Source organism: Aphelocoma coerulescens, chromosome 1A (assembly GCF_041296385.1).
Source record: "Aphelocoma coerulescens isolate FSJ_1873_10779 chromosome 1A, UR_Acoe_1.0, whole genome shotgun sequence".
Taxonomy (NCBI): Eukaryota; Metazoa; Chordata; class Aves; order Passeriformes; family Corvidae; genus Aphelocoma; species Aphelocoma coerulescens.
Window position 1 is genome coordinate 49,461,650 of NC_091014.1, and position 59,793 is coordinate 49,521,442.

The 59,793-nt window shown below is 38.1% G+C and overlaps 3 protein-coding genes and 1 non-coding gene across 10 annotated transcripts; 3 read left to right on the forward strand and 1 right to left on the reverse strand.

Moving 5' to 3' along the window:
• The first annotated feature begins 4,457 nt into the window (after positions 1–4,457).
• SLC25A3 (solute carrier family 25 member 3) lies at positions 4,458–14,192 on the forward strand. Of its 2 annotated transcripts, none has more exons than XM_069000616.1 (8): positions 4,458–4,560; positions 4,712–4,868; positions 9,275–9,396; positions 11,865–12,044; positions 12,160–12,341; positions 13,041–13,213; positions 13,638–13,748; positions 13,860–14,192. In XM_069000616.1, the coding sequence occupies exons 2-8, from the start codon at positions 4,718–4,720 to the stop codon at positions 14,018–14,020; spliced, it is 1,080 nt and encodes a 359-aa protein (XP_068856717.1). In that variant the 5' UTR covers positions 4,458–4,560; positions 4,712–4,717; the 3' UTR covers positions 14,021–14,192. The 2 variants fall into 2 exon arrangements, with proteins under 2 accessions (XP_068856717.1, XP_068856711.1); XM_069000610.1 differs by lacking the exon at positions 9,275–9,396 and adding an exon at positions 9,553–9,674 and having other exon boundaries at positions 4,459–4,560.
• Positions 12,504–12,743, forward strand: LOC138104818 (small nucleolar RNA SNORA53). The gene has a single exon (XR_011148303.1). It is a non-coding gene; the product is annotated as a small nucleolar RNA SNORA53 (small nucleolar RNA).
• A 5,423-nt stretch (positions 14,193–19,615) lies between the features above and the next one.
• Positions 19,616–27,392, reverse strand: IKBIP (IKBKB interacting protein). 2 transcript variants are annotated; one of them, XM_069000604.1, is made up of 4 exons: positions 27,111–27,213; positions 25,581–25,800; positions 24,768–24,885; positions 19,616–20,643 (listed from the first exon to the last, which is right to left on the reverse strand). In XM_069000604.1, exons 2-4 carry the CDS (start codon positions 25,772–25,774, stop codon positions 19,888–19,890), a joined length of 1,068 nt encoding a protein of 355 aa, XP_068856705.1. In that variant the 5' UTR covers positions 25,775–25,800; positions 27,111–27,213; the 3' UTR covers positions 19,616–19,887. The 2 variants fall into 2 exon arrangements, with proteins under 2 accessions (XP_068856705.1, XP_068856697.1); XM_069000596.1 differs by lacking the exon at positions 19,616–20,643 and adding an exon at positions 20,646–23,876 and having other exon boundaries at positions 27,111–27,392.
• APAF1 (apoptotic peptidase activating factor 1) lies at positions 24,898–58,315 on the forward strand. Of its 5 annotated transcripts, none has more exons than XM_069000588.1 (27): positions 24,898–24,915; positions 28,688–28,829; positions 29,111–29,300; positions 30,627–30,824; positions 31,841–32,021; positions 34,985–35,097; positions 35,610–35,741; positions 36,141–36,379; positions 36,918–37,085; positions 37,871–38,002; positions 39,849–39,962; positions 40,527–40,705; positions 42,174–42,300; positions 44,221–44,346; positions 44,952–45,083; positions 45,767–45,892; positions 46,949–47,110; positions 47,376–47,504; positions 48,238–48,363; positions 49,212–49,331; positions 50,979–51,104; positions 51,455–51,580; positions 53,022–53,141; positions 53,465–53,590; positions 54,342–54,467; positions 54,887–55,033; positions 56,662–58,315. In XM_069000588.1, exons 2-27 carry the CDS (start codon positions 28,692–28,694, stop codon positions 56,803–56,805), a joined length of 3,747 nt encoding a protein of 1,248 aa, XP_068856689.1. In that variant the 5' UTR covers positions 24,898–24,915; positions 28,688–28,691; the 3' UTR covers positions 56,806–58,315. The 5 variants fall into 5 exon arrangements, with proteins under 5 accessions (XP_068856689.1, XP_068856687.1, XP_068856691.1 ...); XM_069000586.1 differs by lacking the exon at positions 24,898–24,915 and adding an exon at positions 27,478–27,567; XM_069000582.1 differs by lacking the exon at positions 24,898–24,915 and adding an exon at positions 27,636–28,247.
• Positions 58,316–59,793: the final 1,478 nt, after the last annotated feature.

Consider the following 59,793-nt stretch of genomic DNA (forward strand, 5'->3'; position numbering starts at 1 on the left):
TCAACTTCAGTGTTACTTCACAGATGGTAAAGAGTTTTCTAGGTAAGTCCTCAAAGTAACCCACATCTAGTTCAGTTGTAGTTGGAAGGCAAAGCATCTTCAAAGAGGGAGTAGGCTTTTTTATATTTGAGACGTTTAATGGTGTGAGGTAGCCCTGAGATTAGGATCTTTCTCCTGGCCCCAAAGATGAATTTTTTATAGTATTCTAAGAGTAACGTGTAGTAGTGCTATTAGCTGACTAGTTGTATGTGCTTAAAGGCTTCTAAATACTGCTGTGTAAGTGATGCTGAAGTATACAATTATACTGTAGTCTTTGTAGCAATGTGCTGAAGCAACGGAAGCTGAGAGTCCTTTTTTTTCTCCCTTTCACATAGCTTCACTTTTGTTCCTTTAGCTCATCTTGTCTTTGTGACAGAGCCAGCTTAAACTTTCAGAATTAATGGCAAAATAGAGCAATTTTATGGACTGGTATCCAAAATCCAGCTGCAAAAATGACTGGAGTTCTAATGTAGTAAGTTCTGCTTAAGTCCCTTTTAGAGCAATGGCTACAACAAGCCTGGGAGAGGCCTTTGAAAGTTAATGGGCATGACAGTGTTATTTTGGGCTTGGTGGGTTTTGTTCTTACGCTGTGCTGAAAACCTGGCCGGTCTTGATTTCCTGTCTGAATTGGAGCCAACACACAGCTTGTATTTCTCCCCTTAAATTTTGTGCTACTATTTCAACATGCATCCAGTCTCAGGAGCCTGGTATCACTCAGGCTGTGGATCACTAGTAGATTTCACTTGCGTTCTTGATTAATCTTGCAGCATCTGATCCATGGTGAGAGCTTCAGTAGCATCTAAGCCAAGAAATTTTCAAGAAGGATCTTAAATTTAAATTCTCTGTGTGTTTTAAGACCTTGATTTATATTTGCATAGGAAACTGTGAAGGAACTTATTCTCCAAGTTTACTTGCTAACAGCATGCTTAGCACTGCCCTACAGAATGATTTCAGATCCCTTCTAGGCTTGGTCTTTGTGTTTTGTTTTGTTTCCTGTGGCACAACTTGCAAAACTCTTCATGGTATAAAAAATCCTGCTAATTACCTTCTCAGCTAGTTTTGTGGACAAGATACCTTTTAAAAATATGTTAACTAGTTTGTGGAGAATCTAAGCAGAAAATCTGAGTACAAAAAGAATACCTTTAAATAATAAAGCTCCAAAAGAAAACTGTTTAGCAGTAAAATTTGTATAATTGCAAATGAAGCTGGTAAAATTGTGTGGTATGTCTTGTGTGTGGGTATATTTGGCTGGCTTTGATATGGCTTAAGTAACGTATTGGGTGGAATAGACACAGGCAGGTTGTGATGTATAATTTTAAATCTTGTATTTGCGAAGGTAGGTGCTTCATCATACCCTTTGTTGTCTCTTAATATGGCTTTTATTGTGTGTTTGGTAAGTCTAGTAATCTTTGTCTAAAACTGTCCTTTGACTTGCTTTTCATTTTCCTGAGGGTGTATACCAGGCTGCTTTGCACCAGTGCAACAGCAAGTTACTACAATGGATATGTACCTGCATGTGTTCAGATAAACGTGTAAAGCAGTCCTGAGGTGGCACAGACACCTCTAATACTAAGTATTCACCGGTACAGAACAAAATCCCGCAAGTTTCCTGTTCCGCCTCACTTTGAAGTTCTTTGTTAGCACGGTAGTCTGCGATTAAGACATGGTAACTACACTCTTATTTATTTGTTCTTTAGGAAAAAAAAATGTGATGTTTGATAGAGATAAAACATGTGATGTTCAAGGAGAAGAAAAAGTTAAAGAAATATTAGTAGATGAGGACAGCCATGGCAGCAATTAATAAGAATAGAGGTTTCACTGCTTTGTGTTGAGAACATGTGACTACTGCTGTTCAACCTTGGAAGCTTGGATCCTGGTGAAGGAAATGCTGCAAGTTAAGGCAGCATTTGGGCTGTACTTGGGCTGTAAAACAGCATTACTTGGGCTGTAAAACCTCATGCATTACTGACTCTAGAATCATGGTCTAGTAGTTCTGGTGTTGAAACAAGGAAAGTGTATATAAAATACAAGTTTACAACCCAAGCAGATGCTGCTCTGCTAACCTGGTTATCAAAGGTGTGGATGGTTGTTTCACTATCTCATTGTATATTTTTGAAAACAAGGTCACCTGGGAAACAAGCTCATAAGAGCTTTGGTTTTGCTTGCAGGCTTCACCAAAATGTTAGAACTGTGAAAAGTTATTGTAAGACAGGAACTAGCCTGCATTTTCTTGATTGTATGCAGCTTGAGGTGAAATTGGGATGAGAAATGGAATGGATGTGTGGTGGGTGTTAGAACAGAAGGATAGATGAAATTAAGAACACTTTGGAATTGCCAAACCAAAATTTTCCTAACCTCATAAAACTTGAAGATTAAAAAGATGGATTTAATTTATAGTAGCTCTTTTTACTGTGAACTGGACAGAGGTTGATACTAGAACGTAACATCTTTCAAGTCTTCACCCATTACTACCTGCAATGTCTCTCAGAAATCAGATTAATCTAGATGGTTTGAAGTACAGGCTATTGCTATTTTATTCCCTCGCATCTGGGAAAAGTTGTAGATACTTTCTTGTAAAATTATATGTATTCAACAGGAACATATATTATCCCTGTATTTTCATGGGGCTATCTTTGACTGCTGTTTAATAGTTCTTGTTAATAGTACAGCTTTTAGAAGTCGATTGTCAGTTAAAACAAAACCCAGTTTGTTCTAGAAAAGTTCCACAGACTAACTCATAAGCATCTGTATAGTTGTGCACATAAATTGCCATTAGATGTCTATCAATAAATAGTCATCTGTTCACCCTTTATAACTGGAAGGAACAGAGGTTTTCTCTATGTTAAAAATTGGAAAAGCCTGCAAGAATTGTAATCCTTTATATGCAACTGCAAGATAAGAGCCCAAATCTCAATCATGTTTAGAGGTTACTATCTCATTGAAAATAAGTATCAGTGTTTGGCTTTTAAATAAAACATTGCTACCAACAATTGTTTAGATGCAAGTGAATGGAGCAGAACTGGTAATGACAACATAAACAATTCTGGTTGGTTTTCACTGCTGTCAGTGGCAATGAATTGAACAGCACTTTGGGTTCTCAGCTGGTTGCTAAACAAAAGTATTTGAAGAGTGAAAGTTTCATTTGACCTTTTCCTACTGAGCAGCTGGAGTCTAGTTTATTCAAGAGGCACTTAACCAGCCTTGATTTCTGTGACAGTGCTCTTGGGCACTTTTGTCTTTGTAGGACAGTCTCCCTGGAGAAATAGAGTGAGTAGAGCCAAGGCCTAAGGGCTTCCTTGGAAGTTCCATAGAAGCTGCTGAGCTGACAACAGTGGTGTGTTTCTTCAGTGTGGTGCTGCTGGGGTACTGTCATTTGCCCAGAAGAAAGAGCTGGGATGTTCAGCGCATGTCTCTTGCTTTGCTGGCTTCTGTGTGTTGGTGCAGAGCACTATAATGGAAGGAATATGATCAAAACTATGAAAAAGCAGAGTTTTTGCCTCTTCGGTTATTGGAGAGCTAACTTGTCTGCACTAGTCCTGTACTATGTGAGTCACTAAAATGAGTGAAACCACCTTGTGTTGGAAAAGGCATAGTTTAAGGTAGGTTAGGCCAAGCATGGGTCCTGTGTTATGTAACATTCTGCTTTTAACAAACCAGTAAGAAACAATTCTGTGAGCAGCTGCAGCCGTTGTAACACAGGCCACATCACGATGCCCTGCAACCTTACCCTCCAAAGGTGGAATTTGGCCAGGGAGTCTGCAGACAGTGCTTGGTGGTAGATTTGACCGTGCTTGACTTTACAGGGTGCTGCAGCCAAACCCTGGTGAGAGGGTGAGCTTTCTGCTGAGGGAGTTGCATCCTGCATTTTTACCAGACAGTTATTAGAATTACTAGATGTGATTACCAGACTCGGAACCTGGGGTGATACTGTGGACTTCTCTAAACTGATCTTAAAGAATGGGTGCGATGCTAGGGGTTGGACTGGATCTTAAACATCCCTTCCACGCCCGATGCTTCTATGACTCGGTGGAAGTGCTATAGAGCACGGGTCAAGGCCAGCACAGGGAACTGGCGTTCGGGCGTGTCTCTGGTTTGACATTGCCCGGGGCAAGGCTGCGGGAGCACGTGGCGCAGTTGGCAAGCTCCCCGAGCCGGGCGGCGATAAGGAAGGAGCGGGAGTTGAGGCGCGGGTGTTAGCGCTGGACGGCGCGCTCATACACCCCGAGTCCCGGGCAGCGCTGTCCGTGCCGCGGGGCTCCCGGGCAGCGCTGTCCGTGCCGCGAAGCTCCGGGGCGCGGCGGGCCAGGCCCACACCGGCCGCGGGGCTCCGGGGCGCGGCCCCGCCGGGGCGCAGGCGCGGGCGGGAGGGCGGTGGCCGCGCGTGCGCGGCGGTTGGCGTGGCGCCTGCGCCAATCGCGGCGCGGGTCGTTGTGCGGCGGCCCCGCCCCCGGCGCGGCGAAGGACAAGGTGACGGCGCGGGGCCCGCGTTCAGCCTCTGCGGCAGCGGCTCCATCTTGCGAGGTGAGTCGGGGCGGCGCGGGGCGCCCGCCCGCTGGGGACCAGGCTCAGGCCTGGGGCAGGGCTGCCTGCGGGTGGGGGGCCGGGGCCCGGCGGCCGCGCCGTGTTGGGGCTTCCCGGTCCCACGTCGCTCTGCTCTTCTCGCCCGCCTCAGGTCGCCATGTTCTCGTCCATCGCGCCGCTCGCGCGGCACAACCCGTTCTACGCGCCGCACTTCCAGCTGGTGCAGGACGGCGTGAGGAAGCGCACAGCGGAGCCCGCGGAGGCGCCCGCCACGCGGCGGGGCCTGGCGGCCGCGTCCGCCGACGAAGGTGAGAGCGGGACGGAAGGGCCGCGGCGGAGGCGAGGCCCGTGGGCGTCCGGGGCGGCGGTGCTTGCGCTGTCCCTGCCAGCACAGGCCTGTACCCGCCGGGGCGGCGCAGGGAGGGTCAGCGCTCAAGCGGGGCTCGGCCGGGCCGGGAGGGGCCGGCGCTGGGCCTACGCGCCCGCTTGGAGGACGAGGAAGGGCACGGGCGGGGGAGGCGCTGGCAGTGCTTCCGCTCTCCCGGTGGTTTGTGCTGAGGAGCAGGAGGGATCCGGGCTTGCCGGGAAAGGACACGGGAAGGTTCTAGTGCAGAGTAATCACAGAGACCCCCAGAGATTCTGTTTCGGAGAGCAAAGAGCACTTCTGGTAAGGCAGGGTCTGTAGCCTCGGGCACTGAGGTTGTAGGTCTGTACTTCTTTCATCGGTGGAGAAGAGCAGTGAGTGACTCTTTGGATTCGAAAGATCATCCCTCCCATCCTTTTTCCCTTTTTCTCTTATTTTTTTTCACTAGTTTATTTATAGCTGGGCATCTGAACATCTGGATACATTAGGGATGCTTGCTGCTCTTCTTTTTTAGTTCTTTTTTTCTTTTTACTAGTTGTGGGGCATACACCAGATAACTTGCTATTTACGATATAGGGATGCACTTTAGAGTTAAGTGCGAGTACTTCCCATATGCTTCCAAGTCACTTTTTGGACTTCTGAAGGTCAGACCTTGATGGTACTTGCAGTATCATAGAATGGGTAAGATTGGAAAGAACTACAGTGAGTCATCGTCATCCTCACAGGTCCAACTTCCCTGCTGAAGCAGGCTTGTCCTAGAGCAGATTGCATGGGATTGTGTCCAGATGGTTCTTGAGTATCTCCAGGGAGGGAGGCTCCACAGCCTCTTTGGGCAGCCTGTTCCAGTGCATGGTCACCACAGTAAAGAAGTTCTTCCTTATATTTTGATAGAACTTCCTGTGCATCAGTTTCTGCCCATTGCCTCTTGTCCTGCTTGGCATCACTGAGAAGAGCCTGGCTCCATCCTCTTGACACCCTCCCATCAGTACTTACAGGCAATGATGAGGTCCCCTTTCAGTCGTCTTTTCTTGAGGCTGAACAGACCCAGCTCCCTCAGCCCTTCCTCATAAGTGAGGTGTTGCAGTCCCCTCATCATCTTTGTTGCCCTTTGCTGGGCCCACTCCAGGAGCTCCATGTCTCTCTTGTACTGTGGAGCCCAGAACTGGGCACAGCACTCCAAATGTAGCCTCACTAGGGCTGAGCAGAGGGGCAGGATCACCTCCCTCAACCTGCTGGCAGTGCTCTTCCTAATGCATTACAGGATACCATTGGAGTGGCATTCTTGGCCACACGGGCACGCTGCTGGCTCATGGACAGCTTGCTGTCCAGCAGGACCCCAGGTCCTTCTCTGCAGAGCCGCTTTCCAGCAGTTCAGCCCCCAGCCTGTGCTGGTTCATGGGGCTGTTCCTCCCCAGGTACAGAACCCTGCATTTGCCTTTGTCAAACTTTTAACACAGTTCCTCTCTGCACGCCTCTCCAACCTGTTGAGGTCCATCTGAAGGAATGCACAGTAGTAGAGGTGGATATTAAAATTTTAATTCTTTTAGGCTGTCGATAACTTAAAAGCATCTCTCTGGTTTTACTTCTAAAAAAAAAAAAGAATTGCTTTTAGCAGGCTATCTCTTCTGAAGTAACATGATTATTGAAGTATTTTAGTGCACTTACCTGAGCATTCATATAATGCATGAAAGAGGGACAGGTTAGGTTTTATAAAGTTTTCAACAAATTATTTGCAGCTTTCAGTGTAGTAATCCTGCTGCCAGCTAACTAAAGCCCTAAATCGTTCTTTGGTATGCTAAATATATTCAGTAGGTGCACTTACTTCTTTAAAGCATTATGCTTAATCTTCATCCTGTTTGTGGGCAGTTGTGGTCAAAGGTGGCCAGTTTTTCAGTCTTTGTAATCTTTTCTGCTGAGTTCATTATTTCATGTACCAGTTGGTTCTCTGGCTTTTGTATTGAGAACCTAACACAGTGCAGAAGATATCTGAACTTGCACAAGGTCGCACAAAGTCAGTACAAACTACACGACCTTCTGAGATCAGCTCAGGGCATCAGCCACAACACAGCTCAGAGATGAAGTATTTTATGACCAGCTCATGGAATTTGTCCTTGTTAATGTGTCAAATGGAAAGCAGAGATATGAAGTAGTTATGATGTAGCTGTCTCAACAGAGTAGGCATATTTTTATGCTGTATATTTATACTTGAGTAGGTTAAGGGTGTTTGTCTTAAATCAGTGCCTGGGTATGTGAGAATGACTTTCTCTGTACTACGTGGTCAGCTGGTTCTCTTCTCAGGTTATGGTTTTTAAGAAATTTGACTCTACTTCTGAAATAGAAAGTCCAAGATCATCTGTAGCTTTATTTTCCTAATACTACTGTACCACTACAAACCTAGGCACCTCTAAAGAGCTCAAGCCTAATTGATACTGGCTTTCTAAATTACTGTATTTGAACACTAGGCTGTCAGGTCAGTCTGAATAGCATCGTAATACAGCACATACATCAAACTACTTTTCTGTGGCTACTGTTTAGGTCTGTCCCTCTCAGTTGAGGAGTATGACTTCTAACAGTAAACTACTTAAAGAAGGTGGTGTGAACAAACAGTTCTGGAATCTGGGCAGCACAGTAGCAGGTGCAGCGCTGTTGTGCTGTTGGCCAAAGACACAGCTAGACAGAGCTGCCCTGAACAGACCTAGAGTGTGTTCTCTGATTACACCTGCATAGAAAGCCTGGTCTGTATGTATTTAACCAGCCATTCTGGAAAGTCATAAACAGACTGTTTCTGCTGTCTGCAAATCTGCTAGCATAGCTAAGCTATCTCGGAGCTATGTGTAAGTCCCAGATCAGCATATTTCCAGTCTTTAGCAGTGTCTCAGTTAAAAAAAAGTTATTCTGATAACTGACTTTCAGATTTAACCTTAGGTTCACTATGTCATCTGTGATTTGATATTTATTATTTTAGAATAAAGAAAAACTTTTTATTGTTTTGGTAGTTTTTAAGAGTAAGGTGAAAAATGTAACTATAAAATGTAATGTAGAATCTGGAACACTTGTGGGAAGGAGTTCCTTTAAAATAGCAAAGTTATGAGCTGGATAAGCGTGCTGGTGTTACCTGCTGCTTTGTTGATGCTGTTGAACATCATTGTCTATTTCTCTTGAATTCATAACCAGAAAGATTGGGCAAAGAAGCTCTGCATAAGATAGGCTTTTGCTGGCTTCTAGTTTTCATTAGTGTTTCTTGGAGATAGTTCTTACTAAGTTGTAACACTTTAATGTCTATTTCATTATATTGAAGTGACACCAGTAGATTTAATAGCAAAAGATTAAGCCTTTCTACTTTTGGGAATATTTTTACATAGTATATTATTTTCTGTATGTTTATTCAGTGTTATTAGTTTGACTTTTACTTATGCATTTAAAATGTTAAGTAGTAGACCTGTGCTGCTACTGTATGCTTATTTTGTACTGTTTATTGTAAATTTGAGTGTTTTCTATTTGCACTCACTGATCCCGCTGTAGCTTCTTCAGAAATGAAAGAAGAAAAGGGATTTTTTTTTTCCAGCTCCAGTAACTTTGCTGTATAGGAATATGTGAAAAGTAATAACTTGTTGTTTTAAGATTGGATGGTTTTTTCCACAGTATATACACTGTATGGAACAGTGCATGTGAAGTATCCCTTGATCACTTGTGACCTGAAAGATTCTTTAATGAACCTCGTGTACAAGCATTCAGTGGGACGATAAACAGCAATCTGCAATTTCATCAAACAAGCTGTTTACATTTGAGATTCTGTATTTGAAAGAAATTTTTTTTAAAAAATCTGTATAAATAATCTGAAAACCATCAGAAAATATATCTGCATATCTCCAACACTGATATTGTAGATTTTTATAGTCGCTACTTAAATACAGAAGTTAAACTGTCAGAATATTTAACAAAAGAAGCTTTGTCTTTTGAGTACTAGAGGAATACTATTCTTCCTTAATTCCTGGATATAAGAAATTATTGGTCTTTGCAATTTTGAGTCATAATTTCTGCTAGTAACTTCTGGGATGTTACATGGCTTAAGTGTGCTGTGAGCTAAAACTTTACTGTTGCTTCCTTTGCTTATTTAAAGGGACAAATTCAATTTGGAAGACTTAGAATCAAATCTTGTCAGTCCAAACTGCTTTAATTTGAAGCAAAAGAATTATTTTTCATTATAACACTATATAGTCAAATAATACAGCATGGGAGATTATTTCAGTTTAAGACTTTTGGGAAAGTAGCCCTTAGTTTTGTTTCTTTTCTGATCATTGTTACCATTTATGATTGACCATATATATTTATTTTTTTCCAATTAACTAGAATACAGCTGTGCATATGGCTCAAACAGATTCTTTCTGCTTTGTGGTCTTGGTGGGATTATTAGCTGTGGAACAACACATACAGCACTGGTTCCTCTAGACCTGGTTAAATGCAGAATGCAGGTTTGTTCTGCATGTTATGTGATGACAGAGCATGTTTAGTGTGGTATATTTAATTACTAATTAATTGGAAGCATAAAATATGCCTGGGACATCACTGTCCAGCAGTGCATGGAGTTTATATAAAAGCATGGTGTGTCTTTTTTTTTTTTGCTGCAGAATACAGTTGTGAATATGGCTCACTCAAGTTTTATGCTCTCTGTGGCGTTGGTGGGGTCCTAAGTTGTGGCCTGACACACACTGGTGTCGTACCTCTGGATTTAGTGAAATGTCGTATGCAGGTTTGTATAAACTTAAACATTTCTTGAACTCCTGTTTTCTATCTAGCCAGCATATTAAGAGTTTGCAGTAGGGATGCAGTATTTTGTGGATGACAAGAAGCAAGTAAACTTGAACACTGCTTTATCAAATCTACTGCTGTAAGACTAGCAAAATACCACTTTCAAGAGAAGTAAAGGTATTAAGGATAATCTGGATGAATTGTTTTTGACAGCATTTAAGGTATGTTTAACTGACTATATTTGCTAAAAGGCACCCACCCCAATGTTACTCTGCTGGCTGGTTGGCTGTCCAGCACTATTACAGTGCTTTTGGAGTAACGAAATAGTATCTTTTGGATCTATGTTTTTTAGCCTGGAGTGACATGCATGTGTAATTTGATCCATTAACACTGTGGATATCAATGCATGGCTTATGGATTGGATATTTTCTAATGATGCCACTTTGAGTAGCGTGGCTAAAACTTGATTTGGTATCAGGAATGCCCTCAGTGCTTGCGACTGCTTTCCTTGAAGTGGTTTTTGATTAAACTGAAAGGAACATCATTGCATTGCATTTATGACACATTAAAATCATCTTGTGAACAGCCATGAATGAAAACATACTAATGGATTTATTCAGGCAACTCTGCAAGAATGAAGCAAATTAAAGCACACTTGTAAATTTCTGGAAATATAGTATTTCATAGGCTGTTGCATAGGCTGACACTGATTATAAGAATGGCCATTTTGTAATTATAGAACTTCTGAAATGAGGAGAGAACTATGAACTAGTCAAACCTCCTCGTCACACTAGGAGTATGCATGTGCTATTCTTCAAAACTGTGTTATTCTGAATGGCCTTCATTTAACAATGTTTACCAGAGAGGCTTTTTCACATTCTTGAGAGCACCTGAAATTCTGGTCTCAGACTAGGAAATCTGTAACAAATCAGACATGCTCGGTGTGGGCTACCAATTTCAGTTTATTACATTGTAAGGGTGGTGATACTGCCCCTTCACTCTCCAGCACTTAGAGGGAGGAGGGTTCCATGTGGATTCCAGGTGTGATCTTGTAAAACCTGTCAGCGTTTATCTCTTTACAGATCCAGTACAGAGCATATTACTAATCCTTCCTAAGTTCTCCAGAAGAAACCTGTTGCTTGCCCTCTCATGTCTTTTTAAGAAGAGGTCACCTTTGCCATGGTTTAACTGAAAACAGGACACCTGTTACACACCTAATAACTAAGCATGGTTCTGACTTGAACATAGTCTCATTTTACAGTGCCCGATTAAATATCCAATTTTCTAAAATTATGTCTTTTTAAAATTGACATATTTAGGTGAACTAGATCTCAAGTATATTCCTAGACTGCAAGACAAAAATACTGGTCAGTGCAGGTTGGCATGCACGTCCCATAGCTCTTTCTGAAAGCTTTGATTGGCATCCAGTTTGATATCTTCTTATCCTCTGAGGAAACGTGGGATGATGTCAAATATGAAAAGTAACAGTGGGATGTGACTTAATTACCTGTTTAAAAAGTTTCTGCTAAATTACTTCCTTTCACCTGAAACAAAATTATTCAAGTCAGTCTTTTTAAAATTTTGTGGGCAGAAAACAATTTGTGTGTAGCCTTTATTGCCAAGTCAAAGTACAAATGTAGAAGTTTTTGAATACTCTTTGATCTGCTTTGCTCCACTGTCTTAGTCTGACTATGTGGAGAGATCACACAGGAAAAACAACCACCTCTGATTAGTAAACAGGTGAATCATTATGTTTCTGGCAGTGCTTGGGTGTTACATAGGTTCAGTGTGTAAAGTAGATGAGATTGCTGACAGGACCCATTAAATTTTTTAAAAATCTGACCTATCCATAGTTGTACCAGTGCACCATTTACAGTGTTAAAACAGTGATTTCAGTAAATATTTTCATTACAGTCACGCTGTTAATTTGAAGAACTAAAGTAAAACAAAATTCAGTTTGGTGGTTTCTGAGTATTGGGGAACATACTGGCTGTTAAAATAAGCCGGGGTTTGAGATTAGCAAGTAACCATTATGGTTACATTAGTGTAACTTTGTGGTGAGTACATAATCTGTGCAGGGAATTATAGGAAGCCGGATGTCTGAGGAATTTAAAAACTAAAAATTTTGGATGGGGGTGTGAGAAGGAAAACAGTAAGCTTTCTCAAACATCTAACTGCCTGTTCTCTTTAGGTTGATCCACAAAAATACAAGAGCATCTTCAATGGATTTTCAGTGACAATCAAGGAAGATGGCGTTCGTGGCTTGGCTAAGGGATGGGCTCCAACCTTTATTGGCTATTCCATGCAAGGGCTTTGTAAATTTGGTTTCTATGAAGTTTTCAAAATCCTGTATGGCAACATGCTGGGAGAGGTAAGCCTTAAATGCTTTATGTAAAGCTATATGTCTGCAGCATAATAGTATTAGTGATAAGGAGTAATCACAAAGGCATGATTTATTAATAAAAATATGTTTAAATGAATTTCAGGAAAATGCCTATTTGTGGCGTACTTCGCTATACTTAGCTGCATCTGCCAGTGCGGAGTTTTTTGCTGACATTGCTCTGGCTCCAATGGAAGCTGCTAAAGTTCGTATTCAGACACAGCCTGGATATGCCAACACTCTACGGCAGGCTTTACCCAAAATGTTCGCAGAAGAAGGCATCTGGGCGTAAGCATCTCTTCATTTTAATAGAAGTTCTTGATGTTCAGTATGTTTTGTTAATGAAGAACTGGTGCTATAACTAATTCTGGCCTTAGTTTGTAAAACTTTGGTCTTTGTATTTCAAGATAACATACTTCAGGCAGTCTGTGCTGAACTGACTGTTAAATCCACATGCTCCTTAGATCCATCTTTGTGAGTATCTTTGTGCTGAGTTCTGCTGGACAACTTCAGTTTCTAGCAGTTCCACTCAGAGATATTCAGCAACTTTCTGGTTGTACAGTCAAAGATGCTTGAGTCATTGGCATGTGAGAGTAATATAACTGCATGTTAGCTTTCTGTTCTGATAGAAGTGGCTGTAGATGTACAGGTCATGTCTCACTATCAGGACTTGGCTGGTATGCAGACATTAGCCTTACTGCTGTGGTAGTATCAGTACTACATTGCTGCAGTGCACTGTGATCTGAAAAGTGACTATAGAAACTGCTGTGCAGCCTGGGGATTGGGAAAATTTCAATTTATGTTGCTGTTTTAAGGTAGTACTCAGGAATGAGTACAACTCAATTTTCTGTAGGTATTGACTGCATTACAGGGTTGGTACGTAGAAATTGTATTCTTGATAGCAGCAATAAATAATTTATTTCAGGTTAGAAATATACCTTAAATACTGAAGAAAATGAAACTGAGTTTGTCTCTTCTCTGATTAAGTTTCTATAAAGGTGTTGCTCCGCTGTGGATGAGACAGATTCCATACACAATGATGAAATTTGCCTGCTTTGAACGTACTGTTGAAGCTCTCTACAAGTACGTTGTTCCCAAGCCACGAAGTGAATGTACAAAAGGAGAACAGCTGGTAGTCACATTTGTTGCAGGCTATATTGGTAAGGAATCTTTAAGTCCTACTTCATCAATGGATTACTGCAACTCTAGGGACCTGTTGCTTTTCACAATATTAAGCAGATGTCACTAACATGGGAGAACTTACTTGCAACTTCAAAATGTGCAGGAGAAATAACTATAATCAGTCTGTTAGGGGAGAATGGGTCTGTAATAGGACACTACTCTTAACCAATGTTGATGGCCAGATTTAGAAACTGCAGCTGATTTAAGTGAAAACTTGCATCTTTTTCAGTCTTGGGAAGGTAAGAAAAATTTGAATGGAAGGGGGATTTTCAGTATCCAAAGATACAGAAGTTTTCTTGTGGTTGTTTTCTTCTGCTCAGAAGTTTCAGCTGGTTGTACTTAGTGTACCCAGTAATGGTACAGCTAAAACACCACAGAACTAATGTCAAATTATTCTTTCAGCTGGTGTGTTCTGTGCAATTGTTTCCCATCCTGCTGACTCTGTGGTGTCTGTATTGAACAAAGAAAAGGGCAGCTCAGCTTCACAGGTTCTTATGAGGCTTGGATTCAAAGGTACATTTTTACTTTCATGTATTTTGGATCAAATGTTTTTGGTGTTTTGGGGAGGATTTAGTTTTTTTCATGCCATTTTATGCTGCTCATGCTTTATGGTTTGCTCTCCAGGTGTATGGAAGGGTCTGTTTGCTCGTATCATCATGATTGGTACCCTGACTGCACTACAGTGGTTCATCTATGATTCTGTCAAGGTTTATTTCAGACTTCCTCGCCCACCTCCACCTGAAATGCCAGAATCTCTGAAGAAGAAGCTTGGTCTAACTGAATAGACAACTCATGGACTGACTGCTGGCTGCCCCAGTGATGAGTTTCATGAAACTTTTATATATTTGACTGTGTAGAAAACAAACTCTATACAATGTCATTATTGGCTGTACCCTCATCTCACATGAGGGTTTAAATTCTACCACTGTCATTGCCTGAAATAAATGAGAAACAGAGTGCTTAGTGTCTGTTTACTACTGCATATGTAAGCTTCATTTCATAGTAGCAAATATTTCAAATACTCTCCTGGCTTCCCTCTCTCTCCCCCTAAAAAAAAAAGAAAAAAAATACCCTGTTCCACAGTTTAGAAACTCTAGAGAAATGTTACTCTTCCACTTAAAATTAGGCTTTCACTGTTTCCAGAGAAGTGCCAAGAACCTGTCCTTGCAGAACTGCAGAAAATCAACTGCAGTCGTGTGCACTTTGAGCCCACTGATCATTTGCCTGTAGTAAGCTGTTACTGTAGAACAGCTGAACTCCTGAATGGCTGAGATGAGACTGGAGTCTGATTGGGCATCGTTGTCATGATATCAGTGTTCCCCACAGAGATAAAAGGAACCTTATGCATACTGGAGCTGTTTCTGCCTTGGGATGGTCATCCCAATTTAACTTAGACTTACTTGACTAATTTCTGCTTCTGCTGGCTTTGAACCACACCAAAGAACTTGGCCCTTCTGATTGTCCTGTGGACTTAAACAGTAGTTGCTACCTCTTAACTAGGAAAAAGCTGATGTTAATAAAGATTTTTAAATATATTTGACTACTAATGGTGTACTTCAGCTTTACAGTAAAATAAAAAGGGTTTGTGTTTTATTCTAGAGTTTGAAAAACTTTTCCCTACATTTGCTACAGCTGTAGTTTTTTATTTCAATTATTTTTTTTCTGAATTAAATTAATACTGAATTATGGTTGAACCATGTATTTCTGCAGCACAAGGAGCCATACCAGGTTTTTTGGACCTTGATGTGAAGAAATACATGCTCCTTGGCACACAAGAGGAGACAATTAAGGCAATGTTAAGGTATTTGCTCTTGAATTTTTTCTCGAGTCTTTTAGTGAAGGGTGATCATGCTGCCTTCTGCATTTCACCTGTTCGATAGCCCACAGCTGGTAATCACTACACCCTGTCCAGTTCTGCTTTGCTGACAAAGAGCTGGAGCTGACGTGGTTTTTGTGCAAAACCGTGGATATGCTGCCTTACAGCATGTGAGCTGTTGATACTGAACTTAGCTTGGCACTCACGTATGTTATATTGCTTCTTCCTCTTTACTTGGCTCCTTCAGAGCCAAAAGGACAAATCTGGCAGGTGCCATTGAAATGGCATAAATGTATTGACTGCTGCATCTTGCTGGAGTTGGATGTGCCTGTTATTGTAGCATTGAGCATCTCACCCCCTGGGAAAACTCTCCAGCTTCCAAGATTAAGAATAATTATGCTAAATAAGAAAGCTGGGCCTTATTTTGAATTGTTGCCTTTCAGAATGCAGAGTAAAAGCTAAAACTACACCATTTTCCTGTAACCATGACAGTAATAAAGGCACTCTTAGAGCAGCTGGTATCTGCTTGCATTACACAGCAAAGTCCAATACCCAAAGTCTAAATAAAGTATTTGTACAAGTACTTTGTAGTTGAATTAAAATTATTTAATGCTAAAAGTATGCAAACCTTGTTTCCCCATTGTGAATGGGAAGCTTTGGAATTATTTAATGAGTTATTAAATGCTTGTAAGAGCTTGCTTGGAGAAGAGCCTTTACTATGACTTGATCTTGTATCAAGACTGAAGTTATGTGTATGGTGCAACTTGCTAGGCAGAACTGTCACTTGTGTACTGGATATCAGTTTCTCTAGAGGCATGTTTCAATTCAGTAGATTTTTCTTTGTTTGCTGAAAGTTCCTTCTAATCCTGGGGAAAGTGAAGCACTTCTGTCAAATTTTAAGCCTGGCAGAAGAGTGAAACAAGCTTGGCTCATGCAGTGAGGTGGTCTGTCAAGCAAGCTAGTGCTGAGCTAAATTTCTCAAGACTCTCATTCTATATGTGGAGCACATCGCACAATTTTTCTCTAGGATTGAGTCAGTGTTGCACAGTTGTTACAAATATGTACAGTAATAAGAGAATCTTAAGTCTCTTTTCTCATCACTTAAGGGTAGACCTAAAATTATCTTTTTAAAGATGCTCAGATAATTTTATCTAGGTAGATCTGGGATAAGACTACAAGGAGCAGCCAGCAGTTCTTCTGTAACTGAGAAAGGGAAAATACACTTAGTGCTCCTTGCAGTGTTGTGTTTCAGGGGAAAACCCAAGACGGGGAGAGAATTGCCTTGCAGCTGCCGGCTTCATTGACATTCAGCCATAGGATTGTTCAGATGCTTGTTAGGAAAGGGGGTTGCTTAAAGGGTTACCTGCTGGTGTTTTAAATAAGCTTCAGTGGGAAAAATGTAGTATTAAGATGCATTTAAAAGGTCAACTTTGTCATTGATAACTGTTTTGTGCATAATGCCTGGTACATTTTCCGAAGGTTCAGATGGAGCAGTGGTGCTTTTGATGGATTTGCACTTCCATTGCAAGGAAAGTCCTGTATCAAAAAGGGGTAACCCATTTTGAACTTGGATAACTCCAGACCCATCACTAAACCCCAAAGTGCTCTGTAAAACATGGATTATGTACATGCTGCTTGTGTATATTTTATGAAGGAGGAAACATCCTTTCTTGCTGGTTTTGGAGCTGAGCTTTCTTGTTTAAAGCATACCATATACATAAATTTGGAATAACAAGTGCATTTGCACATGGTGTTTGTATCAGGTTGTACTACAGATGAAATGTGCTGACACTTGCTGATACTTGCGGAAATCTGTTGCATATCATTTTAAAATGGGCTGTAATAATACAAATAGTTGTAACTCATTTACATTTCTACATAGAAATGATGTAGTTCACAGTGAAAACAATAAACATCCCGCTTTTTTATAGCAAATATGAGTACTTTGGGTAGATGAGCTTAATAGCTGCATGGCCTTGTTACAGAATACAATTTTTGTAACTCAGTACTGGGGAGAAAAAGACTGCTAGCACGAAATTCTTGGCTGAGCAGATGTTCTGGTGTGTAAAAGTAGATTTTAATGTTTTGGGATTACTTTGGTCATGTAATTTTTCATCATTGATCACTTAATGCTGTTGCTGGCTTTTGGGTTGTTTTTTTCAAGTTGCTGACAAGAACATTTAATTGGCCAGTTTTGTACCTGAAAACTAAACTAAAAGCAAAGATGGCCTGAATATCACTACAGGCTGGGCTCAGTAGGATGATCTGTTTTAAGTAGCATAGCTGTAATTTTCATTATTACCTGAATCTCACCATTATTTAATAAAATTGCAGAGTATCACTGCATGACCCTAGAAATGAACTAAGGGGTTGCAGTTTTTCTGAACTGATACTCTCCCCAGCACTAACAGTACTAAAACAAGGAGGCAAGGTTACCAATCTGCTTTAAATTTTTGAAAAATACCTCACTCTCTGCTCACCTTTTCCACTGCAAAAAGAGCTCTCTGCTTCTCTCCTTAGAGCAGTGTAATTACTAAGCTACTATAAAACTTCCATTTTTTTAGAACAGTGGAGATGTGTGTTTGAAGGGCAAACAGAGATTTGCAATACCTGTGGTGATTATGGGAGTTTCTGATGGCTCGCCGTACTGCTGAGGTCAGTACGGTGGTGTGACAACTTTATAGATACAGATTATTCAAAAATATTCTTTCCAAGTAAACTTTACCTTTTTGACTTAATTTTTTTGTCTTGCTTGCAGCAAGAAAAATTTCTGAAAGGATTATAATGCTTTAGACTTGTACTTCCTGGGAAGGAAGGTTGGGAGGTCTGCATACCTCTAAAGGCAAAGGGAAATGAATGGTCCTGGGAACACTTTTTGCATGCTTAACTTACCTTGGAGACCATGCACAAGACTGTACACTCAGCTTTTCACTGGGAGATGTGTTCTAGAATTTGGAGGTTGAAAGTGAAATCCACAGTTGTTTATCCTGGCTTGTTTTCTGGTTACTGTTCCAAGGAGTGAATGCACTCTTTTCATGCAGACAGACCTCTCTGCTGTGTCAAGGCTGCTCAGATTAACTGTGCACCTGGAATGTATTTTCCACATCACTTGTGTAGATGTTGCTCTACCAGCTCTCCAGTTCTGCCTCTGCAGATTCTTACTGGCTACTGACCACAAATGATGCATTCATAAAATTGAAAGCAAAGTAACTAAAATTACTGTAGCCTGGGATGCCTTTAATCCACAAAATATTTATTCTATAACCCTCCAACTCCTAAGGTGTATGTGCATGTGTACATACATTGTTTCAGATATGATATGCAATGCATGCTTTAGCATGGCTGTTCTTTAATTCTGCTGCCTCCTTCAAATGCCATTTGGTTATTTTCAGGGGCTCACTTAAGAACTGTGTGGAAGAACAAAGGGACAGGGGTTGGTAGAGTATCTGCGGATGTTTTCTAGGAAAACTTGTCTTTTGACAGGTTTATTCTTGCCATCTGCCAGGTGGACTGGAAAGAGGTACAAGAAGGGGGGAGGTAGGAATGGACCTATACCAAAAAGAGAAAAGCTATAAACAAAGTATTTGAGGTTGACTGTGGGCAAAGAAGCAAAGAAGAGCAGCAACATGAAGCAGCCCAAAAAGATATGGAATGTTTATGAGGATGAGAATAGCGAGGGAGAGGAATGCTTGTATCTTCCATACAATCAAGAGTCTAGTAGTTTCAAGATGTTCAGGTATGGTCAACTGAGAACTTATATAGGCCTTACTATATACTTACACTTCTTGATATAATTTCATTTACAGGCATTTTCTGAGTTGCTGTATCGCTTCTAATTGATCTTTATAGTAATTTTTATTCCTGTTTAAGGCACTTCCCTCCCCCACCTTCCTCTCTGCTAAAACCATTCCCACTATCTTGTTATTGCCAACTGCATTTTCAAATGTCTCAGCTCTGTTGTTCTTCAGCACCAAAACAGTCCCAGTAATTCAGAGCAGTAGCCTTTTGGGACGTAAGTAGCTTCTCTTTGCTAATTCTGCTGCTCACTATAGTATTTTACAGACTAAGAAATAATGAATGAATAAAACTTAGGATTCTTGAGCAGACACCGTGACACTGGGATAAACCCATCAGCAGCATCAATTGGTCTTTCAGAGCATTGTCCCTATAGAGAGTTCTGTGTTTTAAAGACAGAACAGTGCTGCACAGTAATTTTGATTTACAATTACAAAGCCTCACACAAAGCCTTACACAAATTATTCCATCTAAATGTGACAAACTTTTGCAAGGCATCAGCAATAGTTCTGAACATTTCTTGCTTCACTGCATTTACCTTGTTAAATATTAAAAAAATAACCCAGTTTACAAAAATCATAGAGTGAATATATTGAGACAAAGTGCTACCTACTGCTGTTTGACTACCTCTTGTTTAGCTGAAAGCCACAATTCTATTCCTTCTTTTGGAGCAGGAAAGCAAAACTGGAGAGCTATCATTCTTGGGTCCTGCTTTCTTCATGAAAGCAAACTCTAAAGCTTAGAACATAATTTTATGCTTTAACACTGCTTTATTGTACAAAACAAGCAATTTATTAAATATAGCATCTGTCATTCTTTAGAAAGACAAATACATGCAGAGAGATATGTTTTTTGTTCATATTATTATTTCTCCCTTGAAATAAGTATGACTTTCCTGTCCTGCTGAAAGGAATAGGAAAAATTTCAGGTTCAGGTGTGCTTCTAAAGGAAGCCTTTAAATATTGTCTGTCTTCTCAGTACTACACATGATGGAGTTAACAGTCCTCAAACACTGTTCTTTAAGCAGCGGCCTTTCAGTGATCAGTTCATGTCTGAAATCTTGGTTATTTCATCCTTTGCATCCTTGATCTCAGTTTGAACTCTTGTTAGATTGGCCAATTTCTCATTCAGTAAAGCAATTTCCTTCTCCCGTCGTAACACTTCCTCCACTAATCTTCCTATTCTCAGTGTTAGGTCATTTATTAAGGGCTCCAAGATGGCAAACTCCTTTTTAACTTTGTACATCTTAGGTTTTAAATCATTTGCAAATGTAACTGTCTTCAGAACTTTTGCTCTGTCACCTTCAAGATTCAAAAGTCTATCGGAATGCTTGTTAAAATCACTCCTTAGCTCAGACAGTGCTGTCATAATTTGTTCGATTTTTCTTGCATTACTGGATGCCAGGCTTTGTATTTTTGTACTTCGGTCGATGCTACTGGTAAGGAGGTCGCCTATATTTTTTACTGTTGCCTTTTCACCTTTTTCTACTTTATCTTCTAGTGTTTGCAAAGAATCTGTCAGTGCAGTCATTTCGGAGACCAGGCCTGAAATGCGCCTTACGTCAGTTTTTACTGTCACAATTGTCAATGTTACGTTTTTTGCTACAGAAGCTGCATTCTGTTCAGCGCTTGAAACTGCATGAAAAAGGCTGGTTAAATTCTTCTCCAGTTCTTCTTGTTTTTTAATTATGCTGCTAGACCATGTTTTCATTGTATAAATATCTTCCTGGAGATATTTAATGTGAGAAATTATGTGAAGATCTTCCAGCTGTTTCATTAAGTTCCAAGTCTTTTCACACTAGAGGGATACAAAAATATTTCTAGCTTAACAACTCAATGTCAAAATTCAAGCTATACTTTAATGAAATATCTTACTATTCTGATGTTCAATTTGAGTGCAAACCCTGTCTCTAAACTTCTGTTACAACACAACTAATTTTTTTTTTCTTGTCAGTATACATAACAAATGTTAGTGCTTCTTCTCTTACAACAAAAAATTACAAGAAGGTGCTATATGACTTTCCAAGGTGACCTCTGGAAACACAAGTCATCAAATGGAATCTTCTTCCGTATATAGGAATTTTTAAGTGTCCATAGAAGCTATTTTAGTGAAGGAAAACTCATGCTACTGCTGGATTTTTGTCTTGATTTCCTAGTTCACTCTTTTATTTTCTTGTAATTGGTTCTTGGTTTTCAAATTTGAGAGGAAAAAAGGAAATTACCTGAGTGATACAATCCTGTTCAATCCCCAGTAAGTCAGGGTAGAACTTGGAGAGAAAAAAAACCACTGAACAGGCAAACTGAAACACATTCTAAGAGGCTAGAATTAGTTTCATACTAATCCTTTTCTGGACACTAATAGTAAAAATATCATCACAGAAACAAATATTTTTAATTCTTCAGTAGTGCTTGTCGTTCCTCAATAGCTCAGAACTGTTTGCTCAAAAGTAAAAGACCAAAATTTAGGTTGTGGAAAGTTGTCTTGTATCCTACTTAATGTCCTCTAAGGATGAGGATTTCATGTTGAATCTCCTGTATATTCAGCTTTCAGTAGAGTTGAAGTTGATGAAAGACATTAGACTAGGGGTCATACCACTGGCAGTGTAGCCACCCTGCCCCAAAAAGATACGAAGTAGAAACACTAGACTTGGAACACACTTGTGAAAAGTATTTAAAAACCACTGCTTTATATAATAGTTTTTCCCTAATAGGACATGGAATATTAAAGTATTTACTCTGTACCCTTTCTGAAGGAGCAGTTTATTTTGAATTAGATTATGTACCAAGATAGGGAAGTTCACTGCAATGTATTTTTATTTTGAATATGACTGTAAACAGAAATTTATACATAAGCAATAATTATATGAAACCAACACAGCTTTATAACACTGAGAAACACTGGTTTCATAGTCTCTTGAATGGGCCTGTTTAGTGAAGATTGCAGTGGAGTTCTAGAGAAATGAATGTACAAACCCAGAATAATTCAAGTTAGGTCGGATTAAGTCATAAATGTTGTGGGTTCATACTGTTTCTACTAAGCAATCTCCTTTCCTGAGAAATACAAAATTATCAAGGCAGTAAGTCTGCAGATGATTTATGTTGTCCCTGAGGTCCAAATTTCAATAAACAATTATCAGGCCTATTAGGTAGTACTACATCATGTGTAAGTAGGTCTGTGGATAAACTGGATATTCCCTGGCCCCAAGCATGTAACTCCACTGATTTCATTAATTACTTTTGCAGCTCTTGGTTCAGCAAACTTTGGGAAACAATGTCAGCAACACTTAATTTTTTTTTCCTTTGAAATGCAGAGCAATACCAGACATATCAAGTAATGCCTAACAAAGAACATCCAACAGAAGAAAAGGTTAAACTTTGTTTCTAAAGCACCAAAACAAGCCCCCCCCCAAAAAAACCAACAAAACAGCCCTTGCACTAATACAGTGACAGACCAAGACAAACATGTAAATTAAATGATGGAAGAAGAATCTAACAGGAGTATCTGTTAATAAGAACTTCGGTCTACATGTAGTTCAATGACTTCAATGGCAGAACAAACCAATGCCAGTGATTTTGGAAAAGGCTGGAAATGAGGTCTAAGGAGGCCAGGTCCTTGGAGTCAAACAAATAAATGGTAACACAGCTGCTATGTAAATACCAGCTGCTTGTACATGCCAGAAGAAGACAAGGTTCTCATTAGGGGGTACTTCACTAGTGTTTTCTGTAAGGGTGTTAAAAATGTGTTCAGTGCTTTCCTGCAGCACAAAACCAATATGGTGTACAATACATTAAAAGCAAGGTACAGCTATCTCTACTGAGAAATACGTGATTAATTGTTCACTGTTACAAGTCCATGGAACATAATACAAAAAGTAACAACAAAAGAAACTAAGTAGTGAAAACTAAATATAAACTAAAAATATGACCTTTTCTCCCCTTAAATCTAAATTCTTTGCTTCAAATTAATTTTTAATAAAAAAGATATTTTAATAAATAAGCTGAAAATAATCCTTAATTTAAGAAAATATTCCTTTCCTTTAACAAAGTATTACTGTCTTGCTCTCCAGCCTCTTTCTCAGCCTTTTAGGCTGTTCCAATGTCTCTTCAGATCAATGACAATACCTCAGCTATCCTTGACATACATTGAAATCACATTATTTATAAAAAAGTGCTTTTTCATCAATGAAAAACCTAAGTCCAAATTCACTGATCCCCATTGTGGTCATTTTCTAAGTTAAAGCTTTCTAAAGTTCCTTCTTCTGCTTCTGAAGATACTGTTATGTCAGGCACTGCTTCTAGAACAGCTATTTGATGCTGCACTTTGAACGAGCTGCCATTGGACTGTAGGCCTTCAAGAACCTTCTGCATCGCCACTGTATCAGAAACAGTTTTCAGCATGTCATTTTCCACAGCGTACAGCTGTGTCTTCAACTCCTGTATCTTTTTCTCCATACCAAGCAATTCACTTGACAATCTAAGAATAGAGTGAATAGTGTTTTCAATTGTTGGCAAATGGGTCTTGCACTCCTCAATTTTAGGTTCATAGTTTGCAAGTTTCTGATTCAGGTCTGTGTCCTTGGCTACCAGACTATTCTGTTCTTCTTCTAGCTTTTCAACTGACTTTGCATCCAAGTTCAACTTTTGTTCAACTCTAGAGAATTCATCATCTTCTTGTAGTTTTAGTGTTCTGATATTTCTGGCTGTACTGTCTTCCAAATCTCTTACTCTTTCTGAAAGGGATTTAATTCTTTGGTCAACTTCATTAATTTTAGAAGTAACTTCTGTGTGTATGAACTTTGCTTCGGATTTTAAACCAGTAGCATTTGTGTTCATTTCATCCAGGCTTCTTCTCCAGAAATTTGTAACATTTTGGAACTTGTCATTAATGCTCTGCATCTTTAGAGAGAGAGTCTGTTCATTGTTCTGAATAACAGTTATGATGTTATGAAGAGAAGATATTTCCTGCCCAAACTCAGTCATCACAGAGACGGATGAGGCAGCTTCCTGCAGGATACTTTCAGAAGGCTCAAGCTGCATTTACAACACAAAACAATGTCTGTGTCTACTTAACAAAAGTAAGAACAGAAAACCATTTCCATTTATTAAGAGGTAATAAAGTCCCTTAAAAGCCACTGTACTTGTTACAAAGCTCCTCCATGATGCATTTCCATATTTCATCTTTAAAATATTGTTGGTTAACCTAGCATGAAAAAGTCATGGAAAAAAGGTATGTCTGTTGTTGAATTTCTATAGAATATATACAATTTTCCATGTTTGGTTTTTTTGGTGTCCAAAATATAGCAAATCCCATGCAACATTTTGCAATCTGAAGTGTAGTATATAAATATCCAAATTACATCATGTGTAAATGACATTATTCTGAGATCAGTGCTGAAACAGAATCACTGGCATGAGCCATGTTGTGCTACCATCATTATCTGTGAGGTATCGGGGACAATTCGGCAGCCAGCACAGCTTTTCTACTTGATAGTGTCACACATGGTAATACATGTTTCACTACTACGGTATTTTCTTAATCTATCACTTCATTATGTCTTCATATTATCAGAACAGATCTGCTACATCAAAATGCCTGTAAATTTTCTTCAAATCAATGTATGTTAGAATCACACACAAAAGAGGACTGGTAGAATGAAACGTGCATATATGTAAGTTCTTAAAAATAGTTTTGTTCCTGAAAAATAATACTGATATACAACCACTATATTCACATACTGGAACAATGGCATGGAGTGACATGCTTTGTCACATGAAATAGTCTCTAAAGGCCTATTCACAGGCAAGTAAAACACATTATGAAAACTTATTTTAAATCAGTCAGTTAAATTAACAAAATAACAATGAAGTAAAACAATGACAAATGTCCACCAAAGATTTTCCAATTAAGATGTTAATGATTACCTTTTCAGAAATTAGGTTTACTTTATTTCCCACATCCAGGATTTTTCCAGCTTCTTGCTTTAAGAAATTGTACTTTCTTTCCAGATCAGCAAATTGACCTGACTGCTGAAATAGAAACCTGCAAATTTCAAGTAAATAAACAGAAAACGTAAGTACTTAATTAGCATATATTAAGTATTCCAGGACCTGATTCACAGCAAATAGTTACTGGTGGAATTTGTGTTCACAAAATTTGCTAGATCAATACATGACAAAAATATTAATGAAGCTGATCTGTCTTGATACTGGAGTTATGTTCCAAAAGAGGTAGAACAAGGAAGCATCCATAGATGTCTTTGCTGTTAGACTGCATGCTAAGGTAACTAAGGCACTGATACTGCTAAGATATTTTAAAACATCTTTAACAAAGATATTTGACCTTTACTTAAAGACTCCACCTGATGAACAGTTTATCACACTGCTGAGCAAATTATTTACAGAGAACTCCACTTCTTCTGTCCAATTATTTACTGCCTGCCAAATGAGCACTTACAGTCAGATAAGCTGCTCTTCAGGTAGATGTAGTCTCCAAAGGAGTTATTTAGAATTCATGAGCAAGGCACCTTCAACACGATGTAACAGATGGAGCTTCTATAGTAATGTAATAGTAACTGCACACCAATGTTTCCATGCTTGTGAATACTGCTACTCTTTCCTTGATCCTTCTGGCTTTAACAAGTTTATAGACATTTAGCCCAAGCACTCTGGTGACATGTAAATCAAACCACAGAATACAAAAGAAAATACTAAAACCCTCTTTAGAGAGTTACCTACCAGGTTACCACCAGGCAAACAGCAAGAGAAATGATACTCAAACTTGTTCTTGAGTCCATCCAAAAAGAATTCCGATTATTATTGGTCCTGGGACTTGCCAGCTTCCCATAATTACTGTGCTTCTCGGCCTTTTGTGAACCTTCATTGGTCTTGGATGAAGAAATACCTTTTTTCCTTGGCTTGACTTCAGACATATTGTGGCCTGAAGCAAACGAGAGAGCTAGAAAAAAAAACCAGAAAGGACTAGTTTTTACTTCTTACTTTTAAACATCCTCAAACACAAACATTTGCTCTTTAAGTACACAAATACATCCCCAGAAATGTTTCTTATGGTGTTTACTATGCTTCCTAGTTATGTGAACTTTATGTAAAGTATCATAATACTTTCACTAGCTTTCTATATTACAGATCACTGCTTTTGTGTTTTCTCCAACTGAACTGGCTTTTCAAGCTTAAGCTAATTTCACCTTTCCAGAAATATTTTGTCTGCTGTGGCATAAGCTATTTTAAATATGTATTTAAAATCACAAGGACTAAAAGCATATTTCTGTTTGTAGCTGATGACTGTCACAAGTTCATCAGCAATGTCACTGACGAACTTGTGTTTTACCTGTAGATTTAAAAAATATTACCTACACCACACTAAAAGGGGAAAGTTAATTTTTCAATTTTAAAAATAAAATAGCAAATCAAGCTTTAATTTAGAAATAGTTCTGTTGTAATGATTTCATGTCATCTGTAAAACACAAACATCAGTTAATAAGAAGTCATGATAGAAAAAGTCAGAAGATTCATGAAATCATGCCTCTAGAAAAAAGAAAAACTATAACTTCTTTGTGATAAAATTAAGGTCAGAATCGATTGAGGCAATATGAATCTCCAGCTCATATTTTAACCAACCAAGTGAAGTACAGATGTAGGTTTTAAGCCTAAAAGCTTCCACCATACAGCTCAAAATAGATTTGATCCTTGGCAAAGTTGCTTTAGCATAATTTGAGACCAAACTGTTGTGCTGTTTTGTTAGATCGCTTTGCAGCATTGCCGCTTAGTCACATATCAAAATATAAGTATTTGGAGATTCTTACAAAGTCACTTACAGGGGTAAAAGGCATTGTTTAAAATCTAATCTGTCATGCAGGTACCTTAGAACTGTTTGAGTCACAGTACTAGGAAACATGCTCTGAGCTTGAAATATGGAGAAAAACAAGTTTTTAATTTCCCAAAAAAAACCCCAAAACAATCAACCAAAGTTAAAAATGAGGCAAAAAAATAGAGATCTGAGTAGTTGTTAGGAAAAGAGTTTAACAGAGAAAAGCAAAGCTCTGCTTTAAAAGGACGGCTTCAGCGCGCAGCCCGGTGCGATACAGAGGGATGAGCCGCAGCTCCCCAGAGACCCTCCCGGACCCCGGCCGCGCTGGATCCGCGGCACCCAAAGTGACCCACTGCCCCCTCCGTCCCCGAGGCTCCCGGCAAGCCCGACCACCCAGAGCAGCCCTGACGGCCCCTCTCCCCCGCCGCCGCTGCCCGTACCCGCCGCGCTCCTCCGGCCTCAGCTGCGGCGGGCGGAGGCGGGCCGGGCCGCCCTGCCCCGCAGGCTCCACGTTTACAGGCCCCGGGGCCCCTCCCCTGGCTGCGGCTGGCGCATCGCCGCCCGGTGCGCCACGTCCGGGGCCCGCCCGCCGCCGCGGGCAGCCAGGCGAGCGAGCGAGCGAGCGAGCGAGCGATCCCGGCACGCACAGCCGGGGCTCGGCGGCTCCGCGCCGGCGCGGGAGGGAGCGCGGGGCTTTGTTCGGCAGCGGGCGGGCGGGCAGCGAGCGGGCCGGCCCGGCCTGGCCTGGCCCGGCCCTTCCCTTCCCTTCCCCCCCACGCCCGGAAGGAGGAAGCGCTGGCGGCGCCGCCTTCCCAGGAGCCGCGGGGCAGCGGCTGCGCCTCGGGGCTCGGCGGGAGCTCGGGGCCGGCGGTGCCGGGGCTCCGCACTGCCCGCCAGGTGAGCGGCGTGGCGGACACGCAGGGCCGGGCCGGAGCCGGCCGTGAGGGGTTCCGCCTGGGCGGGGCAGGGGTCGGCGGCGGCGGCGGGAGGGCGGTCTGAGCGCCTCGGTTTCTGTTCCGTTCGCGGCTAGCAACAGCGGCCCGGTGTGAGTTAACCCTTTGTTTTGGGTATTTGTGGAGCGATTTCTTTTGTGTTTGATTCACGTGTGGCATTATTATTATTAGTTTTTCTACCGGGGAGCTCTCGCGTCCCTTTTCCTCCGTGTGCGGTGAGATAAAGGTAGGGTGGAAGGCTTTCCTAAGTGCGTAATTTTCAGTGAAAATAGGAAATTCTGTCAGTACGGCAGAAGAGGCGCTCCATCACGGACTTATCCAAAAGCAGCCGTTCTACATCTACCCCGCTCCTGAAGGAGAGAGTGCCAGAAAAGGTGAACGCTTCTGCAGGTACCTGCCTAGTTGCTCTGTGGAGGATTTTGGACTTGTTTATGGAGCTTTCCTGGTAGGATTGTGATCGGAGAGAGCGTTTTGATCGATTGGGACTCGCGGAGACGCTGATTAGTTCTGGAAAACCTTTATGCTGTAGTCAGTCTCACCTTCTGTTTTCTTCAGACATTTGTTTTTTTATGACATGGAGGAAGAAAGCAAGCTTAGAGTCGTGTCAGATGCTGGCAGAGGAAGGTATTGCACAGTCAGTGGCAGTGTTGGGTGTTCCCTCTTCCATCATATGTCAAGATCCAAGCGTCCTTGTATGGAGTCTTGAACTTGGAGACAACAGTGTGTTTATCCCCTGCAATGAGACCCAGTCCTCTTTCTCTTTGTTGTCCCAATCACATGATCCAAGGACTTAAAAAAATTGAGGGATGTAGGGTGGGGAGAAGACCTTTTCATAGAGACATTTAGCAAGTTGCTAGTATATGAGAAGCTTTTAGTCTTTGGTTTTGTAGTTCTGAAAGTGCTCATAAACATAAATTAATAGGAATGGGGAAAAGAATTTGTATTTTCAGAATTACCAGATGCTTTGCTACATAAGCTGTTTTAAAACTTCTCTCCTTGTGCTTGTAAGTTATGTTCCCGTTCTTACTTGATTTCTCCCCCCCCTCCTCTTTTTCACACTGAAGAAATATGGATGTCAGGAGTAGAAACTATTTGCTTATGAATCGTCAAGCATTGGAAAATGACATCAAGACTTCTTATATTATGGATCGTATGATTTCTGACGAAGTACTAACATTACAGGAGGAGGAAAGAGTGAAGCAGCAGGTAGAATCATCTCTCATTGCTATTTATCTTCCTAGTCTACTCATATATTTTACCATCCTTTTTAAAAATACTAATTTCTGGCTAATTTCTGGATTTGTCAAATTCTAAAGTGTATGCCTAGCACACAGTTTTTATTGCACTTCCTAAGGTTGAGTTAAGGGCTTGGTAAGTTAAAGGCTATTTCTGTAGCTATAAATAGTTTATAATTTACAGAATGATAGATGAAATGATTTCTAAGGTCTCTTAGTTTTATACAATACCTCTTCTAATTTTTTTTCTAGAATACACGGAAGGAGCGAGCAGCTATGCTAATAAACATTATTCTTACAAAAGATAATAATTCATATAGATCCTTTTATAATGCACTGCTTCATGAAGGGTACAGAGATCTTGCTGCGCTTCTTCAGGACGGCATCCCTGCCATCTCATCTGGTAACAGAAAGAGTTCGATGGATGGAATGACTTCCCATGGTCAGTGTAACTACAGCAATCCCTGTGCTTGAGCGTGAAGACAAGTTGTGTTTTCTATTCCTTAGAATAAAAATATATGTATATAAATAAAATATATATGTATAATAATGTGTCATACCTGTTCCAATGAAAAAGGAGCAGTTGGTGCATTTGCTTGTTTTGATTGTGTAATAACTATGTGTGTATTTCATGTAATATTAAGTAACGTGGCAGGAGAGTTACAACAGTTACAACTTTTATAGGTCATCTTGTAGTGTTCATATTAAGTAATGTTTGTTTTAAAAGGCAGGCAACCTGAAGCTCTTACGGTTTTCTCTTATTGGTATAATTTTTGTTGTAAGTGAAAGAAGGACTCCCATTTGTATGCACTAAAGAAGTTGAATCTATCAGAAAAACTTGTAGCCTCCAAAATTCTGATACTTACCTTGAAGAGTAATCTTTAATCTTTCAACCTACATTCCAAGAGTTGATCTAATTATTAGGTTACTTAATTCTTTCCACCAGATCTTTTAATTACCCTACATAAGTTCTATAATTTTACCTGCATTGTCATCGGTATCATCTTTGACTGACATGAAATAAATTTCTGGTTTCTAATGGGCAGAACCTTCTAACTGCATATGACTAACTGCCATATTTACTGGCACTCTACATTTAGTAAGTGCCAAAGGCATGTGGAGTTTAAGGCTGTCTTAGATAATCAAAGTTCATCAGCTATGTCGCTCCACATGGCCACAAAGTGGGCAGATGAAGTGCACATTTCCTTTCCTGTTGTGCTTTACCTCTTCTATTTCAAGTCGTGTTATCTCAGCTTAAATCAGTGGAAGTCTTGCTTGGACCCCAGTGCTGTGCTGTGAACTGCTAAGGAAAGGCCTTACACAGCATCCTTTCTTTTCTGCTGCATCCATGGCGTGGTGACTTCTGGCTGAGAAAGTGACTTGATTGCTGGGTATAGTAATGTTGAACTCCTGTGTTTGCTACAATTTCCACGGGAGCTGTTAATTCTCTTTTTACTTCTAGGGATTGATGTAACAAGCTTTCCTCATGCAGTTATTAATTTGAACACTGTTTTAGGTAGGGGGCTAGTTGCCTGCTAATTAATTTGTTTCTAAAAAGCAGTATTCTTTCAGTATTTGGTTTTTGAGTCCGGCAGTTTTTAGGGCATTTTTATGGGACATGAGAAGGGGAGGGAGCCCACTAGTTATTTTGGGTGAAGATTTGTTTGGTGTTGGGTTTGAAGAGGCATCGCATTTAGAACTCATGTTTGAAGAGGCATCACATTTAGAACTCATGTTTTATTTTGATGTTTCTTGTTCTTAACTTTAGTGAAGACCATTCTCTGCGAAGGAGGCGTACCACAGAGACCAGTTGTGTTTGTCACTCGGCCAAAACTGGTAGATGCTATTAAAAAGAAACTGTACTGCTTGGGAAGTGAGCCAGGCTGGGTCACAGTTTATGGAATGGCAGGCTGTGGGAAGACTGTCTTAACAGCAGAAGCTTTAAGGGATCCTCAGCTCTTGGAAGGTACTGCCAGAAAAACATCTATATTTTTATAAAAATCACTATAGGTGTAGGCATATTGGACATGTATGGTGCAATCTCATATGTCATCTTGAAAGTGATTTAGGTTTCTAAATTTCTTAGGTGATTCTGAAATATTTGCTTGCAACATACAACTGTCATTACCATTTAGTGCTCTAGGACTACTAAGTATTTTATTAGTTTGTAGAAAAAGGTTTTGAATAGCTTTTCACTTTAGAATCTGCTTTGGTTTATGAGAGTAGATGCATCCTTAATTAACTTGAAATTGTTATCTCTGTTAGTACAAAATAATATATCTAGTTATACTCTTTTTGGGCATTGCTTGTAAAGTCCTCAGACTCCTCTCCTTGCTATGTGAATTTGAAAAAGTCTTGCTCTAACTTTTACATATATTTTAATAGTGGCAGGCATTTGTGGATGGTAGTGTTGCCTTAGCTTAAAGCAGATCCTAGATAAAACCGTTTAATGGCATTTTTTCTATTTTATTTACTTTTCCTTGCATAGGACACTAGGAGGAGAAAGTAGTACTTGGCATAAAAAAAAAAAATATGTAGGGATAGGTACTATAGCATCCTCTGCTACAGCTGACTCTTCTAGATGGCTTTTGATCACTGTTTCAGGATTATTTTTACACCCCAAACTCCTGCAGTACTACAGGGTTAAAAATGTAAATGCTAGCTCAGGCTAGCAGAAAGATGGATGCAGAAGGGGCTGTGGAGGGACAGGCAGGAAGACATGTGGAAAGGAGGGACAACAGCATCAGTGATGGTGTGAAGTTTCTATGGGTACTTGCCCTATAGAGTCTGTTCCTTTAAAAATGAACAGGAGTGGTCTTGTAGAACCACCCTTTGATGTTAATAGTAGAGTGGCAAGGATGGCTTGCAATAGACTTTACAGGTTTGTATTTTAAGTAATGCTGGGTTACTAGTGTAAGTTGCTAGTAAATATTTAAAATTATTTAAAATGTATGGCATGATTAATATTGCTTTTCTTGTTAGATTACTTTCCAGGAGGAGTTCACTGGATCTCTGTTGGGAAACAGGACAAAGCAGGGCTCCTCATAAAACTTCAGAATCTCTGTAGTAGATTGGAACATGACTCTACTCTTCCACAAAGGCCACTTAACATTGAGGAGGCTAAAGATCGTCTTCGTTTGCTGATGCTACGCAAATACCCCAGGTGATGTCAGTAAAATCAAACACTATTCTTTTAACTGATAAAACTCTGCAGGGTAACTTTGGTCTAATCATCTGAAGTGTCTGTGTTGTGCTTACATGTGTCTGTGATGTTTATTTTTTTTTTAACCAACATCCTAACTTAGGCTAGTAAGGCTTCTGCTAACAAAGTGTGTTAAGCAGCTGTACAGGAGTCATATCTGCTTGAAAAAGCAAATAGTGAAATAGTGAAAGATGGGAACAAACAATTGGAAAGACGGATTGCTTTAACTTCCCGTGTTCTCATTGTGTGAATAGACTGGTTTACTGATGTGTGAGGATCATACAGCAGAAAAAAGGGTGTGTATCACTGCAGAAAATTCTTCCTTTACAGAACAGCTGGCGTCTTTAAAAAGTGTGTGGTCTAGAGGTACCAAAATGAAAACAGATTTTCATGATGTGACCAATTATTGTTAAGAAACCAGGGAAACTGTTCAAACTTCAGGGAAAGTGACTTGATTTAATTAAGCAGCATCTCAGTCACTGCACAGCTTTTTGGATCTTTGAGAAAAAGGTTTTATTATTTGTTGAGGATTTCATTACTCTCTGGGAAAATCTGTACTAAATTAAATAAGCCAGCTTGTCAGTGAGTTACCTTGGGAATAATACTCTAGCCTTGTGATCTTTGTAGATAACATAGAGTAGAATAGTGGCATTTTTGTACAGGGGGAAAAGGAAAAGTCTTTCTTGTGAAGAAAAGATGTGAAAAATATTTCCAGGTCCTCCAAAATAAATCTATCTATTTATCAGCTGCAAGTGCACTTTTTCGTGAAGGGTGTGAAGTGGTTTTGAGACGTTTCCGTTGCTATTTCTTGTTTATTAACAAGCAAAACAAATCAAAACTCTTCAATACAGAAGTGGGCATGGGAGGAAGTAGAGGGGAATGTGCTGGGGACTAAGGTTCATAGAGGGTGCAAGTGTATTGGAAACAAAGCTTCACTGGTTCTGCAGCTTGGGAAGGAGCTGGCTCTGCTCTGGAATTCTCTTTGGCGCCAAGAAGTCACTTTAGCTGTATCTGATTCATCTCTTGGGAATAAAGTATTAGACAAAGGATTCAGATTGTGCAGCTAGTATGTTTCTTGGGATTAAAGTATTAGTCAAATGAAAAATTGAAACTATGATATACTTTAAAATAAGAAATTACAGAATTTAGTCTCCTGTGATAGTTATCACAGGGTATTGTGCTTGTTGGTTTGGGGTGCTTTTTTGTTTGTTTTGGTTTTTCTTTGTTTTAAGGATTTTTTTTTAATAATCCTAATTAGGATTTAAGATTTGTTGGTGTGACTTGAGGAGAAAAATCACTGGTGCCTAATGAATGGGAGGACTTTGAAGTGCTCAGATTAATTAAAAACAAAATCAAGCTGTACTTCATGCCACCCAGCATATTTTCAAGTGTGGAAGTGACACAAAACAGGTCCTTTATGGCTGTGATAGTATTCTTGTGAGCCTTCTGATTTATCGAAAGGGTATTAAGAGAGGAGTTGTATAAAAATGAGATAGGGGTATCCAAGAGTTAAATATGTCTTTGAGAATGGGGTATGATGTGTATGCACTTCCTTAAGGAGGATCAAATCCTTATTTACGGGCTTTGATGGTGTAAGTGCCACTTAGCTGAACAAAAATGCGGAAGTTTTGTCATGCTTCAGTGGGAATTGAACAATTTAACCAGTAGCTAGAGGAGCAGAAAATTCCATCCCTTAAAAAAAAAAGGTAGTAAATGGAGACAATTTGTAGGATTAGATGTCAATGATTAAACTCACTGAATGCAAATAACTGGTATTTCTTTCCATACATCTACTTGCTGCTAGCCTTTTTGACTTCTTGCTCCCTTAAAACCAGTCTTGTAAAAACAGTTTTCAGTGACTTCTCTGTCATATATAGGCAGGTATAGGGAAGTCTACTGTACATTATTCTAGTGAGATTCCATGTAGGAACCTGCAAACCTGGCTGGCCATAGGATTGGAATATGTAGTCACTGAAACGTTGTTTATGTATGAAGAGCCTTGCCATTCAAGACAATTGCTTCACAAGAGGATTAGTCTTATATAGCTTTCCAAAGATACAAGAACAAAACTAAAAACTCCTGAGTCAAAAGGAAAGCTTAAATGCTTTCCCACAAAGCTTATCACTAGCCTGTGTCAGAGTTATCTAGTCTTATACAACCCTTTTCTTCATTTATGATACCTAGTGACTTAAAAACAGTAAATATTTCTGTTTTTCCTGGCATCTACTAATGGAAGTATTTCTCAAAACGTTGTTTACACTTCAATTGTAGCTATGAAATAATAAATGGTAAAAACGTTTTTGAGATAACTGCATTCAGCTTCTTGCGCAGTATTTAATCATGGAATCACCAAGGTAGGAAGAGACCTTCAAGATCATCAAGTCCAACCATCAACCCAGCACCACCATGATCACCCCTAAAACATATCCCCAAAGTGCCACATCCAGACACTTCTTGAATGCTTCCAGAGACAATGACTCCACCACCTCCCTGGGCAACTTATTCCAGTGCTGAACCACTCTTTTAGGAAATTTTTTTTTTCTGATATCTAATATGAACCGCACCTGCTGCAACTTAAGGATGTTTCCTCTCATCCTTCCACCTGAGACATGGTAAAGACACTGACTCCCACCTGGCTACAACTTCCTTTCAGGTCATAAAGATTGATAAGGTCGCCCCTGAGCCTCCTGTTCTCCAGTCTAAACAACTCCAGCTCCCTCAGCCACTCCTCTTAGCACATTTTCTAGACCCTTTACCAGCTTTGTTACCCTTCTCTGGACATACTATTAAGATATTTTACATACCAATATAAAAAAAATTATGCAGTGATACTTTGTAAATTCTGAAAATGTTCTTCTATTATTAAAATGCAATACTTTATTTTGGCATTAATAGTTGATCTGAAATATTTCTTCATGCCCTAGATCTCTTTTGGTCCTGGACGACATTTGGGATTCCTGGGTGTTAAAAGCATTCGATAATCAGTGTCAGGTTCTCATCACGAGCAGGGACAGGAGTGTAACGGATGCTGTGGCTGGTAAGGAACAGTTTCCTCTCCTGCACCACAGGTTTTATGTGTCTTTGTCTGCACTTGTTCATGCGAACTTTCAAAAGAATCTGAAAGAATCTGTCTATCAATTTGTGCACAAGTGGCCAGGTTTTAGAACTCTGCTCTGTAAGACTTTATGCTCTTTGTGAAATAAGTGTTGTATGTTATCGTGGAAGTTACACGTTTACATTGAAGAGTGCAGTGATTCTTAACAGAATAAATTAACCTCTGTGGCACTGATGCTGTTAGACTGATTATCTCTATTCAGCAGTGACTGCCCATAATGCATGTGTAATTATTAGCTTATAGGCTATTTTTTTCTATGTATATATCTCTAATGCAAGCTGATTCTGGTAAGTAGAATTTATACCCTTCTTAGTCCTATAAAATACTATGCAAAAAATCATGAACCTTTGCTCAAGATTTTACTTGGAAAATACTTTGAATTTCTGTAGGGTTTTTCACATTCGTTGAAATTTTTTCCATATTTCCATTTCTAGGCAATAAATACGAGGTTCATGTGGAAAGTGGACTAGCACATGAGAAAGGCCTGGAGATTTTATCCCTATTTGTGAATATGAAAATATCAGAACTGCCAGAACAAGCTAACTCCCTTGTAAGAGAATGCAAAGGTATTCCAGTTGCTCTTTGTTGTACAATTCACCACTGAATGTAGTATTTTTCTTCTGTATTTTGACTTAAAAATAGAGAAGGGAAAACCCTTTGATACTGTGTATGTTAAGCAAAATACAAGTGCTTGTTAAATATTTTTGGGGGTTTTTTAAGCTAAGCAGAAGTCTCATGTTGATTTTTGAGTAGTTTTCTTCAGCATATTTTCCCTCTGCACAACAATTACACTTAAATTTGTTGAGTTTGCAGATGTCTACATGGAGTGCTTATTTTGTCTCTCCTCCATGCCTCAAGAATTTAATCAGTGCATTGGGAATACTACCTGATTCAGTCACTTGACCATCAGCTGTTGGATTGTGTTCCTTGATGACCTCTAAAATTTATTTAATCTTTCCCTTCAGGTTCTCCTCTTGTGATATCCTTGATAGGTGCATTACTACGAGACTTCCCTAACCGCTGGGAATACTATCTCAGGCAGCTGCAGAATAAGCAGTTTAAAAGAATAAGAAAATCTTCCTCTTATGATTACGAAGCCCTTGATGAAGCAATGTCCATAAGTGTTGAGCAACTGGATGACAATTACAAAGACTACTATAAAGACCTCTCTATCCTCCCAAAAGATGTTAAAGTACCTACTAAGGTAATAATCTTGTGATTTTTAGTGGGATACAAACAACAACCTTAAAGAATTCTTAAAATGTATAATTGTCGTGTATAACTTCTGCAGTATATAACTTAATTATAATTGCTAGATTGGGTAGATTTGTTCCATTATCGTGTCATGACTTGTATTGTTAGTAGTGAAACTAAAATAATCTTAACTGAGTAAACATATCTGTAATGTTTAAGTTCCATGTGCATTCTGTATATTGTTTTTTAATTAGATTGTATTTGAGTTCACTGAAAGCTTGAAAACTGTTATTTGGAATTTGTCTCCTTTTATGATCACCATAAATCAGCACAAATAGACAAAAGATAGGCTAACTTGTGGTATCTTTCCTGTGTTTTGGTATGAAGGAACTGGTAACTTAGTGAACTGATTACTCTTTGTAATGTGTCTATATTTGTTAGTGTGCATTTTGTTGTCAGTTAATTGGTATCCTTTTATAATATTCATACAAATCATATTACAACTTGGTTCTACTTCTCTTCTCTGTTAATGCATTAATACTTCTTAGGTTCTTTGTATTCTTTGGGATATGGAAACTGAAGAAGTTGAAGATATACTACAGGAATTTGTTAACAAATCCCTGTTGTTCTGTGATCGTAATGGGAAGTCGTTCCATTACTATTTACATGATCTTCAGCTTGACTTTCTCACAGAGAAGAATCGCAACCAGCTTCAGGTAGTGTATCAACTGATACTTTCAGCTTTACTCTCCACAGCTGGGCATTTTTCAGAAAATGTTACTTTGTTGTATGTTATCCTGAGTAGCTTCATAGCATAGGTCCAAGCTAAGTAACTTAAGGCTGACTAATTAAAAATACTTATTTTCAACTTGAAAATGTGGAGGGATTTCTTGATGGTTCCGTTTGCACCTAAGAGACTGATCTAAGAGAAGACTCTATATCCATTATTTCTGTATCAGATGTTTCCAGTAGGAGATGTAATGTTCCACTGTTGATTCCAAAGACATGAATATACTATCAGAACAGGAAACTTTTTCTTTAATGCAGAGAAATGCTTTTTGCTCCCTTTTTTTCAGCTTAAGGCAGTACTTTCATGAAGAAGACCTGTAAGTTGGACTCAGTTTCAGTTCTGAAGGACAAGGCAGAAATAGTAGATATGAAGAAAAGGCAAGTTTTTTGACTTGCTTTAATTCTATATATGTAAGGGTCCTATTTTTGTTGGCTACCCACATTTAAGGTGAAGAGATTTGGTAGCTAATCTCAGTCTGAGAAAGAAGGTTAACAGCTTGCTTTTGTGTCTTTTAATATCCAGAGAATGTTTCTGGAGCAGTCTTTAGCAATAAATTAGGTTAGGTGTACAATTTTGGAAGGTAAGCTTTTTTATTCCACTTTTTAATGTATTACAATTGAGAAATATTATTCCTCAATGCTATTTATAATGTAATAATAATACTACTTATAATTCCTCAGTACCAAAAGTGTGTTTTTCTTCACATTGCAGGAGCTACATAAAAACATAGTAAATCAGTACAAGAAATACTACAAGCTTAACACACCTGTTCTGTCTCAAGAGGATTGCATGTACTGGTATAACTTTCTAGCGTATCACATGGCAGGTGCCAACATGCAGCAGGTGGGTTCTGACAGGTGTCCTTTGCTTCCCTTTTTCACCCACTCTTACCTCTGCTTTTCCCTCCAGGCCTTTTCCCAGTTGAGCCTCTCTTCACCCAGACTTTAGTCCAGCTGGGTAAACACTCAGCATAGTCTTTAGGAGGTCCTCTGATAATCACTGTCCCTTACAAAAACTACTTTATTTCTACCCTTTGTATCTTAGCTTTTCAACCAGTTCTTGAGATGACTTCCTATTTTACACCATAATAGCTTATGTTTTTCTTTTCCTTTTTAACAAGCTTTAATAAGAAGTCTTCTCCAAACCTTTTTGAAAACCCAAGCTTTATTTATTGTCTAATAATACAAGTAAATTGATTTCATCAGAGAATTTCATCATAGTTACTTTTTTCTCTTCAGAAGTCTGGTTCGCTTTTTCCTCTTATGTCATACAGATTTGTGTGTAAAAATTCATTATCTGATTTCAACAGCAAAATAACCCTATCAAGAGTTAGATGGGCAAGTCTCTTGTTTCCAGGATTGTCTTGGCACCTCAAAAAATGCTGTAATTTTTGCCAACTACTGTTCTTTATATACTGAGCTAGTATAAGATTCAAATCATGCAGAAAGATTAATAATTAGTAGTTTCACTTGAATTTCAGTTTCAAACACATTGAATAGCATTTGATCCTGGTTTTTTATTGCTTTATTTCACATGTTCTCAAACCTTTTCATCTGAGCTTCTTTCAAGATTGTTCATCTGACTCATCATATAATACACTTTGTGGATTTATGTCTTATAGGAACCTTCATAATTAATGTTGGCTACAAATACAGGTGTTTTGGATCATACTTATTTCATTATCTTACTTTCTTTAGTTTCAGTGTGTTGTCAAAATGTTTTTATTAGCAGCCTTTCTACATTTTGTAGAATTAGCTTCTCAGAGGTCTTTAACCTGGCTCATTATGGCTGTATGCTTTCTAGAGTTTATGTTATATGTATCACTTATGTTTCATTATTTAGACGTAATTTCTATGTTTTGGAAGACTAATAAAGCTGGGGTGTATTCCTTTTCTTTGTTTAACCGTGATAATCTTTTAATCCTTGTGGTATTTACTGATTTTAAATTGGAATACGCTTTAAACCTGTGCAGTGTTGTAGCTAAGCAGTTTTTCTATAGGAGGTCTAAAGAAAACATTGCACCAATACTTGTTAAAGGTGGTCATCTAACTAACAGACATAAAGCAAAAAAAAAGCTTTTTTCTGCTTGGGTCTTTAATAATACTGACAGACCTTGTATGCCCAGCCCCCTGGTTTGGAGGACCATGAGTGTGGGAACAGGGACTTTTCATTTAGGGACACAAATGTGAAATTGTAAGGGACTGGCTGGATCAGTTGAATGTTCACAAGTCACATAGTCCTCGTGATACAACCCAGAGCACTGAAGGAATGAAAGCATGTTATGGCAGGACTCCCTTGATCATCTACCCATGGTTTTAGGAATTTCAGCATCTCTTAGGAAGATCAACAATCATTATTAGCAGTGATCTTTGCTAGAAGAACCTTTTTCAGAGTTAAAAAACCAGGTCTCGTGTGCTGCAAAAGTGAAGAACTGCTTTGTATCTCTATCTCCTCTCTGACTAGCTGTATTAAGGAGAAGTTTAAAATAACAAACTTAGCCTTCTGTACACAGGATTTATACTTGAACAATTAAGATGCAGGAAACAGGAAATTGCATAAGTTTTCAGCTAGGCACAGTTGTAGCAAAGTGTATTAAGTGCCTAATGTAGTTCCTGTGTTTTTCTTTTTCCCCCTAAGTAGATTCTGTTGTGAAGCTTGCACTCTGAAGTTAAATTTGTGTTTCTTGTAGGAGCTCCGTGATCTGATGTTTTCTTTAGATTGGATTAAAGCTAAAACAGAATTGGTTGGGCCTGCTCATCTGATTCATGAATATGTAGAATATAGCTCAATCCTGGATCAAAAGGTATGATACTAAAAGGTAAATGATGAGTTGGTTCCAAATGGAATTTTCTATTTTGTAATTGCATTTTGTTGGATGTATGTATATGGCAGGTATATAGAAAGCTTAAAAAACCAAAGCATGAAGCCAATATTAAATTGAACTTTAACTTGGAGAAGATAAAAATGAAGGAAACTAAGTTTTCTCTTTTAACTTCAATGTGTAAGTGATTGGCCATGGAACTCAATAACTATAGTCATCAATACCTAGTGGTGGGTACATAAGGTACTCTGCTTTTGAGGAAGTGTAGAATTATGTTGACCACTTGGAATAGTCTTTCTGATATTTCACACTGCTTATTGAATAAATCTCTATTGCCAGTATTCTTTGTTTGAAAAATAAGGATATTGTGCCTTCTGAATAGGATAATGAAATATTTCAATCTGTTGTATGTACTTGCTAATGGAACTTAATAGAAAAACAGAGCTAAGGGCTTCTGTAAGAATATTACCCATACAGAAAATTTAAAAAGCAAGGAAATAAATCCTAAGATAAATCTGTGTTATCAAATATCTGCTCTGTATTTAGGATAGCACAGTGCGTGAGAATTTCCAGGAATTTCTGTCTTTGAATGGGCACCTTCTTGGACGGCAGCCGTTTCCTGACATCATCCAGCTGGGTCTTTGCCAGCCAGAGACATCAGAGGTGTATCAACAAGCCAAGCTACATGCTCAGAGAGAAACAGGCACATTTTATTTGGAGTGGATGTAAGTAGCTGCAGTCCGTCTGCTGATACACTGATCCCTTGACAAGGAAATCATTTCATGTACAGCTAAACACAATGTATGGTAATAAAAGGATCTTTGTAAGAACTGGTGGGGTTTTTCTCTGAGGAAGGAAAGTGTAATAATTTTCAAGAACTTGTGGGAGAAGGGGAACCCTGGATATGCAAGGCCACAACTTAGTAATAATTACAGAAAAATAAATTGAGTAATATATTTACTTCTGTATTCAATTATTGTTCCTTTTAAATAACGATGCAAAGATGAAAATATAATACCTTGAAATTTCTTTAAATAATTTTATTTTAAAGTTAGAATTGTAGTGCAAGTATTGGATATGGTAGAGTGGGTTTTTAGGTTTTAAAGTAAACTCTGGCTTTAAAAAGGAGAGCACTTGTGCTAACTTGCAAAGTTTTATAAAGTAGTGAGATGGGAAATGCTTTGTAATCTCTACACAATCTTGAATTTCTCCTATTTAAATAATTTGTTGCTGTTCCTGTATTTTTGGAAGTTGTTTAAGGAAAAAGTATACAGATCTATACATTCTCCCAGCCTTGTCCCATAGTCAGTTGACTATGTAAACTGTGATTCTGTTTGATGTTTCTTTTCTGATATTTGTAGTACTTGGTGCTTATAAAACAGAGGGACTTCACGTCAAGCAATTATTATAGTAAGAGCCAGGCAGATTAGTCTCCTCTTTGAATATTTGGTTCTTTTATTTAGCAAAACTGCTTGGAAATTGCACAGTTCAGAAGAGTCAATCTCCAGTTAGTCCAGGGTTTTCAGCTTGGATGCGGGAGGCGTGCTGAAGAACATGATTGAAATCAACACAACAGAGAGGAGATGTTTTGGTCATTCATCACCATGTCACTCATTACAGTGCCAGCTTTCTGTGTTAACATCTGGCTAAACAGGATGATTATGATTGCTGCTAACTCTTAAGTTTTTGTTCAAGCGAGGCAAGAGTCATCTAAGGTGTGTTAGATTCTGTACCTAATCTCTGACTGAAAAGTGGTGATAGTCACAGATCTTATTTAGCTATTTAGTGATAAGTGTTGAGCCATTGTCATAGAAATTAAGGAAATTTTCAAAGATCTGAACAAATTTACAAATGTTTTTGAGTATGCTTTAAAAGGAAGAGTTCTCCTGCAGGAGAACAAGAATTCTCAGGAAAAAGTTTATGTTTGGAAATAGTGTATTTCAGATCATAAAAATGTTATCTTTCTTGATCTCTAAACTGTAACTGTTGGAGCACAATATAAACCTCTGAGTGAATGTTGGAATTTTGTTTCCTTTATTAATTCAGCATGAAGGCTGAGAGGTAAGGTGTAGTGGGTTGGTTGTTTTGTTTGTTATAAAGCTTGCTGCTCAAGATGTGTGAAAAAGTGTTAATCTTAGAGATGATTTTGAATAATACAAAGGCACTCATCTAAATAATTGTCTTACCCTGTAGAAATAAAAAATCCTTGAAAAATCTCTACCGTCTGGTTGTTCGTCCACACCGAGATGCAGTTTACCATGCCTGCTTTTCTAAGGATAGGCAAAGAATAGCATCATGTGGAGCTGATAAAACACTTCAGGTAAGACACCTATGCATGAGTCAGAAGAGATGCTGTGTACCATTTCAAAAACACTTGTTAAACAATCCTGTCACTTTTCTTCTGTTGCTATGTGGAAATATTCGGATCTAGATTATAATTGGAGACAAATGATTGAAAAGGATGTATTATTGCATAAATGTCAAGTTGCATGTTTAGAATGGTAAGCATTATCTTCAGGAACTAAGTGGTGTGGTTTTAGGGGTTACACCCTCACTGCCCTGATGCGTGAACATGAGGCCTTTTAACAATACGGAAAAGGTCACAGCCCAGCAATGCACCCCAGCTTATTTAATGTTTACTTGCAAAAAATGTTATTTCCAGTCCTAGTAGACCTTCTACAGTACCAAGGAGCAGTAAGATGTTTTAAGTACAGCTTTACTCTTTATATGGGATGGCAGTGGACGTTATGCCACTATGATGTTTAATTAGTGAAATGCCCTAATGCAAAAGAACTGTATCGGTGGAGAAAACCCCTGAAGCTGAGGGCAGTATTAAATTGGAAACAGGCCCAAAGTGCTTAGAAAGCAGATTAGAAGAGCCAGAGGGGAATGTGACTAATATAAATTTGCCAGCAGTCTGCCTGGAGGGGAATCAGCCAGCTCTCAAGAAAACTAGCAATCAGCCAGCCACTAACCTGGTAAGGTACCCATATTCCAGACAGCCAAAGGTAAGGGAAAAGAACAACTTTGCTGCAAGCCTTTGGTATTGTTTTGGATGCTTGAGAAGTTGAGTACTAATTTGCTGTTCATTTGGCTACTTCATGTGTTGTTAGTGGGTTTTTTATTTGCTTATTTTATTTGCTGGCCTGTTCAGTATTATGATCATAGCATCCCCTTAAGGAGATGCCTGGTGAATGTACTCATGCTATGCAGCAGTTGCTGTGCTGGGCTTCTGTACTTATTGACATGGCAGATTGCTTATTTTTTTCTTCGTTTTACACCCAAAAAAATCTGTGGATTGCAATTGCACTTAAACTAAACTTTCATTGAAGAAACAATAGGAAAATTAACTATAATCCTTTTTTCATTTTTTAACTTTGAACTTATTAGCGTTTTTTCTAATTACATCTTAAGCTCTTCAGTTTTCGAGGGTACTTAAAAAAATGATTGCTAGGTTAAGAACAGATATTCTGCAGAATTTACTGTGAAGATAGATTTCCTGTTGCTTCGGTATTTACGGTCTTATTTGAACAAATACCAACCATTTAATTGTCACTGGTATTCCTGTTCAATAAAAAAATAATCTGAAAAGTGCTGTAAAGAACACCTTGTGGTTTGTTTTAATAATTAAGAATATGTAACCTGAGATGGAAAGGGAGGCCTGATTTCCACCCCCTGCCCACCCCACATTGTACAGTTAAATCCCAGAATGTGAGGAAATTGATTAATATGTAGCACTTTTCCCCAGCTGTCCTTTTGTTGCCTGTGTTTAACTTGAGACTAAAACGTGTGTCATCCTGTCAATTTTTCCCTACTTATTTCTGGCTTTTTGTTCCTCCAATCATCAGTTCTGTTGCAGTTCTTACTTCATATGTATGGGTATCCCATGCATATAAAACTGGAATTTGTAGTTTTAAGAATAACTTAGATTTTGTTAATAGTGTTTTGCAGTTACTGTTAAAAAATACTGTGAAAGGGCATGGATCTTGGCTTAAAGAGTGGAGGTAGAAAGAAGTATTTTTAAAAATCAGTTTTCACTAATTCTCTCTCTTAGAATTTCTATCATCCTTGCAGAACTTTATAATTATGTTATTATCCCTGAAATTATGAATGCTTTCAAAAGCCAACCCAGTTTTTTAAGAGGTTACATAAAGAGAGCTGTTTGAGATAATAAAAGAAACTTATACATGTGTTTTAAAGTTGTCTGCAAGTTATAAGGTTTTACTGTTCCTTGGTTTAGGTGTTCAAAGCAGAAAGTGGAGAGAGACTCCTGGAGATAAATGCCCACGATGATGAAATACTCTGTTGCGCTTTTTCTGCAGATGGTGAATTTGTAGCAACTTGTTCAAGTGACAAAAAAGTGAAGGTAAGGGAATGAGGAAAAGGCCATTCTTTTTTTCAAACTAATAATTCTGATTTCTGTTTAACCAACTCAGTGCAGATTCTTAAAAGTGTTTCAAATTGTCTAAATATTATGTGGATAATTCAATAGTTGACAAACAGAAAAGCCCCACTTGTTACATAGTATAAAAGATGCTTAGTGTTAACATCGTACGTGCAGAATTAACCACTTATTTCATTTGTATTATCGGATGTTTCTTTTTAACTAGAACATAATGTGTGAGTCCAGTCCTGTTCATGGGGTGAATAGGAGATGAATCTATCCATAATTCTTTTTTTAATGCTTCTTTTCTGTTACCTGTGAAATATTTGAGATTTTTAATTCCTCATTATAGTAGCAAAGTCTTGTTGAAGTTCCAGAAATTATCATATTCTAATCTGAATTATGACCTTTCCCTTCACAGTCTTGCTTCTTTTTTTAAATATATAATCTTTCTCTTCAAAGTATTTTTGAGGTATTATTTGAAATGTTTTAGGACTTCATCTGTATTTCAGCATAGTTTACAGATTTTTAAAAATAATTACTTTAAATATATTTAAAAGTCTTTTTCATCTTTCAATTCTGCCTAGGTGTGGAATTCAAGAACAGGCCAGTGTAGGTGTGTATACGAAGAACACTCTGAGCAGGTTAATTGCTGCCAGTTCAATAACAGAAGTGGTCAGTACCTTCTAGCCACCTGCTCAAATGACACTTTCATCAAAGTAAGTGGAAAAGGTGGAGATTATTCTCATGCTGTTTGTCATAACAGGGTAGTTATTGATGTATAAATATATCTAAACACTGTAAATTAATGGGTTTTTTTAATGAGCCTGGTAGAAGAGAGGGTAGAAGAGAGATGGCAACAGATTAAGAGCATTGACTACTGTAATCAGATTTCAGCAAGGCAGAGCAGGAGTGTTTACACTCAGCAAAGGAGAATGGGCAAGTCCTCTACTGGTAGGGCTTGAAGGTGAGGGCTTTGGCCTGATGATATTCAGACTGTTCAAGACTAACTTGAGAGATTTCATTTTTGTTAATGTGTGTAAGCTACATGATTCTAATTTACAAAGCTGAAAAGGAATGAGGCAAGACAAAGCTTTTTTCTCAGTCTGAGGAAACTTCGAGTAATTTTGTGCTGGTCAAGGGCCTTGTCTGTACTGTCCAGAAAGTTTTAAGTAGATTTATATAATTCTGATGTTAATAGTTTTCATGCATCTTACCAGACAGAGGCAAATTGTAGGGTAGCCTGGGTCATAGCATCCAGTCCATGAGCATGTGGGTAAAACTAAGAAAAAATAAAAGTGGTGTTTTGGCTGCCAGTGCATGATTTTGAGAAGAGCATGAATGTTCTGTCTTTGAATAATTCATGAATATGATGATATTTATATGTTTATTTCTCTTCCAGGTTTGGGATTTGAATAAAAAATACTGTAGAAATACAATGATAGGTCATGAAAATTCTGTCAATCACTGCAGATTTTCACCAAATGATGAATATGTTGCTAGCTGCTCGACAGATGGAACAGTAAAGGTATAGAGTATATTTTTAAATCAGCCCTTTGTTTTGATGATGGATGGGAGGTTTTTGTATCAAATGCAAAATATGTATAAGAAAATTTTGTGTCTGCATGATCAGCTTTTAATGAATTAAATCCTGAAACAGTTGATTATTGGTCCCATTTGTAATGCAAGACTTTGACATGGTTTTTCCAGTACCAGGAAAAAAAAGTTGACTGCCTGTAGTTGCAAATAAATTTTAACTAGCCTCATTTTGAATATTTTTGCCCCCTAATGCACTTTCTTAAGAAAACTTGAAGGGGGAGTAAGAATTTTTTAACCAGAAATAGCAGTAAGTTTTTAGGTTAATTGAAAATTCTGTCATCTCTGAAAATGACTCATCAGGAGACATAAAAATTAAAAGCAATTTCCATGTGCCATTTTCTTGTATGCACTAAAAGAGAACTGAAAGGATTGTGTTTTTCTGAGAGTGTGAGTATTATTTTTATTGCCTTTAATTGCAACAGAATTATGCTATTTCAGAATTGCAATTCTTAAAACACTTATGTTTCTATGTAGTTGCTAAATCAGGAAAGAAGGATTGCTGTAGCTGTTGTTCATAAGGAAAAATGTGGTGAAGGGGACAGAAATATTCTGTTAGATTTTTGGCATGTGAAATTAAGGTGCAAAGCTAGGTGTATACGAGATTTCTTATGGTAAGTAGATTGTTTATAGCATTGCAGGGCAGGTGTTATTTTTGGTTTTACTCTTCCGTTAAATAGAAGTTGAGGCAGCATTGTAGCTGGAATGATAGGAGTGAAAAACCCAAGGAGAGGGCTCTGCTACAGCATAATCCTCTTCGTGGTTTGTTTTTATTTCTTAATTTGTTTTTCTGCTTTTTCTTAATATATAAATCATTTGGACTTGTGATTATTCTAATGCTATTTGTTGACTGGGGAAAGTAACAAGGGGCTTTTGCTCTATTTATTCCCTGCCCTTTTTCCTTAAGAAGTAGTTGGGAGCTCTCTCCTGTTATATTCTGTACCTACATCAGCAAAAAGAGATTGTGCCTATTTCCTGTTTATTGCAGCTTTGGGAAGCACGCTCAGGAAATGAACTGAAAAGTATTGAGATAAAAGATTTCTTCAAAAATGCAGATGAGCAACCAGATGATGTGGAGGTTTTAGTAAAATGTTGCTCTTGGTCCAGAAATGGTGACATGATTTTGGTGGTAGCCAAAAATAAGCTTTTGGTAAGTACCTCACTCTAGTAATCTTTTGGAGGTAGTGCATTGCAATATAGAAATTATGATTGCAAATAAAATTCCAGGCCACTAAGATCTTTCAGATAAAAGGTGCCTGATTTCAAGTGTATGTAAATAAAAATATGTGGTCAACAAACTTCTGACTAAGAGAAATACCTTCTGAATTCAAGAATGTACAGTGTTGAGCACATAAGCTATTTGTCAGTAGTGAAATCATTCAAACAGGGTTCCTGTTGTAATTATGTCTTCACAGCTTTTTGATATCAAAACATGTGGTTTGTTAACTCAAGTCGTTGTCAGTCATCACAGCACAATCCAATACTGCGACTTCTGTCCTGGGGATGAGTTGGTGGCAGTTGCTTTGTCTCACTGTTCTGTTGAGGTGAGTGATTGTCTGCAATATACCACGAAGGACTCCTTGCAATTTAAAATGTTACATTTGTCCTAATAGTTTCTTGTATGCAGAGATAAAACAAATGTAATTATTTTAGCAGGCTTTTGGTGTGCTCCATTCTTTTTAATTTTCACTTGCTTCTTAAATTTAAAATATCATCTGGGAAACAAATGTTTTAAAGTTACCTGTTCATTTTGGGCAATGGAACCCACATTTATCTAAAACTAGACTAGTCTGCTAAGTGTGTCTAAAGCTACTCTTGTCACTCTCAGGAGTATTGCTTAAACCAAACCAAACCAAATCCTCTCTCCTTCTATGTGCTGGTACATAAGAAGGAAGGAAACATCTAGAATAACTTTGAGACTAGCATGGCTAGAGTAGGTCTGTACAAATATCATGTTTGGGGTTGGTTTGGGGTTTTTCCTTGCTCTTGTTTGGGGTCTTTTGGTTTTTCAATCTATCTGGTCAAGTTGAACTTGGTTTTTTTAATACTGTGATTTTTTTTCCTGTGTCTTTTAAAATAACAGCAGTCAAAGAGGCTGCTGATTCAATTTCCCTGACCACTGAAATGTAATAAGCAGGCAGAGTTCTTGTTACATCTGATTTCAGAATAAGAATTAAGAAAATACTAGAAGACATAGTAGTTAAGTGTACTTGCACTGTTTTTGCTGTAAATGCAGTCTAAATCCACTTGAGTTTTTCTTTCATATTTTTATTGTAGTTATGGAATATTAAGTCTTTATCAAAAGTGGCATATTGCAGAGGACACATGAGCTGGGTTCACTGTGTGACATTTTCACCAGATGGATCTTTATTTTTGACTTCATCTGATGACCAGACAATACGCGTAAGATAACTTTTCTTTTTTGAAATACCTGAATTTAGATATGTATTATTAAGTTATTAATTTAAGGAATTGTTTATTGTAAAATCATGTATTGCATAAAACACATTAAAAATATACTTATATATTTTGTATGTAAGTTTATAGTCAACATAAATTTAAATATTTGTTATAAAATAATTTACATATACAGTAAAACGTGCTGGCTTTTTTGCTTTATTTTCTGTTTATCTAAATTTCCTCTATAAGTTTTTTTGAAGTCTGGTGGCACTTCGAGAGTAACTATAACCTTCTGTTTTGTTTCACATTTTATCTGAATTGGGAATTTTGAAGCTTTTTTAGGATTCTAGCAGACTTGATATGTTCTGTTGTTAGATATATTTGTCTGTTAATATTTAGGATAGATTTCTGTAACTGTAATGTTTCATTAAAACCTGTGAAAGTACAACTGTATCTTACCAAGGTAACCTTTGCTGTTCTACTAAGTTAACACATACATTCTTGAAATTTTGAGAGGAATTGAAGTAAGAAATCTGTACTTCATATTTTTTGTAGTTGGATTTTAATGCTGCTCTTTGGATTAGAAAACCTTGGATGTTACAGCTATGACTCTAAACACAGGGGAGTCTCGTAGTCAGCCTGGAAAAAATAGTTCCATTTCATCTGTTGGAATCACTACAGTAATTGCACAACTTTCCCTAGTATTAAAAACAGCAGAAGCATCATTTTCATTGTTTTAAAAAAATCAGTGTTACTTGCAAATTTGTAAGCCTTTGGTTTACAGGTGCTGTTACTCAGCACGTTTTACATCTTGTTCTTTGAAGCTAATGAAATACTGTGTTCTTCAACAGATTTGGGAAACAAAGAAGGTGTGCAAGTCTTCTGATGCTGTGCTGAAAAGTGAACTAGATGTTGTATTTCACAATGGTGAAGTGCTGATTTTAGCCATCTACAATCAGAAGCACTTACAAGTAAGCTGTATTTCTCAATATTTTAGTATGTGTGAATGTTACCTGCAAACCTCAGGAGGAAACTGAGGAAGCACTGGAAGAACCTCTTGTTCATGGCTTTCAACAGCTGCATCTGTAGCAGATGACTCAATGTATGATAACGTTTTTATATCTAGAAACTGTGCCTAGTTTAGTAAGTGAAAAAATGAGGTTTGGGGGAAATTTCTACACTAATGTTGAAACTGAGTCTGGATGCAGAGGAACAGAGAGCTCTTATCCCTTCATGGTGGGTGTCTGTGAGCTCTCCAAGTGGCTCAGATGTGCACAGCAGTGTGTAACATGTGCAGCATCGATAGGCCAGGTGTTACATAGCAAATTATGTAATGCTTCAGAGCACTGCGTAACAGCTGAAGGAATCATCCCAAATTGGGGCAGCTAGAGGTGTGAACACTGCCTATAGCCTTAGATTTGTGGTAAATAATAATAGTGGCTACACTCTTACTACTGTGGGCCCTGTCACACCAAGTGCTAAGTACACCAGCATCCAAAGTGTATTTTTCTATCCTGTGGTAGCAGATACATGCACGTCACCCTTTTTCTAATCATGATTCTCTGATCTATCAAATAAGTTAATAGGATTTTAAGCTGCTTCAGTGAAGAGCTGGGAGAAAGCACAGCCAATGGAGTTACACCTAAAGAGCAGTTTAGGACATTTGCTAGTTTTTAATCCTCCTGAATTGTAACATCTGTAGCAACTGCTGTGTAACGGTATAGTCTCATTTGAATTTGTCGACCTGATCTATCTCTGTGTTCGTGATGAGTAATTTCTGTCATAACTTTACTTGAACTATTTCCTAGAGAAAGATGGTGCTTAGACTCTGTGCCCTAAATACAACACTTCCAACCTGTAGACATGCAGTCATGAGAGAAGACTCCACTGTAGAGAGAGAAAAGATTTTTCACCCTTGCACAGGAAGAGAAATTGACTGAAAAGACACATTGCATGTGTACTGTGATTTAGCAGTGTACCTCTGCTATCACATCCCTCAAAGTTTTTCTTGGAACTATGGTACTTCACCTTTTGTAATTTATAGTCTCTAGACTGGAGTCCTGCTCACCCTTTGATGTGCAATATATTCATTTCTAAACACTTCACACTGATAGCTTTTTAAACTTAAACTCAGTTGTAAATTATTGTATTCTAAAGATTTTCTTTCTCCCCCCTGTGGAATTGATTTTAGGGTGATACTGAGTTGAGACTTGGTATATTGTGTGTGCTAATAAGTTTAAAGTCATGCTTGATGCACCTAAAGTATTTTATGTTCTGTTTGACATGGGCTGTTTAATCTGGCTGGCAAGATAAATTTGAGCCTGAAGCTTGGTCTATATGGTTTTTGAAATTTGGGGGTAGCATTTTGATTTACTGTTTTGATTTAAAAAGCCTTCTAATAACTGTGATGAGTTTCCTTCTGCAAACTTGTCCTGTTCAGAGACCATTCTAAGGAGATAGTTATGTGAACCTTCAAGGCAAGCAGTTATGAAAGTAACTCATTCTTAAAATGTAAAAGTTGGAACCGTTCCCTTTGGCATTCTCAGCTCTGTATTGTAATTTATTTAAGTTTAAATTCTAAAATATTTTAACAACTTAATTAACTTCCTATCTTACAGCTTATCAATGGAAATACAGACAATGTTATTATGCACACAGCAGCCCAAGAATCCCCCATTTCCTGCTGTTGCTTAAGTGAAGATCTTAAATTTGCAGCTTTCGGACAGGAGAGTGGAACAATAAAGGTATTAAATTCTAAATTTGATTTTAAAAATAGTAGAAGATCACTCTTCCTTATGCTTTCTCTTTTTAAATAAATGTCATTTGAATGACTTTGTACAATATTCTTCAATATAGTAATTCAATTTGCATTTGTGAGTGATGTCTAAATTAGAATAACTTAAAGGTAATGCTAATAATCCAGCTCTGAATTTCATCTTACCCAGACTAAGCTAATAGGAATTTTTGTTTGTTCCAATCCAGTGACTTAAAATCATGTATTTACAATCTCATGTTACTTAAAAAAGAATTTGCATGTTCTTGTTTTCCTCAAGTGTGTCAAATAAATGCAGTTACTGCATTCTTCATTGTAAAGGTACTACAGTTGTCAGATGGGAAAGTTCTGAAGTCCTGGGAGGCCTACAGGACATCTGTGCAGCACTGTCGATTCACACCCGATTGTCAGACTCTCATCTCAAGTGCTCATGATTCAGTTATACAGGTTTGGGCAATATTTAAAAACATAATGCTGTAACTTACTTAAAATAAGGAGCTTTTATATTATAGATAATGTAAACTCAGTAAATGACTACTGTGTTTTATATTGCGCCATCCAGGGGCAAAGGGACTGTAGAAAGTGTAGCCTTTATTTATGCTTTATGCGATTACGAGTATTACAGGTTTTCTGTTTCTAATGTTGTGGATGATAGAAAGGCACTGACTGCTTTGAGAAGAGTAAAAAAAAAACATGGTCAAACAAAGGGACTCAACAGTTCTGAAATGAGGGTTTGGGATGCTGTAGGTCTGTCAGTGGGCTTGCTTCCACTGTCTTGGGGAATCACGTAAAAAGTCTCTGAGCAGGCTGGTGTGCCCACCCTGTCCAGTGCAGCGCTGAATACCAGCTAGAAATAGAGTGACTGCACTAATGTGGGCTCAAATTAGGAACCTCTGCCTCTCAGCAAGGTAGGCTGGCTCCGGAGGTGCATTGTGGTGTGTCTGTGTTAGCTTTTGGCCACCTCAGGGGTGCAGTTCTGCAGTAAAGATCCGTGCCTCAGCTTGAGCTTGCTGAGCCTTAGTTTGCCCTGCAGAGCACTTCAGAGTGCTGACAGGATCCCTAAGCCGGAGCACGTGTCCAGCTGCTCAGGAGCCTTCAGCCCACACAGCTGAACCTGGGGTTCGAATAAAACCTCCAAAGCAGTCCTGGGTGCCCATCCTCTGCCTTGGAATCCCCCTCCTGGATCTGCCGTAGGAAGCGTTTCTGCTGGCCCTCAGCTCCCTCTGGTGGGCAGCGCCTCGCTTAAAGCCCCAGGACTGGCACCTGCTCACGCTGCTTTCTGTTCACCCTGCTGCAGGAAACCTGCTCATTTGAAAACTATTAAATCATTGCCTTTTAAAATAAATTGATGCTTAATAGCTTCTGTAGAAAAAATTACACTTAATTCTTTTTCAGTGAATAGTTGAATTAAAAATAGAAGTGTCGTTTTGTTATAAAAAGGCAAAGCAAAATGACAGTTCATTAAAAAATACCCTTTAAAAATATAAAAGAAATCTAATTTAAGTAAGAATAATATGAGTTCTGCCAGATGAAATGAGTCTATATATGTTGTAATAATCAAAAGTTTAAAACACCAAACTACCGAGGTGCCTGAAATTTACTGATTTCTTTTTAAATTACAAGTGGATTTTAAGTATCAAATTCACTTTGAAAATAGATTATATGTGTATTATAGGGAACTCTGTCATAGGTTGACCATTAAATACTATGCTACCCTCAATGTTTAGTATCTCTATTATGGATCGCTTCAATATCTAACATTTTAATTAATCACCACCACCATAAGAACTTGTTATTAGTCTTGTTACTTAAAAATCAAAAAGTTAGTTCATGCTTCTTATGTTTGCTGTTTCAATTTTTAAGAAAAGTATTTGATTTTTATGATTAGGTATGGAATTGGCAGTTGAGCAAATGTGCCGCCCTAAGAGGGCACAAGGAAGCAATCAAAGACTTTAGGCTTCTGGAAAATTCAAAACTTCTCTCCTGGTCATTTGATGGAACCGTTAAGGTGAGCAAAAGGCTGTGAATTGAAAAATCAAACACATTTGGCTGTCTCTTGTAACATTTGGCACTTCCTGCACTTTGTGTGGACACACATTTTACTGAATTGATCGTAAAGTGTAAGCTGACTTTTAAGACAAAATTTTGGATTTTCTATTTTTGGTAAGATCTACACTGTTGTATTTCAGCTATACCAGTGAGTATAACAAAATGTTGGCCACATTAGAACTATATAGCTGAGTTTATCGCTTATATATTGTGTAAGATGCCGGTGTTTTAACCTTTTTACTGCAGTAAAAAAGTAACTTGTTTTTTCTGTATATGTGGTAGGTTTGGAATATCACTACTGGAAACCCAGAAAAAGAATTTGCTTGTCATGGAGGTGCTGTTCTTTCTTGTGCTGTTTCACCTGATGGTAGTAAATTTTCATCAACTTCTGCTGACAAAACTGCAAAGGTTGGTTACCTTCTGTACAAAGATAAAAATGATGACTTATTTGTCCTGAAAAGCAATCTTTTTTTTTTCATTTTGAGGTAACTGGTGATTATTCAGGTTATCTTGTTGAATTTCTAGTTTTAAATTTCCTATATCCATCATCATGTTTCTAAAGCTGTTGCAGTCATTTGCAATTGATCTTGGATATAAGTTAAGCTGAGTGGCTTCTGTACAAATAAAATACATGTTTAATGCACAGCTTGCAGAACACTGTTTATTTCTCTGTATTGGTTTGCTGATAGCCTGACATTCTTAATTTGTGAAGTTAAGAAAAATTTCTGAAACTTCTAGTGACGTTTCTGTGCATAGGTTCAGAAGGCAGGTGCACAAAGTAGTGAACTGGGGCTTCCCCATTATGTTCCTAAAGCATTCCATTAGATTTTTAAAATATAATTTTCAAGTGATTGATGAATCCTATTTCTGTGAACAGCTTTAAACTTTCTCGTAAACGAATAGGTTTCATTAAAACTTGTATTCCAAGGAAAGATACACACAGTCAGATCAGTAATGTGTAGCAAGCACATTCTTGTGTGATTCAGGTAATAAAAGGAAACCAGACTCTACAGTATAAAATATTTACATAAATTCACATACAAATATGCATATGTATAAAAAGTCTTACGCACATTTTAATGCTAATGCCTTTTAGAAAGAAGTCGTAATTGGTTTTGAACTTGTCTTTTTTCACTCCTCTGTAATGTTTTCCATTTAGATATGGAGCTTTGAAAGTTCATCTGTTCTTCATGAATTGAAAGACCACGAAGCCTGTGTGCGGTGCTGTACTTTCTCTCCTAATAACAAACTATTGGCCACTGGAGATGACAAAGGAGAAATAAGGGTACTGCTCTAATCTTGATGTTTATTTTATAATTTGGTTGATTGCCAGTTCACAGACAGAAGAGTTCTCTTACGGTTTGTGTTCTGCATGTGTAATTGGTGAAAATAACAGTTAGCCACATGAGGCAGTAGTTTGTAACCATATTGATGGATTCATGTTCCATGAATGCTAAGGAACTGATGCATATGATTTAATAATAATTCCACTGTGAATTGCATGTGTGATTAAATCCTTGATATAAGATACAGTTCCAAGGCGAGAATTTTTTAAAAATTATGTTGTCTCTTCAAGTAGAATACATATTTGCAAGGGTTTGGTTTTTTCCTCTAATACAGAAAAATATGTTTCAGGTTTCCTTGTTTGGGTCATTTTGTTTCCTGTTAAGTTTCCTTCTATAAATAATCTTTCCTCTCCTTTAGATTTGGGATGTTTTAACGGGTGCATTACTTCACTTCTGCTCCCCAGTCACTGTAGATGAAGGAGAACCAACGCATGGGGGTTGGGTAACAGACCTCTCCTTTTCTCCTGACAGTAAAATGCTTGTGTCATCTGGAGGCTATCTTAAGGTAAGCCTTGAAATAATAAAATACCCTATCATACCTAACTAAATGGCAATACTCTGACAATTAAGATAAAATACTTCAGGTTTGTTTATTGAATTACTTAACACAAAGCTTCTTCATTTTTGTGACAGTCTAGCACTTCTTCTCATATCTGCAAGTCCCCTGAAAAAGTCTTTTAAGAATTCAGGTTCATTTTCAAACTCTGTACATTCCATTTTTATTGACTTCAGATTTTCATTTGCAATGTCCTTTCCTAATATCTTTAATTTTAAAGATCCTGGCCATTTTTGTCTGCCTTGATATCCACTCAATTTTGACACCAATTGTGTTCTGTATAATGAGTAGAAAAATGCTCTATATCAGCTTTTTTTTTTTTTTTTTCAATTTTGTCATAACTAGAAACTCAGAAGAAATTGCAAGTGATGATTTTTCTGCAATTTGTCTTTGAAAGACATTTTGGAGGAAATTAGTGTTTTCATCAGTCTTTCGTTGGTTCAGGCATCTACTGGGCATATTTTTTTGGGGAAGGGGAAGAGATGGCCTTTTTTTCAGTCTGTGAATGGATTCTTCATAATTTTAAATTTCTCAACAGTTTTTGTGTTGGTTTTTTTTTTCCCTTGTGGAAGCCAATACCTGTTATTAGAAAGGTGTGTGTTATGTGTGTTTGTGAAATGGCAGGTGGCAAAGCTCTCACCTCAGAGGGATGGAGTTTAGCTGATTGTTGGTCAGTGCCTAGCTGTTAGACATGCCATCAGACTAATTCTTTGAAGACAGTAACCATGTAACAAAGAGTTGAATTTTCTAAGTTGCAAATCTGTATTTTGCACACAACTATAAGGTTACATATTTCATGAGATGTGTAAGCTAAAAAGTAGTAATACCATCTGCTTTTCAGTGTGATCAAAGCTGAAGGTAATCTGTTGCGATATTTTTCTGCTACACTGAAATGCTGCAGGAATAGAGGTAGACTTCTTACTGGCACAATGGAATAGCAGCTTTGTGCTGGATTGTGTTAGGTCCAATTTTGCATTGGTCTACAGTTTTTTTGAGAAATGTGAAATTTCAGACTATGGTAAACTGATGGTTGAAGGTTTCTTTGTTTCTTTTTTATTAGTGCTTACTGCATATTCCAAAAAATAATAATTGTAATCTCACTGAAAAAGAGGTCAGTCCTACTAAAAAAACTGCAAATGGTTTCAAAATTTTACATGATCACTCCTATTGTGTGTCTAGCTAAGTTTTTAAATTCAGCTATAGTTTCATTTATCTGGCAATGTGTTTCATGTATTCTTTTGGTTATATGAAAACACACAATTTTAAAAAGTTTGGACATATTGCAGTTTATTGATTGCATTTTGTGATGGGGTAAGGGGCAGTACCTGAATTTATTGTTTTGTATGTTTTCTTGAAATTTGACAGCTTCAGTCTTTTTGAAGTTTCTTTTCATCTGAAAGCCTTATACCTTTAGTAATTAGTCCTAAACTTATTCTGCATAAGCTTGTTTATATATTTTTTTTTAATTCTGCCTCTTTGGTGAAAGCAGTCAACTGGACTAGCCATGCTAAGCCTAATAGATTTTATTCTAAGATTCCTTCATGTAACTTAAAATGTGGTGTTATTATTTTTCTTAGTGGTGGAATGTAACTACTGGAGAATCCTTACAAACCTTCTACACAAATGGAACAAACCTCAAGTCAATACATGTGTCCCCTAATTTCAAAGTATATGTGACTGTTGATAATCTTGGTATTCTTTATGTATTACAGAAGTTCTGATTAATGGGCTGAACACTGCAAAGATAACTAATTTTTTTAAGCTGGGAAGAAAATTCTGCTTTGTCTGACACTCATTAAGCTGTGAATTATATTTAATTGTTGTATTCATGATGTTTTCATGTGTATTTATGTACTTCTATGCATGTTTTTTCAAATGAACTTGCATTTAATCTTGTTTTAATAAGCTTTATTATAATCCTTAAATCTTGATTTTCATCTTAAGTGTGTTGCTTCCAATTTTGTAAGGAAATTATATTAAGATTTATTCAAATTAGTTGAAATTAATATTAATAGCAGTGAAGAAAGAATAAGAGTATAATACTTTGAAATGATATTTTATGCTAAAGCTGATGGCTAAATGCTCTCTAGCCGTGAACACAACTGTGTAAGAGGCAAAAAACCAATTTTTTCATGTGATGCAAGAATTTTCATTTAGTACAGAATGGAAAGAAGCAGGGGCATTCTTCATTTGAAAAATGAACCCAGCCATGTCGGTGCTTGACGTTCAAACCAAATCGAGCAGATGTTCAGTTTACAGCAGCTGTGCCTCCCACTCGCAGTGAGAACCTTCATGCTTCAAACCTGTGGAGATAAAGTGCACTGTGACATGTCTGAGCTTTTCCTATTAAGGGGAACATCCTGAGTCTTGTTTTCTCAAGGCAAAATCTGAAATTCAGTGTTCTAATTGAAGTGGAAGAGACCTTGCCACATTTCCAGTCAAAGGATGAGTACAGCTAACCATCTAAAATGAGAATGGAAATGGCTTAGAACTTATGTATTAAAAATTATAAGAAGGTGTGAATTTTAGTTTTTTTTTCTTTTGGAAATAACATTCATTTTATACTATGGAGACACTTTACTGTTGTCAGCTTTGTTTACATGGGATTCAATGCCCAGCTGATCTCTTGCCTGGTAATATGTGATCTTGTGGTTTTTTTATGTTTTTTTTTTTTTTAATTTTTACAGTCTATTTGTAGATTCAATATAGGGTAAAATTATCAATGTCTTATACTACTTGTGCTTGAAAAATGTTTTGTGAATAATTGGGTAGCAATTTTTTATTTGGTACCTAGTAAGCCTTTTTCTATTCAATTGCCTCTCAACTGCTATGAGCAGCTGCACAAGCATTAATATGATTTTCATATTTTTGTAGCTGGCAGTAGAACACTGTCTAACTACTTGATTGTAAAAAGTACTGTAGCAAGTATCTCAACTGGTACTGAATAATGAAATTTTTACTTTTATTATTTTTTGTGTGCATTTCATAAAATTTAATAGGCATTCTTGGTATTTCCCTGTTTTTGACAATCACCAGTTTTTCCTCTTTTCCAATTTGAAATTCTACTCTTTCTAAGGTGCTGTTAAATACGGGTCAGTATAATCAAAGTACTGCTGGCAGAAATGTAAAGAGAAGAAATTCAATAGAAAGAACCACAATGTTTTGTATTCCAAGTATGTACAATACTTAATAAAGATGATCCAGGCAATACTGGCCAAAGTTGTAAATGAATTTAAATTCCTGAGTGAGTTTTTTTTATACATGGGATGGAGGGGAGTGCTGCATCTCTTATTGTGGTTTTGTTTTCCATCCAAACATAATGCTGCTTTACAAACTGCATTGAAAGTGCTTTGACAGGTGAGCAACAGTATTAAATATGGGTGTGGAGGAAAAAGGAAACAGAGGGAAATCAAAGTCTTGGTTCAGGACAGAGTTGCTCCTAATGTCCAGTTTGTAGAGAGCCCATCAGTACTCCCTGAGTAGCTGAAGATCCAAGGAGCAAGAAGCTTCTCTTACCAAGTGTCCCTCTATCCCAGAGGCTGTGCTGTCCTTACTGCTCAAGGACCATGTTGGGCTGAACTTAAGAGACCCAACCAGGTTAAAAGGTACAGGAAAAATGTTTCCCATGAGGAACCAGGGCAGAAAGTTCTCTTCTCTGGGAACAGTAATGAAATTCTGATGGGAAAAAAAAAGATCACAGTTTAATGCAGAAAGAAAATGGTGCATGAGCAGACTTCATAGACAATTGCAATTTTAGAGTGAGTAGGAAGCAAGTAGCACAGAAACTTGAAGAAGTGTGAGATAAATACTACATTCCTGGATGTTCTGGAAGAATGACAGCAAGCAGCCTTCTACTTATTGCTGAAACTGAGGAAGCTGTTCTTCACGGAAGGTGGTGATGGGATGGTTGCATTCATGTATGTAAAAGTATGGAGTTGGCTGTAAGTATTTGAAACTGAGATGGAAGAAGAGAAATAGTGATAAAAATATCTGAAGAGCCAAAGAATAGATCTGATTTGCAGGGAAAGTATGAAAAAATTCAAGTGAAAAATTATTAAAATAGGAGGCACGAAAGCAACTTCGTCAATTTAAAATATTTAAGAGGACTGTACTGTTTACTGTAATAAAACATAGGTCTTGCTGTATAATGAGATTTGTCTGTTCTCTTCAATGTTACATGTATTGTAAAGGAAACAAAAGAGAATTTGGCTAAAAGAATTTTTATGTAGATTGAACATTAGTGCTTCCATTATCTTTTTTAATGTCAGATCAAAATTAAACAGTCTACATAAACATTTAACTAATGAGCATTGCCAATTTTATCTAGTTCTGTAACTGAAATTATAATATGCTTTTGTGTAAACAATTTCTGTACTTCCTATTAACTATGCCTATCAGTTTCTGTAGCAGTTTTGAGTCTCTTCACTTTGTCAATTAGACCTACAGCTCCTTCACGTATCTCTTTCTTCTCTTTCCTTGGGAGTCATACCTATGTGTGATACAGCTGCTCAAGAGGATGCTTTGTATTGCCTTAAAGTGTACCATTCCTCCACCTACAGTGTTCTCCTTCCCCCTCTCTTTCCTTACACAGTTGTTTGAAATAGAACTGTGCACTGTGTGCCTGAGGTTTTTCCATATAGATCTCTTGTAGTGCTGGAATGTGGGGGTAGAACTGGAACTGGTAACCTGTTGCCAGTAGAGGAATATCC

Bases quoted from the DNA above. Each gene is read 5' to 3' on its own strand.
- SLC25A3 (XM_069000616.1), top strand. From the start codon at position 4,718: ATGTTCTCGTCCATCGCGCCGCTCGCGCGGCACAACCCGTTCTACGCG. The intron at 4,869-9,274 runs GTGAGAGCGGGA...CCAATTAACTAG, and splicing joins GGCCGCGTCCGCCGACGAAG to AATACAGCTGTGCATATGGC. The intron at 12,342-13,040 runs GTAAGCATCTCT...TCTCTGATTAAG, and splicing joins GCAGAAGAAGGCATCTGGGC to TTTCTATAAAGGTGTTGCTC.
- IKBIP (XM_069000596.1), bottom strand. From the start codon at position 25,774: ATGTCTGAAGTCAAGCCAAGGAAAAAAGGTATTTCTTCATCCAAGACC. The intron at 24,886-25,580 runs GTAGGTAACTCT...TGAAATTTGCAG, and splicing joins GTTTGCCTGGTGGTAACCTG to GTTTCTATTTCAGCAGTCAG. The intron at 23,877-24,767 runs GTAATCATTAAC...TTGTAAATGCAG, and splicing joins TAAACCTAATTTCTGAAAAG to CTTGAGCCTTCTGAAAGTAT.
- APAF1 (XM_069000582.1), top strand. From the start codon at position 28,198: ATGGAGGAAGAAAGCAAGCTTAGAGTCGTGTCAGATGCTGGCAGAGGA. The intron at 32,022-34,984 runs GTGATGTCAGTA...TTCATGCCCTAG, and splicing joins ATGCTACGCAAATACCCCAG to ATCTCTTTTGGTCCTGGACG. The intron at 47,505-48,237 runs GTGAGTGATTGT...TTTTTATTGTAG, and splicing joins TGTCTCACTGTTCTGTTGAG to TTATGGAATATTAAGTCTTT.